The sequence below is a fragment of the Ambystoma mexicanum genome, chromosome 13 (assembly GCF_040938575.1).
Source record: "Ambystoma mexicanum isolate Mex_15411 chromosome 13, UKY_AmexF1_1, whole genome shotgun sequence".
Lineage (NCBI taxonomy): Eukaryota > Metazoa > Chordata > Amphibia > Caudata > Ambystomatidae > Ambystoma > Ambystoma mexicanum.
The window spans coordinates 297,425,288-297,497,376 of NC_090938.1; positions in this window are offsets into that span (position 1 = coordinate 297,425,288).

Genomic DNA, 72,089 nt, shown 5'->3' on the forward strand with positions numbered 1-72,089 from the left:
ATTCCAATCCTGAGACCCTTCCTATAGCATGAGATGTGATATCTCAATGCTTCTAATACCAAACCTGAGACCCTTCCTATAACATGAGATGGGAATATCCAACTCCTTCCCATTCCAATCCTGAGACCCTTCCGATAGCAGAGATGTGATATCTCAATGCTTATACCAAACCTGAGATCCTTCCTACGGCATGAGATGTCATATACAACTCCTTCCCATTCCAATCCTGAGACCCTTCCTATAGCATGAGATGTGATATCCAACTCCTTCCTATTCCAATCCTGAGACCCTTCCTATAACATGAGATGGGAATATCCAACTCCTTCCCATTCCAATCCTGAGACCCTTCCGATAGCAGAGATGTGATATCTCACTGCTTATACCAAACCAGAGACCCTTCCTATAGCATGAGATGTGATATCTCAATGCTTCTAATATCAAACTTGAGACCCTCCCTATAGCATGAGATGTGATACCCAAGTCCTTCCCATTCCAATCCTGAGACACTTCCTATAGCATGAGATGTGATATCTCAATGCTTCTAATACCAAACCTGAGACTCTTCCTATAACATGAGATGGGATATCCAACTCCTTCCCATTCCAATCCTGATTCCCTTTCGATAGCAGAGATGTGATATCTCAATGTTTATACCAAACCTGAGACCCTCCCTACGGCATGAGATGTCATATACAACTCCTTCCCATTCCAATCCTGAGACCCTTCCTATAGCATGAGATGTGATATCCAACTCCTTCCTATTCCAATCCTGAGACCCTTCCTATAGCATGAGATGTGATGTCTCAATACTTCTAATACCAAACCTGAGATCCTTCCTATAACATGAGATGTGATATCCAAATCCTTATCTTCCAAACCTGAGACCCTCCCTTTAGCATGAGATGTGATATCCAACTCCTTCCCATTCCAATCCTGAGACTCTTCTGATAGCATAAGATATGATATCTCAATGCTTCTATACCAAACCTGAGATCCTTCTGATAGCATGAAATGTGATATCCAACTCTTTCCCCTTGCAAACCTGAGAGCCTTCCTATAGCATGAGATGTGATATCCAAGTCCTTCCCATTCCAATCCTGAGACCCTTCCTATAGCATGAGAAGTGATATCTCCATGCTTATACCAAACCGGAGACCCTTCCTATAGCATGAGATGTGATATCCAAATCCTTCCCATTCCAATCCTGAGACCCTTCCTATAGCATGAGATGTAATATCTCAATGCTTATCCCAAACCTGAGAGCCTACCTATAGCATGAGATGTGATATCCAAGTCCATCCCATTCCAATCCTTAGACCCTTCCTACAGCATGCGATGTGATATCTCAATGATTCTAATACCAAACCTGAGACCCTTCCTATAACATGAGATGTGATATCCAACTCCTTCCCGTTCCAAACCTGAGACACTTCCTATAGCATATGTGATATCCAACTCCTTCCCATTCCAAACATTAGACCCTTCCTATAGCAAGAATGTAATATCCAACTCCTACCCATTCCAATCCTGAGACCATTCCTATAGCATGAGATTTGATATATCAATGCTTCTAATACCAAACCTGAGATCCTTCCTATGACATGAGATGTGATATCCAAATCCTTCCCATTCCAATCCTGAGACCCTTCCTATAGCAAGAGATGTGATATCCAAATCCTTCCCATTCCAATCCTGAGACCCTTCCTATAACATGAGTTGTGATATCCAACTCCTTCCCATTCCAACCTGAGACCCTTCCTATAGCATGAGAAGGGATATCCAACTCCTTCCCAATCTAATCCTGAGACCCTTCCGATAGCAGAGATGTGATATCACAATGCTTATACCAAACCTGAGACCCTTCCTATGGCATGAGATGTGATATCCAACTCCTTGCCATTCAAATCCTGAGACCCCTACTATAGCATGAGATGTGATATCTCAATGCTTCTACCAAACCTGAGACCCTTCCTTTAGCATGAGATGTGATATCCAAATCCTTCCCATTCCAATTCTGAGACCCTTCCTATACCATGAGACTTGATATCTCAATGCTTCTAATACCAAACCTGAGACCCATCCTATAACATGGGATGTGATATCCAAATCCTTCCCCTTCCAAACCTTAGACCCTTCCTTTATCATGAGATGTGATATCCAACTCCTTCCCATTCCAATCCTGAGACCCTTCCGATATCATGAGATTTGTTATCTCAATGCTTCTAATATCAAACTTGAGACCCTCCCTATAGCATGAGATGTGATACCCAAGTCCTTCCCATTAGAATCCTGAGACCCTTCCGATAGCAGAGATGTGATATCTCAATGCTTATACCAAACCTGAGACCCTTCCTATGGCCTGAGATGTCATATACAACTCCTTCTTATTAAAATCCTGAGACCCTTCATATAACATGAGATGTGATGTCTCAATGCTTCTAATACCAAACCTGAGATCCTTCCTATAACATGAGATGTGATATCCAACTCCTTCCCATTCCAATCCTGAGACCCTTCCTATAGCATGAGAAGTGATATCTCCATGCTTATACCAAACCTGAGACCCTTCCTATAGCTTGAAATGTGATATCCAACTCCTTCCCATTCCAATTCTGAGACCCTTCCTATACCATGAGACTTGATATCTCAATGCTTCTAATACCAAACCTGAGACCCATCCTATAACATGGGATGTGATATCCAAATCCTTCCCCTTCCAAACCTTAGACCCTTCCTTTATCATGAGATGTGATATCCAACTCCTTCCCTTTCCAATCCTGAGACCCTTACGATATCATGAGATTTGTTATCTCAATGCTTCTAATATCAAACTTGAGACCCTCCCTATAGCATGAGATGTGACATCCAAGTCCTTCCCATTAAAATCCTGGGACACGTCCGATAGCAGAGATGTGATATCTCAATGCTTATACCAAACCTGAGACCCTTCCTATGGCCTAAGATGTCATATACAACTCCTTCCCATTAAAATCCTGAGACCCTTCCTATAGCATGAGATGTGATATCTCAATGCTTATACCAAATCTGAGACCCTTCCTATAGCATGAGATGTGATATCCAACTTCTTCCCATTCCAATCCTGAGACCCTTCCTATAGCATGAGATCTGATGTCTGAATGCTTCTAATACCAAACCTGAGATCCTGCCTATAACATGAGATGTGATATCCAACTCCTTCCCATTCCAATCCTGAGACCCTTCCTATAGCATGAGAATTGATATCTCCATGCTTATACCAAACCTGAGACCCTTCCTATGGCCTGAGATGTCATATACAACTCCTTCCCATTCCAATCCTGAGACACTTCCTATAGCATGAGATGTGATATCCAACTCCTTCCCATTCCAACTTGAGACCCTTCCTATAGCATGAGATGGGATATCCAACTCCTTCGCATTCCAATCCTGAGACCCTTCCTATAGCATGAGATGTGATGTCTGAATGCTTCTAATACCAAACCTGAGATCCTTCCTATAACATGAAATGTGATATCCAACTCCTTCCCCTTCCAAACCTGAGAGCCTTCCCATAGCATGAGATATGATATCCAAGTCCTTCCCATTCCAATCCTGAGACCCTTCCTATAACATGAGATGTGATATCCAACTCCTTCCCATTCCAACCTGAGACCCTTCTGATAGCATGAGATGTGATATCCCAATGCTTCTACCAAACCTGAGACCCATACTATGGCATGAGATGTGATATCAAACTCCTTCCCATTCCAATCCTGAGACCCTTCCTATAGCTTGAGATGTGATATCCAACTCCTTCCCATTCCAATTCTGAGACCCTTCCTATACCATGAGACTTGATATCTCAATGCTTCTAATACCAAACCTGAGACCCATCCTATAACATGGGATGTGATATCCAAATCCTTCCCCTTCCAAACCTTAGACCCTTCCTTTATCATGAGATGTGATATCCAACTCCTTCCCATTCCAATCCTGAGACCCTTCCGATATCATGAGATTTGTTATCTCAATGCTTCTAATATCAAACTTGAGACCCTCCCTATAGCATGAGATGTGACACCCAAGTCCTTCCCATTAGAATCCTGAGACCCTTCGGATAACAGAGATGTGATATCTCAATGCTTATACCAAACCTGAGACCCTTCCTATGGCCTGAGATGTCATATACAACTCCTTCTTATTAAAATCCTGAGACCCTTCCTATAGCATGAGATTTGATATCCAACTCCTTCCCATTCCAATCCTGAGACCCTTCCTATAACATGAGATGTGATGTCTCAATGCTTCTAATACCAAACCTGAGATCCTTCCTATAACATGAGATGTGATATCCAACTCTTTCCCATTCCAATCCTGAGACCCTTCCTATAGCATGAGATGGGATATCCAACTCCTTCCAAATCCAATACTGATACCCTTCCGATAGCATGAGATGTGATATCCCAATGCTTCTACCAAACATGAGACCCATATTATGGCATGAGATGTGATATCAAACTCCTTCCCATTCAAATCCTGAGACCCTTACTATAGCTTGAGATGTGATATCCAACTCCTTCCCATTCCAATTCTGAGACCCTTCCTATACCATGAGACTTGATATCTCAATGCTTCTAATACCAAACCTGAGACCCGTCCTATAACATGAGATGTGATATCCAAATCCTTCCCCTTCCAAACCTTAGACCCTTCCTTTATCATGAGATGTGATATCCAACTCCTTCCCATTCCAATCCTGAGACCCTTCCGATATCATGAGATGTGATATCTCAATGCTTCTAATATCAAACTTCAGACCCTCCCTATAGCATGAGATGTGATATCCAAGTCCTTCCCATTCCAATCATGAGACCCTTCCTATAGCATGAGAAGTGATATCTCAATGCTTCTAATACCAAACCTGAGACCCTTCCTATAACATGAGATGGGAATATCCAACTCCTTTCCATTCCAATCCTGAGACCATTCCGATAGCAGAGATGTGATATCTCAATGCTTATACCACACCTGAGATCCTTCCTATAACATGAGATGTGATATCCAACTCCTTCCCATTCCAATCCTGAGACACTTCCTATAGCATGAGATGTGATATCTCACTGCTTATACCAAACCTGAGACCCTTCCTATAGCATGAGATGTGATATCCAACTCCTTCCCATTCTAATCCTGAGACCCTTCCTATAGCATGAGATGTGATATCTCAATGCTTCTAATATCAAACTTGAGACCCTCCCTATAGCATGAGATGTGATATCCAAGTCCTTCCCATTCCAATCCTGAGACACTTCCTATAGCATGAGATGTAATATCTCAATGCTTCTAATACCAAACCTGAGACTCTTCCTATAACATGAGATGGGATATCCAACTCCTTCCCATTCCAATCCTGAGACCCTTTCAATTGCAGAGATGTGATATCTCAATGCTTATACCAAACATGAGACCCTTCCTACGGCATGAGATGTCATATACAACTCCTTCCCATTCCAATCCTGAGACCCTTCCTATAGCATGAGATGTGATATCTCAATGCTTATACCTAACCTGAGACCCTTCCTATAGCATGAGATGTGATATCCAACTCCTTCCCATTCCAATCCTAAAACCCTTCCTATAGCATGAGATGTGATGTCTCAATGCCTCTAATACCAAACCTGAGATCCTTCCTCTAACATGAAATGTGATATCCAACTCCTTCCCTTTCCAAACCTGAGAGCCTATCTATAGCATGAGATGTGATATCCAAGTCCTTCCCATTCCAATACTTAGACCCTTCCTACAGCATGCAATATGATATCTCAATGATTCTAATAACAAACCTGAGACCCGTCCTATAACATGAGATGGGATATCCAACTCCTTCCCATTCCAATCCTGAGACACTTCCGATAGCAGAGATATGATATTTCAATGCTTATACCAAACCTGAGACCCTTCCTATAACATGAGATGTGATATCCAACTCCTTCCCGTTCCAAACCTGAGACCCTTCCTTTAGCATGAGATGTGATATCCAGCTCCTTCCCATTCCAATCCTGAGACATTTCCGATAGCATGAGATGTGATATCTCAATGATTCTACCAAACCTGAGACTTTTCCTTTAGCATGAGATGTGATATCTCAATGCTTCTAATATCAAACTTGAGACCCTCCCTATAGCATGAGATGTGACATCCAAGTCCTTCCCATTAAAATCCTGAGATCCTTCCGATAGCAGAGATGTGATATCTCAATGCTTATACCAAACCTGAGACCCTTCCTATGGCCTGAGATGTCATATACAACTCCTTCCCATTCCAATCCTGAGACCCTTCCTATAGCATGAGATGTGATATCTCAATACTTCTAATACCAAACCTGAGATCCTTCCGATAACATGAGATGTGATATCCAAATCCTTCCCCTTCCAAACCTGAGACCCTCCCTTTAGCATGAGATGTGATATCCAACTCCTTCCCATTCCAATCCTGAGACCCTTCTGATAGCATGAGATGTGATATCTCAATGCTTCTAATACCAAACCTGAGATCCTTCCGATAGCATGAGATGTGATATCTCAATGCTTCTAATATCAAACTTGAGACCCTCCCTATAGCATGAGATGTGACAGCCAAGTCCTTCCCATTAAAATCCTGAGACCCTTCCGATAGCAGAGATGTGATATCTCAATGCTTATACCAAACCTGAGACCCTTCCTATGGCCTGAGATGTCATATACAACTCCTTCCCATTCCAATCCTGAGACCCTTCCTATAGCATGAGATGTGATATCTCAATGCTTATACCAAATCTGAGACCCTTCCTATAGCATGAGATGTGATATCCAACTCCTTCCCATTCCAATCCTGAGACCCTTCCTATAGCATGAGATGTGACGTCTCAATGCTTCTAATACCAAACCTGAGATCCTTCCTATAACATGAGATGTGATATCCAACTCCTTCCCATTCCAATCCTGAGACCCTTCCTGTAGCATGAGAAGTGCTATCTCCATGGTTATACCAAACCTGAGACCCTTCCTATAGCATGAGATGTGATATCCAAATCCTTCCCATTCCAATCCTGAGACCCTTCCTATAGCATGAGATGTGATATCTCAATGCTTATACCAAACCTGAGAGCCTACCTATAGCATGAGATGTGATATCCAAGTCCATCCCATTCCAATCCTTAGACCCTTCCTACAGCATGCGATGTGCTATCTCAATGATTCTAATACCAAACCAGAGACCCGTCCTATAACATGAGATGGGATATCCAACTCCTTCCCATTCCAATCCTGAGCCACTTCCGATAGCAGAGATGTGATATCTCAATGCTTATACCAAACCTGAGACCCTTCCTATAACATAAGATGTGATATCCAACTCCTTCCCGTTCCAAACCTGAGACACTTCCTATAGCATATGTGATATCCAACTCCTTCCCATTCCAAACATGAGACCCTTCGTATAGCAAGAATGTAATATCCAACTCCTACCCATTCCAATCCTGAGACCATTCCTATACCATGAGATGTGATATATCAATGCTTCTAATACCAAACCTGAGATCCTTCCTATGACATGAGATGTGATGTCTCAATGCTTCTAATACCAAACCTGAGATCTTTCCTATAACATGAGATGTGATATCCAACTCCTTCCCATTCCAATTCTGAGACCCTTCCAATAGCATGAGATGTGATATCTCAATGCTTATACCAAACCTGAGACCCTTCCTATAGCTTGAGATGTGATATCCAACTCCTTCCCATTCCAATCCTGAGACCCTTCCTATAGCGTGAGATGTGATATCTCAATGCCTCTAATACCAAACCTGAGATCCTTCCTCTAACATGAAATGTGATATCCAACTCCTTCCCCTTCCAAACCTGAGAGCCTTCCCATAGCATGAGATATGATATCCAAGTCCTTCCCATTCCAATCCTGAGACCCTTCCTATAAAATGAGATGTGATATCCAACTCCTTCCCATTCCAACATGAGACCCTTCCTATAGCATGAGATGGGATATCCAACTCCTTCCAAATCCAATCCTGATACCCTTCCGATAGCATGAGATGTGATATCCCAATGCTTCTACCAAACCTGAGACCCATACTATGGCATGAGATGTGATATCAAACTCCTTCCCATTCCAATACTGAGACCCTTCCTATAGCTTGAAATGTGATATCCAACTCCTTCCCATTCCAATTCTGAGACCCTTCCTATACCATGAGACTTGATATCTCAATGCTTCTAATACCAAACCTGAGACCCATCCTATAACGTGGGATGTGATATCCAAATCCTTCCCCTTCCAAACCTTACACCCTTCCTTTATCATGAGATGTGATATCCAACTCCTTCCCTTTCCAATCCTGAGACCCTTACGATATCATGAGATTTGTTATCTCAATGCTTCTAATATCAAACTTGAGACCCTTCCTATGGCCTGAGATGTCATATACAACTCCTTCCCATTAAAATCCTGAGACCCTTCCTATAGCATGAGATGTGATATCTCAATGCTTATACCAAATCTGAGACCCTTCCTATAGCATGAGATGTGATATCCAACTCCTTCCCATTCCAATCCTGAGACCCTTCCTATAGCATGAGATCTGATGTCTGAATGCTTCTAATACCAAACCTGAGATCCTTCCTATAACATGAGATGTGATATCCAACTCCTTCCCATTCCAATCCTGAGACCCTTCCTATAGCATGAGAAGTGATATCTCCATGCTTATACCAAACCTGAGACCCTTCCTATGGCCTGAGATTTCATATACAACTCCTTCCCATTCCAATCCTGAGACCCTTCCTATAGCATGAGATGTGATATCCAACTCCTTCCCATTCCAACCTGAGACCCTTCCTATAGCATGAGATGGGATATCCAACTCCTTCCCATTCCAATCCTGAGACCCTTCCTATAGCATGAGATGTGATGTCTGAATGCTTCTAATACCAAACCTGAGATCCTTCCTATACCATGAAATGTGATATCCAACTCCTTCCCCTTCCAAACCTGAGAGCCTTCCCATAGCATGAGATATGATATCCAAGTCCTTCCCATTCCAATCCTGAGACCCTTCCTATAACATGAGATGTGATATCCAACTCCTTCCCATTCCAATCCTGAGACCCTTCCTATAACATGAGATGTGATATCCAAATCCTTCCCCTTCCAAACCTTAGACCCTTCCTTTATCATGAGATGTGATATCCAACTCCTTCCCATTCCAATCCTGAGACCCTTCCGATATCATGAGATTTGTTATCTCAATGCTTCTAATATCAAACTTGAGACCCTCCCTATAGCATGAGATGTGACATCTAAGTCCTTCCCATTCCAATCCTGAGACCCATCCTATAGCATGAGATGTGATATCTCAGTGCTTCTAATACCAAACCTGAGACCCTTCCTATAACATGAGATGGGATATCCAACTCCTTCCCATTCCAATCCTGAGACCCTTCCGATAGCAGAGATGTGATATCTCAATGCTTATACCAAACCTGAGACCCTTCCTATGGCCTGAGATGTCATATACAACTCCTTCCCATTCCAATCCTGAGACCCTTCCTATAGCATGGGATGTGATATCTCAATGCTTATACCAAATCTGAGACCCTTCCTATAGCATGAGATGTGATATCCAACTCCTTCCCATTCCAATCCTGAGACCCTTCCTATAGCATGAGATGTAATATCTCAATGCTTATCCCAATCCTGAGTGCCTATCTATAGCATGAGATGTGATATCCAAGTCCATCCCATTCCAATCCTTAGACCCTTCCTACAGCATGCGATGTGATATCTCAATGATTCTAATACCAAACCAGAGACCCGTCCTATAACATGAGATGGGATATCCAACTCCTTCCCATTCCAATCCTGAGCCACTTTCAATAGTAGAGATGTGATATCTCAATGCTTATACCAAACCTGAGACCCTTCCTATAACATGAGATGTGATATGCAACTCCTTCCCGTTCCAAACCTGAGACACTTCCTATAGCATATGTGATATCCAACTCCTTCCCATTCCAAACATTAGACCCTTCCTATAGCAAGAATGTAATATCCAACTCCTACCCATTCCAATCCTGAGACCATTCCTATAGCATGAGATGTGATATATCAATGCTTCTAATACCAAACCTGAGATCCTTCCTATGACATGAGATGTGATATCCAAATCCTTCCCATTCCAATCCTGAGACCCTTCCTATAGCAAGAGATGTGATATCCAAATCCTTCCCATTCCAATCATGAGACCCTTCCTATAACATGAGTTGTGATATCCAATTTCTTCCCATTCCAACCTGAGACCCTTCCTATAGCATGAGAAGGGATATCCAACTCCTTCCCAATCCAATCCTGAGACCCTTCCTATAGCAGAGATGTGATATCACAATGCTTATACCAAACCTGAGACCCTTCCTATGGCATGAGATGTGATATCCAACTCCTTGCCATTCAAATCCTGAGACCCCTACTAAAGCATGAGATGTGACATCTCAATGCTTCTACCAAACCTGAGACCCTTCCTTTAGCATTAGATGTGATATCCAAATCCTTCATATTCCAATCCTGAGGCCCTTCCTATAGCATGAGATGTGATATCTCAATGCTTCTAATACCAAACCTGAGATCCTTCCTATAACATGAGATGTGATAGCCAATTCCTTCCCATTCCAAACCTGAGACCCTTCCTATTGGATGAGATGTGATCTCCAACTCCTTCCCATTCCAACCCTGAGACCCTTCCTATACCATGAGATGTGATATCTCTATGCTTCTAATACCAAACCTGGGACCCGTCCTATAACATGAGATATGATATCCAAATCCTTCCCCTTCCAAACCTGAGACCCTTCCTTTAGCATGAGATGTGATATCCAAATCCTTCCCATTCCAATCCTGAAACCCTTCCTATAGCATGAGATGTGATATCTCAATGTTTTTAATAAAAAACCTGAGACCCTTCCTATAGCAAGAGATGTGATATCCAAATCCTTCCCATTCCAATCCTGAGACCCTTCCTATAACATGAGATGTGATATCCAAATCCTTCCCCTTCCAAACCTGAGACCCTCCCTTTAGCATGAGATGTGATATCCAACTCCTTCCCATTCCAATCCTGAGACCCTTCCTATACCATGAGATGTGATATCTCAATGCTTCTAATACCAAACCTGGGACCCGTCCTATAACATGAGATATGATATCCAAATCCTTCCCCTTCCAAACCTGAGACCCTTCCTTTAGCATGAGATGTGATATCCAACTCCTTCCCATTCCAACCTGAGACCCTATAGTATGAGAAGGGATATCCAACTCCTTCCCAATCCAATCCTGAGACCCTTCCCATAGCAGAGATGTGATATCTCAATGCTTATACCAAACCTGAGACCCTTCCTATGGCATGAGATGTGATATCCAACTCCTTGCCATTCAAATCCTGAGACCCTCCCTATAACAAGAGATGTCATATCCAACTCCTTCCCATTCCAAACCTGAGACCCTTCCTTTAGCATGAGATGTGATATCCAAATCCTTCACATTCCAATCCTGAGACCCTTCCTATAGCATGAGATGTGATATCTCAATGCTTCTAATACCAAACCTGAGATCCTTCCTATAACATGAGATGTGATATCCAACTACTTCCCATTCCAAACCTGAGACCCTTCCGATAGCATGAGATGTGATATCTCAATGCTTCAAAAACCAAACATGAGAACCATCCTATAACATGAGATGTGAAATCCAAATCCTTTCCTTCCCAAACCTGAGACTCTTCCTATTGCATGAGATGTGATATCTCAATGCTTCTACCAAACCTGAAACCCTTCCTATAGCATAAGATGTGATATCCAACTCCTTCCCATTCCAATCCTGAGACCCTTCCTATAGCATGAGATGTGATATCTCAATGCTTCTAATACCAAACCTGAGACCCGTCCTATATCATGAGATGTGATATCCAAATCCTTCCCCTTCCAAACCTGAGACCCTTCCTTTAGCATGAGATGTGATATCCAGCTCCTCCCATTCCAATCCTGAGACCCTTCCGATAGCATGAGATGTGATATCTCAATGCTTCTAATATCAAAATTGAGACCCTCCTTATAGCATGAGATGTGATATCTAAGTCCTTCCCATTCCAATCCTGAGACCCTTCCGATAGCAGAGATGTGATATCTCAATGCTTATACCAAACCTGAGACCCTTCCTATAGCATGAGATGTGATATCCAACTCCTTCCCATTCCAATCCTGAGACCCTTCCTATAGCATGAGATGTGATATCTCAATGCTTCTACCAAAACTGAGACCCTTCCTTTAGCATGAGATGTGATATCCAACTCCTTCCCATTCCAATCCTGAGACCCTTCCTATAGCATGAGATGTGATATCTCAATGCTTCTAATACCAAACCTGAGACCCTTCCTATAACATGAGATGTGATATCCAACTCCTTCCCATTCCAATCCTGAGACCCTTCCTATAGCATGAGATGTGATATCTCAATGCTTCTAATACCAAACCTGAGATCCTTCCGATAGCATGAGTTGTGATATCTCAATGCTTCTAATACCAAACCTGAGATCCTTCCTATAACATGAGATGTGATATCCAAATCCTTCCCCTTCCAAACCTGAGACCCTCCCTTTAGCATGAGATGTGATATCCAACTCCTTCCCATTCCAATCCTGATACCCTTCTGATAGCATGAGATGTGATATCTCAATGCCTCTAATACCAAACCTGAGATCCTACCTCTAACATGAAATGTGATAGCCCACTCCTTCCCTTTCCAAACCTGAGAGCTTTCCTACAGCATGAGATGTGATATCCAACTCCTTCCCATTCCAATCCTGAGACCCTTCCGATAGCATGAGATGTGATATCTCAATGCTTCTAATATCAAAACTGAGACCCTCCCTATAGCATGAGATGTGATATCTAAGTCCTTCCCATTCCAATCCTGAGACCCTTCCGATAGCAGAGATGTGATATCTCAATGCTTATACCAAACCTGAGACCCTTCCTATAGCATGAGATGTGATATCCAACTCCTTCCCATTCCAATCCTGAGACCCTTCCTATAGCATGAGATGTGATATCTCAATGCTTCTACCAAAACTGAGACCCTTCCTTTAGCATGAGATGTGATATCCAACTCCTTCCCATTCCAATCCTGAGACCCTTCCTATAGCATGAGATTTGATATCTCAATGCTTCTAATACCAAACCTGAGATCCTTCCTATAACATGAGATGTGATATCCAACTCCTTCCCATTCCAATCCTGAGACCCTTCCTATAGCATGAGATGTGATATCTCAATGCTTCTAATACCAAACCTGAGATCCTTCCGATAGCATGAGTTGTGATATCTCAATGCTTCTAATACCAAACCTGAGATCCTTCCTATAACATGAGATGTGATATCCAAATCCTTCCCCTTCCAAACCTGAGACCCTCCCTTTAGCAAGAGATGTGATATCCAACTCCTTCCCATTCCAATCCTGATACCCTTCTGATAGCATGAGATGTGATATCTCAATGCCTCTAATACCAAACCTGAGATCCTACCTCTAACATGAAATGTGATAGCCCACTCCTTCCCTTTCCAAACCTGAGAGCCTTCCTACAGAATGAGATGTGATATCCAAGTCCTTCCCATTCCAATCCTGAGACCCTTCCTATAACATGAGATGTGATATCCAACTCCTTCCCATTCCAACCTTAGACCCTTCCTATAGCATGAGATGGGATATCCAACTCCTTCCAAATCCAATCCTGATACCCTTCCGATAGCATGAGATGTGTTATCCCAATGCTTCTACAAAACCTGAGACCCATACCATGGCATGAGATGTGATATCAAACTCCTTCCCATTCCAATCCTGAGACTCATCCTATAGCTTGAGATGTGATATCCAACTCCTTCACATTCCAATCCTGAGACCCTTCCTATAGCTTGAGATGTGATATCCAACTCCTTCCCATTCCAATTCTGAGACCCGTCCTATACCATGAGACTTGATATCTCAATGCTTCTAATACCAAACCTGAGACCCTTCCTATAACATGTCGATGTGATATCCAAGTCCTTCCCATTACAATCCGGAGACCCTTCCTATAGCTTGAGATGTGATATCCAACTCCTTCCCATTCCAATTCTGAGACCCGTCCTATACCATGAGACTTGATATCTCAATGCTTCTAATGCCAAACCTGAGACCGGTCCTACACCATGAGATGTGATATACAAATCCTTCCGCTTCCAAACCTTAGACCCTTCCTATAGCATGAGATGTGATATCGCAATGCTTCTAATACCAAACCTGAGACCCTTCTTATAACGAGATGGGATATCCAACTCCTTCCCATTCCAATCCTGAGACCCTTCCGATAGCAGAGATGTGATAACTCAATGCCTATACCAAACCTGAGACCCTTCCTATGGCATGAGATGTCATATACAACTCCTTTCGATTCCAATCCTGAGACCCTTCCTAGAGCATGAGATGTGATATCCAACTCCTTCCCATTCAAATCCTGAGACCCTTCCTATAGCATGAGATGTGATATCTCAATGCTTCTAATACCAAACCTGAGATCCTTCCTATAACATGAGATGTGATATCAAACTCCTTCCCCTTCCAAACCTGAGACCCTCCCTTTAGCATGAGATGTGATATCCAAATCCTTCCCCTTCCAAACCTGAGACCCTCCCTTTAGCATGAGATGTGATATCCAACTCCTTCCCATTCCAATCCTGAGACCCTTCTGATAGCATGAGATGTGATATCTCAATGCCTCTAATACCAATCCTGAGACCCTTCCTATAACATGAGATGTGATATCCAACTCCTTCCCATTCCAACCTGAGACCCTTCCTATAGCATGAGATGGGATATCCAACTCCTTCCAAATCCAATACTGATACCCTTCCGATAGCATGAGATGTGATATCCCAATGCTTCTACCAAACCTGAGACCCATACTATGGCATGAGATGTGATATCAAACTCATTCCCATTCCAATCCTGAGACCCTTCCTATAGCTTGAGATGTGATATCCAACTCCTTCCCATTCCAATTCTGAGATCCTTCCTATACCATGAGACTTGATATCTCAATGCTTCTAATACCAAACCTGAGACCCGTCCTATAACATGAGATGTGATATCCAACTCCTTCCCATTCCAATCCTGAGACACTTCCTATAGCATGAGATGTGATATCTCACTACTTATACCAAACCTGAGACCCTTCCTATAGCATGAGATGTGATATCCAACTCCTTCCCATTCTAATCCTGAGACCCTTCCTATAGCATGAGATGTGATATCTCAATGCTTCTAATATCAAACTTGAGACCCTCCCTATAGCATGAGATGTGATATCCAAGTCCTTCCCATTCCAATCCTGAGACACTTCCTATAGCATGAGATGTAATATCTCAATGCTTCTAATACCAAACCTGAGACTCTTCCTATAACATGAGATGGGATATCCAACTCCTTCCCATTCCAATCCTGAGACCCTTTCAATTGCAGAGATGTGATATCTCAATGCTTATACCAAACCTGAGACCCTTCCTACGGCATGAGATGTCATATACAACTCCTTCCCATTCCAATCCTGAGACCCTTCCTATAGCATGAGATGTGATATCTCAATGCTTATACCTAACCTGAGACCCTTCCTATAGCATGAGATGTGATATCCAACTCCTTCCCATTCCAATCCTAAAACCCTTCCTATAGCATGAGATGTGATGTCTCAATGCCTCTAATACCAAACCTGAGATCCTTCCTCTAACATGAAATGTGATATCCAACTCCTTCCCTTTCCAAACCTGAGAGCCTATCTATAGCATGAGATGTGATATCCAAGTCCTTCCCATTCCAATACTTAGACCCTTCCTACAGCATGCAATATGATATCTCAATGATTCTAATAACAAACCTGAGACCCGTCCTATAACATGAGATGGGATATCCAACTCCTTCCCATTCCAATCCTGAGACACTTCCGATAGCAGAGATATGATATTTCAATGCTTATACCAAACCTGAGACCCTTCCTATAACATGAGATGTGATATCCAACTCCTTCCCGTTCCAAACCTGAGACCCTTCCTTTAGCATGAGATGTGATATCCAGATCCTTCCCATTCCAATCCTGAGACATTTCCGATAGCATGAGATGTGATATCTCAATGATTCTACCAAACCTGAGACTTTTCCTTTAGCATGAGATGTGATATCTCAATGCTTCTAATATCAAACTTGAGACCCTCCCTATAGCATGAGATGTGACATCCAAGTCCTTCCCATTAAAATCCTGAGATCCTTCCGATAGCAGAGATGTGATATCTCAATGCTTATACCAAACCTGAGACCCTTCCTATGGCCTGAGATGTCATATACAACTCCTTCCCATTCCAATCCTGAGACCCTTCCTATAGCATGAGATGTGATATCTCAATACTTCTAATACCAAACCTGAGATCCTTCCGATAACATGAGATGTGATATCCAAATCCTTCCCCTTCCAAACCTGAGACCCTCCCTTTAGCATGAGATGTGATATCCAACTCCTTCCCATTCCAATCCTGAGACCCTTCTGATAGCATGAGATGTGATATCTCAATGCTTCTAATACCAAACCTGAGATCCTTCCGATAGCATGAGATGTGATATCTCAATGCTTCTAATATCAAACTTGAGACCCTCCCTATAGCATGAGATGTGACATCCAAGTCCTTCCCATTAAAATCCTGAGACCCTTCCGATAGCAGAGATGTGATATCTCAATGCTTATACCAAACCTGAGACCCTTCCTATGGCCTGAGATGTCATATACAACTCCTTCCCATTCCAATCCTGAGACCCTTCCTATAGCATGAGATGTGATATCTCAATGCTTATACCAAATCTGAGACCCTTCCTATAGCATGAGATGTGATATCCAACTCCTTCCCATTCCAATCCTGAGACCCTTCCTATAGCATGAGATGTGACGTCTCAATGCTTCTAATACCAAACCTGAGATCCTTCCTATAACATGAGATGTGATATCCAACTCCTTCCCATTCCAATCCTGAGACCCTTCCTGTAGCATGAGAAGTGCTATCTCCATGGTTATACCAAACCTGAGACCCTTCCTATAGCATGAGATGTGATATCCAAATCCTTCCCATTCCAATCCTGAGACCCTTCCTATAGCATGAGATGTGATATCTCAATGCTTATACCAAACCTGAGAGCCTACCTATAGCATGAGATGTGATATCCAAGTCCATCCCATTCCAATCCTTAGACCCTTCCTACAGCATGCGATGTGATATCTCAATGATTCTAATACCAAACCAGAGACCCGTCCTATAACATGAGATGGGATATCCAACTCCTTCCCATTCCAATCCTGAGCCACTTCCGATAGCAGAGATGTGATATCTCAATGCTTATACCAAACCTGAGACCCTTCCTATAACATAAGATGTGATATCCAACTCCTTCCCGTTCCAAACCTGAGACACTTCCTATAGCATATGTGATATCCAACTCCTTCCCATTCCAAACATGAGACCCTTCGTACAGCAAGAATGTAATATCCAACTCCTACCCATTCCAATCCTGAGACCATTCCTATAGCATGAGATGTGATATATCAATGCTTCTAATACCAAACCTGAGATCCTTCCTATGACATGAGATGTGATGTCTCAATGCTTCTAATACCAAACCTGAGATCTTTCCTATAACATGAGATGTGATATCCAACTCCTTCCCATTCCAATTCTGAGACCCTTCCAATAGCATGAGATGTGATATCTCAATGCTTATACCAAACCTGAGACCCTTCCTATAGCTTGAGATGTGATATCCAACTCCTTCCCATTCCAATCCTGAGACCCTTCCTATAGCGTGAGATGTGATATCTCAATGCCTCTAATACCAAACCTGAGATCCTTCCTCTAACATGAAATGTGATATCCAACTCCTTCCCCTTCCAAACCTGAGAGCCTTCCCATAGCATGAGATATGATATCCAAGTCCTTCCCATTCCAATCCTGAGACCCTTCCTATAAAATGAGATGTGATATCCAACTCCTTCCCATTCCAACATGAGACCCTTCCTATAGCATGAGATGGGATATCCAACTCCTTCCAAATCCAATCCTGATACCCTTCCGATAGCATGAGATGTGATATCCCAATGCTTCTACCAAACCTGAGACCCATACTATGGCATGAGATGTGATATCAAACTCCTTCCCATTCCAATACTGAGACCCTTCCTATAGCTTGAAATGTGATATCCAACTCCTTCCCATTCCAATTCTGAGACCCTTCCTATACCATGAGACTTGATATCTCAATGCTTCTAATACCAAACCTGAGACCCATCCTATAACGTGGGATGTGATATCCAAATCCTTCCCCTTCCAAACCTTACACCCTTCCTTTATCATGAGATGTGATATCCAACTCCTTCACTTTCCAATCCTGAGACCCTTACGATATCATGAGATTTGTTATCTCAATGCTTCTAATATCAAACTTGAGACCCTTCCTATGGCCTGAGATGTCATATACAACTCCTTCCCATTAAAATCCTGAGACCCTTCCTATAGCATGAGATGTGATATCTCAATGCTTATACCAAATCTGAGACCCTTCCTATAGCATGAGATGTGATATCCAACTCCTTCCCATTCCAATCCTGAGACCCTTCCTATAGCATGAGATCTGATGTCTGAATGCTTCTAATACCAAACCTGAGATCCTTCCTATAACATGAGATGTGATATCCAACTCCTTCCCATTCCAATCCTGAGACCCTTCCTATAGCATGAGAAGTGATATCTCCATGCTTATACCAAACCTGAGACCCTTCCTATGGCCTGAGATTTCATATACAACTCCTTCCCATTCCAATCCTGAGACCCTTCCTATAGCATGAGATGTGATATCCAACTCCTTCCCATTCCAACCTGAGACCCTTCCTATAGCATGAGATGGGATATCCAACTCCTTCCCATTCCAATCCTGAGACCCTTCCTATAGCATGAGATGTGATGTCTGAATGCTTCTAATACCAAACCTGAGATCCTTCCTATACCATGAAATGTGATATCCAACTCCTTCCCCTTCCAAACCTGAGAGCCTTCCCATAGCATGAGATATGATATCCAAGTCCTTCCCATTCCAATCCTGAGACCCTTCCTATAACATGAGATGTGATATCCAACTCCTTCCCATTCCAATCCTGAGACCCTTCCTATAACATGAGATGTGATATCCAAATCCTTCCCCTTCCAAACCTTAGACCCTTCCTTTATCATGAGATGTGATATCCAACTCCTTCCCATTCCAATCCTGAGACCCTTCCGATATCATGAGATTTGTTATCTCAATGCTTCTAATATCAAACTTGAGACCCTCCCTATAGCATGAGATGTGACATCTAAGTCCTTCCCATTCCAATCCTGAGACCCATCCTGTAGCATGAGATGTGATATCTCAGTGCTTCTAATACCAAACCTGAGACCCTTCATATAACATGAGATGGGATATCCAACTCCTTCCCATTCCAATCCTGAGACCCTTCCGATAGCAGAGATGTGATATCTCAATGCTTATACCAAACCTGAGACCCTTCCTATGGCCTGAGATGTCATATACAACTCCTTCCCATTCCAATCCTGAGACCCTTCCTATAGCATGGGATGTGATATCTCAATGCTTATACCAAATCTGAGACCCTTCCTATAGCATGAGATGTGATATCCAACTCCTTCCCATTCCAATCCTGAGACCCTTCCTATAGCATGAGATGTAATATCTCAATGCTTATCCCAATCCTGAGTGCCTATCTATAGCATGAGATGTGATATCCAAGTCCATCCCATTCCAATCCTTAGACCCTTCCTACAGCATGCGATGTGATATCTCAATGATTCTAATACCAAACCAGAGACCCGTCCTATAACATGAGATGGGATATCCAACTCCTTCCCATTCCAATCCTGAGCCACTTTCAATAGTAGAGATGTGATATCTCAATGCTTATACCAAACCTGAGACCCTTCCTATAACATGAGATGTGATATGCAACTCCTTCCCGTTCCAAACCTGAGACACTTCCTATAGCATATGTGATATCCAACTCCTTCCCATTCCAAACATTAGACCCTTCCTATAGCAAGAATGTAATATCCAACTCCTACCCATTCCAATCCTGAGACCATTCCTATAGCATGAGATGTGATATATCAATGCTTCTAATACCAAACCTGAAATCCTTCCTATGACATGAGATGTGATATCCAAATCCTTCCCATTCCAATCCTGAGACCCTTCCTATAGCAAGAGATGTGATATCCAAATCCTTCCCATTCCAATCATGAGACCCTTCCTATAACATGAGTTGTGATATCCAATTTCTTCCCATTCCAACCTGAGACCCTTCCTATAGCATGAGAAGGGATATCCAACTCCTTCCCAATCCAATCCTGAGACCCTTCCGATAGCAGAGATGTGATATCACAATGCTTATACCAAACCTGAGACCCTTCCTATGGCATGAGATGTGATATCCAACTCCTTGCCATTCAAATCCTGAGACCCCTACTAAAGCATGAGATGTGACATCTCAATGCTTCTACCAAACCTGAGACCCTTCCTTTAGCATGAGATGTGATATCCAAATCCTTCATATTCCAATCCTGAGGCCCTTCCTATAGCATGAGATGTGATATCTCAATACTTCTAATACCAAACCTGAGATCCTTCCTATAACATGAGATGTGATAGCCAATTCCTTCCCATTCCAAACCTGAGACCCTTCCTATTGGATGAGATGTGATCTCCAACTCCTTCCCATTCCAACCCTGAGACCCTTCCTATACCATGAGATGTGATATCTCAATGCTTCTAATACCAAACCTGGGACCCGTCCTATAACATGAGATATGATATCCAAATCCTTCCCCTTCCAAACCTGAGACCCTTCCTTTAGCATGAGATGTGATATCCAAATCCTTCCCATTCCAATCCTAAAACCCTTCCTATAGCATGAGATGTGATATCTCAATGTTTCTAATAAAAAACCTTAGACCCTTCCTATAGCAAGAGATGTGATATCCAAATCCTTCCCATTCCAATCCTGAGACCCTTCCTATAACATGAGATGTGATATCCAACTCCTTCCCATTCCAACCTGAGACCCTATAGTATGAGAAGGGATATCCAACTCCTTCCCAATCCAATCCTGAGACCCTTCCCATAGCAGAGATGTGATATCTCAATGCTTATACCAAACCTGAGACCCTTCCTATGGCATGAGATGTGATATCCAACTCCTTGCCATTCAAATCCTGAGACCCTCCCTATAACAAGAGATGTCATATCCAACTCCTTCCCATTCCAAACCTGAGACCCTTCCTTTAGCATGAGATGTGATATCCAAATCCTTCACATTCCAATCCTGAGACCCTTCCTATAGCATGAGATGTGATATCTCAATGCTTCTAATACCAAACCTGAGATCCTTCCTATAACATGAGATGTGATATCCAACTACTTCCCATTCCAAACCTGAGACCCTTCCGATAGCATGAGATGTGATATCTCAATGCTTCAAAAACCAAACATGAGAACCATCCTATAACATGAGATGTGAAATCCAAATCCTTTCCTTCCCAAACCTGAGACTCTTCCTATTGCATGAGATGTGATATCTCAATGCTTCTACCAAACCTGAAACCCTTCCTATAGCATGAGATGTGATATCCAACTCCTTCCCATTCCAATCCTGAGACCCTTCCTATAGCATGAGATGTGATATCTCAATGCTTCTAATACCAAACCTGAGACCCGTCCTATATCATGAGATGTGATATCCAAATCCTTCCCCTTCCAAACCTGAGACCCTTCCTTTAGCATGAGATGTGATATCCAGCTCCTCCCATTCCAATCCTGAGACCCTTCCGATAGCATGAGATGTGATATCTCAATGCTTCTAATATCAAAATTGAGACCCTCCTTATAGCATGAGATGTGATATCTAAGTCCTTCCCATTCCAATCCTGAGACCCTTCCGATAGCAGAGATGTGATATCTCAATGCTTATACCAAACCTGAGACCCTTCCTATAGCATGAGATGTGATATCCAACTCCTTCCCATTCCAATCCTGAGACCCTTCCTATAGCATGAGATCTGATGTCTGAATGCTTCTAATACCAAACCTGAGATCCTTCCTATAACATGAGATGTGATATCCAACTCCTTCCCATTCCAATCCTGAGACCCTTCCTATAGCATGAGAAGTGATATCTCCATGCTTATACCAAACCTGAGACCCTTCCTATGGCCTGAGATTTCATATACAACTCCTTCCCATTCCAATCCTGAGACCCTTCCTATAGCATGAGATGTGATATCCAACTCCTTCCCATTCCAACCTGAGACCCTTCCTATAGCATGAGATGGGATATCCAACTCCTTCCCATTCCAATCCTGAGACCCTTCCTATAGCATGAGATGTGATGTCTGAATGCTTCTAATACCAAACCTGAGATCCTTCCTATACCATGAAATGTGATATCCAACTCCTTCCCCTTCCAAACCTGAGAGCCTTCCCATAGCATGAGATATGATATCCAAGTCCTTCCCATTCCAATCCTGAGACCCTTCCTATAACATGAGATGTGATATCCAACTCCTTCCCATTCCAATCCTGAGACCCTTCCTATAACATGAGATGTGATATCCAAATCCTTCCCCTTCCAAACCTTAGACCCTTCCTTTATCATGAGATGTGATATCCAACTCCTTCCCATTCCAATCCTGAGACCCTTCCGATATCATGAGATTTGTTATCTCAATGCTTCTAATATCAAACTTGAGACCCTCCCTATAGCATGAGATGTGACATCTAAGTCCTTCCCATTCCAATCCTGAGACCCATCCTGTAGCATGAGATGTGATATCTCAGTGCTTCTAATACCAAACCTGAGACCCTTCATATAACATGAGATGGGATATCCAACTCCTTCCCATTCCAATCCTGAGACCCTTCCGATAGCAGAGATGTGATATCTCAATGCTTATACCAAACCTGAGACCCTTCCTATGGCCTGAGATGTCATATACAACTCCTTCCCATTCCAATCCTGAGACCCTTCCTATAGCATGGGATGTGATATCTCAATGCTTATACCAAATCTGAGACCCTTCCTATAGCATGAGATGTGATATCCAACTCCTTCCCATTCCAATCCTGAGACCCTTCCTATAGCATGAGATGTAATATCTCAATGCTTATCCCAATCCTGAGTGCCTATCTATAGCATGAGATGTGATATCCAAGTCCATCCCATTCCAATCCTTAGACCCTTCCTACAGCATGCGATGTGATATCTCAATGATTCTAATACCAAACCAGAGACCCGTCCTATAACATGAGATGGGATATCCAACTCCTTCCCATTCCAATCCTGAGCCACTTTCAATAGTAGAGATGTGATATCTCAATGCTTATACCAAACCTGAGACCCTTCCTATAACATGAGATGTGATATGCAACTCCTTCCCGTTCCAAACCTGAGACACTTCCTATAGCATATGTGATATCCAACTCCTTCCCATTCCAAACATTAGACCCTTCCTATAGCAAGAATGTAATATCCAACTCCTACCCATTCCAATCCTGAGACCATTCCTATAGCATGAGATGTGATATATCAATGCTTCTAATACCAAACCTGAAATCCTTCCTATGACATGAGATGTGATATCCAAATCCTTCCCATTCCAATCCTGAGACCCTTCCTATAGCAAGAGATGTGATATCCAAATCCTTCCCATTCCAATCATGAGACCCTTCCTATAACATGAGTTGTGATATCCAATTTCTTCCCATTCCAACCTGAGACCCTTCCTATAGCATGAGAAGGGATATCCAACTCCTTCCCAATCCAATCCTGAGACCCTTCCGATAGCAGAGATGTGATATCACAATGCTTATACCAAACCTGAGACCCTTCCTATGGCATGAGATGTGATATCCAACTCCTTGCCATTCAAATCCTGAGACCCCTACTAAAGCATGAGATGTGACATCTCAATGCTTCTACCAAACCTGAGACCCTTCCTTTAGCATGAGATGTGATATCCAAATCCTTCATATTCCAATCCTGAGGCCCTTCCTATAGCATGAGATGTGATATCTCAATACTTCTAATACCAAACCTGAGATCCTTCCTATAACATGAGATGTGATAGCCAATTCCTTCCCATTCCAAACCTGAGACCCTTCCTATTGGATGAGATGTGATCTCCAACTCCTTCCCATTCCAACCCTGAGACCCTTCCTATACCATGAGATGTGATATCTCAATGCTTCTAATACCAAACCTGGGACCCGTCCTATAACATGAGATATGATATCCAAATCCTTCCCCTTCCAAACCTGAGACCCTTCCTTTAGCATGAGATGTGATATCCAAATCCTTCCCATTCCAATCCTAAAACCCTTCCTATAGCATGAGATGTGATATCTCAATGTTTCTAATAAAAAACCTTAGACCCTTCCTATAGCAAGAGATGTGATATCCAAATCCTTCCCATTCCAATCCTGAGACCCTTCCTATAACATGAGATGTGATATCCAACTCCTTCCCATTCCAACCTGAGACCCTATAGTATGAGAAGGGATATCCAACTCCTTCCCAATCCAATCCTGAGACCCTTCCCATAGCAGAGATGTGATATCTCAATGCTTATACCAAACCTGAGACCCTTCCTATGGCATGAGATGTGATATCCAACTCCTTGCCATTCAAATCCTGAGACCCTCCCTATAACAAGAGATGTCATATCCAACTCCTTCCCATTCCAAACCTGAGACCCTTCCTTTAGCATGAGATGTGATATCCAAATCCTTCACATTCCAATCCTGAGACCCTTCCTATAGCATGAGATGTGATATCTCAATGCTTCTAATACCAAACCTGAGATCCTTCCTATAACATGAGATGTGATATCCAACTACTTCCCATTCCAAACCTGAGACCCTTCCGATAGCATGAGATGTGATATCTCAATGCTTCAAAAACCAAACATGAGAACCATCCTATAACATGAGATGTGAAATCCAAATCCTTTCCTTCCCAAACCTGAGACTCTTCCTATTGCATGAGATGTGATATCTCAATGCTTCTACCAAACCTGAAACCCTTCCTATAGCATGAGATGTGATATCCAACTCCTTCCCATTCCAATCCTGAGACCCTTCCTATAGCATGAGATGTGATATCTCAATGCTTCTAATACCAAACCTGAGACCCGTCCTATATCATGAGATGTGATATCCAAATCCTTCCCCTTCCAAACCTGAGACCCTTCCTTTAGCATGAGATGTGATATCCAGCTCCTCCCATTCCAATCCTGAGACCCTTCCGATAGCATGAGATGTGATATCTCAATGCTTCTAATATCAAAATTGAGACCCTCCTTATAGCATGAGATGTGATATCTAAGTCCTTCCCATTCCAATCCTGAGACCCTTCCGATAGCAGAGATGTGATATCTCAATGCTTATACCAAACCTGAGACCCTTCCTATAGCATGAGATGTGATATCCAACTCCTTCCCATTCCAATCCTGAGACCCTTCCTATAGCATGAGATGTGATATCTCAATGCTTCTACCAAAACTGAGACCCTTCCTTTAGCATGAGATGTGATATCCAACTCCTTCCCATTCCAATCCTGAGACCCTTCCTATAGCATGAGATGTGATATCTCAATGCTTCTAATACCAAACCTGAGACCCTTCCTATAACATGAGATGTGATATCCAACTCCTTCCCATTCCAATCCTGAGACCCTTCCTATAGCATGAGATGTGATATCTCAATGCTTCTAATACCAAACCTGAGATCCTTCCGATAGCATGAGTTGTGATATCTCAATGCTTCTAATACCAAACCTGAGATCCTTCCTATAACATGAGATGTGATATCCAAATCCTTCCCCTTCCAAACCTGAGACCCTCCCTTTAGCATGAGATGTGATATCCAACTCCTTCCCATTCCAATCCTGATACCCTTCTGATAGCATGAGATGTGATATCTCAATGCCTCTAATACCAAACCTGAGATCCTACCTCTAACATGAAATGTGATAGCCCACTCCTTCCCTTTCCAAACCTGAGAGCTTTCCTACAGCATGAGATGTGATATCCAACTCCTTCCCATTCCAATCCTGAGACCCTTCCGATAGCATGAGATGTGATATCTCAATGCTTCTAATATCAAAACTGAGACCCTCCCTATAGCATGAGATGTGATATCTAAGTCCTTCCCATTCCAATCCTGAGACCCTTCCGATAGCAGAGATGTGATATCTCAATGCTTATACCAAACCTGAGACCCTTCCTATAGCATGAGATGTGATATCCAACTCCTTCCCATTCCAATCCTGAGACCCTTCCTATAGCATGAGATGTGATATCTCAATGCTTCTACCAAAACTGAGACCCTTCCTTTAGCATGAGATGTGATATCCAACTCCTTCCCATTCCAATCCTGAGACCCTTCCTATAGCATGAGATTTGATATCTCAATGCTTCTAATACCAAACCTGAGATCCTTCCTATAACATGAGATGTGATATCCAACTCCTTCCCATTCCAATCCTGAGACCCTTCCTATAGCATGAGATGTGATATCTCAATGCTTCTAATACCAACCCTGAGATCCTTCCGATAGCATGAGTTGTGATATCTCAATGCTTCTAATACCAAACCTGAGATCCTTCCTATAACATGAGATGTGATATCCAAATCCTTCCCCTTCCAAACCTGAGACCCTCCCTTTAGCATGAGATGTGATATCCAACTCCTTCCCATTCCAATCCTGATACCCTTCTGATAGCATGAGATGTGATATCTCAATGCCTCTAATACCAAACCTGAGATCCTACCTCTAACATGAAATGTGATAGCCCACTCCTTCCCTTTCCAAACCTGAGAGCCTTCCTACAGCATGAGATGTGATATCCAAGTCCTTCCCATTCCAATCCTGAGACCCTTCCTATAACATGAGATGTGATATCCAACTCCTTCCCATTCCAACCTTAGACCCTTCCTATAGCATGAGATGGGATATCCAACTCCTTCCAAATCCAATCCTGATACCCTTCCGATAGCATGAGATGTGTTATCCCAATGCTTCTACAAAACCTGAGACCCATACCATGGCATGAGATGTGATATCAAACTCCTTCCCATTCCAATCCTGAGACTCATCCTATAGCTTGAGATGTGATATCCAACTCCTTCACATTCCAATCCTGAGACCCTTCCTATAGCTTGAGATGTGATATCCAACTCCTTCCCATTCCAATTCTGAGACCCGTCCTATACCATGAGACTTGATATCTCAATGCTTCTAATACCAAACCTGAGACCCTTCCTATAACATGTCGATGTGATATCCAAGTCCTTCCCATTACAATCCGGAGACCCTTCCTATAGCTTGAGATGTGATATCCAACTCCTTCCCATTCCAATTCTGAGACCCGTCCTATACCATGAGACTTGATATCTCAATGCTTCTAATGCCAAACCTGAGACCGGTCCTACACCATGAGATGTGATATACAAATCCTTCCGCTTCCAAACCTTAGACCCTTCCTATAGCATGAGATGTGATATCGCAATGCTTCTAATACCAAACCTGAGACCCTTCTTATAACGAGATGGGATATCCAACTCCTTCCCATTCCAATCCTGAGACCCTTCCGATAGCAGAGATGTGATAACTCAATGCCTATACCAAACCTGAGACCCTTCCTATGGCATGAGATGTCATATACAACTCCTTTCGATTCCAATCCTGAGACCCTTCCTAGAGCATGAGATGTGATATCCAACTCCTTCCCATTCAAATCCTGAGACCCTTCCTATAGCATGAGATGTGATATCTCAATGCTTCTAATACCAAACCTGAGATCCTTCCTATAACATGAGATGTGATATCAAACTCCTTCCCCTTCCAAACCTGAGACCCTCCCTTTAGCATGAGATGTGATATCCAAATCCTTCCCCTTCCAAACCTGAGACCCTCCCTTTAGCATGAGATGTGATATCCAACTCCTTCCCATTCCAATCCTGAGACCCTTCTGATAGCATGAGATGTGATATCTCAATGCCTCTAATACCAATCCTGAGACCCTTCCTATAACATGAGATGTGATATCCAACTCCTTCCCATTCCAACCTGAGACCCTTCCTATAGCATGAGATGGGATATCCAACTCCTTCCAAATCCAATACTGATACCCTTCCGATAGCATGAGATGTGATATCCCAATGCTTCTACCAAACCTGAGACCCATACTATGGCATGAGATGTGATATCAAACTCATTCCCATTCCAATCCTGAGACCCTTCCTATAGCTTGAGATGTGATATCCAACTCCTTCCCATTCCAATTCTGAGATCCTTCCTATACCATGAGACTTGATATCTCAATGCTTCTAATACCAAACCTGAGACCCGTCCTATAACATGATATGTGATATCCAAATCCTTCCCCTTCCAAACCTAAGACCCTTCCTTTATCATGAGATGTGATATCCAACTCCTTCCTATTCCAATCCTGAGACCCTTCCGATATCATGAGATGTGATATCTCAATGCTTCTAATATCAAACTTGAGACCCTCCCTATAGCATGAGATGTGATATCCAAGTCCTTCCCATTCCAATCCTGAGACCCTTCCTATAGCATGAGATGTGATATCTCAATGCTTCTAATACCAAACCTGAGACCCTTCCTATAACATGAGATGGGAATATCCAACTCCTTCCCATTCCAATCCTGAGACCCTTCCGATAGCAGAGATGTGATATCTGAATGCTTATACCAAACCTGAGATCCTTCCTATAACATGAGATGCGATATCCAACTCCTTCCCATTCCAATCCTGAGACACTTCCTATAGCATGAGATGTGATATCTCACTGCTTATACCAAACCTGAGACCCTTCCTATAGCATGAGTTGTGATATCCAACTCCTTCCCATTCCAATCCTGAGACCCTTCCTATAGCATGAGATGTGATATCTCAATGCTTCTAATATCAAACTTGAGACCCTCACTATAGCATGAGATGTGATATCCAAGTTCTTCCCATTCCAATCCTGAGACACTTCCTATAGCATGAGATGTGATATCTCAATGCTTCTAATACCAAACCTGAGACTCTTCCTATAACATGAGATGGGATATCCAACTCCTTCCCATTCCAATCCTGAGACCCTTCCGATAGCAGAGATGTGATATCTCAATGCTTATACCAAACCTGAGACCCTTCCTATGGCATGAGATGTCATATACAACTCCTTCCCATTATAATCCTGAGACCCTTCCTATAGCATGAGATGTGATGTCTCAATGCTTCTAATACCAAACCTGAGATCCTTCCTATAACATGAGATGTGATATCCAACTCCTTCCCATTCCAATCCAGAGACCCTTCCTATAGTATGAGATGTGATATCTCAATGCTTATACCAAACCCGAGACCCTTCCTATAGCATGAGATGTGATATCCAACTCCTTCCCATTCCAATCCTGAGACCCTTCCTATTGCATGAGATGTGATATCTCAATGCCTCTAATACCAAACCTGAGATCCTTCCTCTAACATGAAATGTGATATCCAACTCCTTTCCTTTCCAATCCTGAGAGCCTACCTATAGCATGAGATGTGATATCCAAGTCCTTCCCATTCCAATCCTTAGACCCTTCCTACAGCATGCAATATGATATCTCAATGATTCTAATAACAAACCTGAGACCCGTCCTATAACATGAGATGGGATATCCAACTCCTTCCCATTCCAATCCTGAGACACTTCCGATAGCAGAGATGTGATATCTCAATGCTTATACCAAACCTGAGACCCTTCCTATAACATGAGATGTGATATCCAACTCCTTCCCGTTCCAAACCTGTGACCCTTCCTATAGCATATGTGATATCCAACTCCTTCCCATTCCAAACATGAGACCCTTCCTATAGCAAGAATGTAATATCCAACTCCTTCCCATTCCAATCCTGAGACCATTCCTATAGCATGAGATGTGATATCTCAATGCTTCTAATACCAAACCTGAGATCCTTCCTATGACATGAGATGTGATATCCAATTCCTTCCCATTCCAAACCTGAGACCCTTCCTATAGCATGAGATGTGATATCCAACTCCTTCCCGTTCCAAACCTGAGACCCTCCCTTTAGCATGAGATGTGATATCCAACTCCTTCCCGTTCCAATCCTGAGACCCTTCTGATAGCATGAGATGTGATATCTCAATGCCTCTAATACCAAACCTGAGATCCTACCTCTAACATGAAATGTTATATCCAACTGCTTCCCTTTCCAAACCTGAGACCCTGCCTATAGCATGAGATGTGATATCCAAGTCCTTCCCATTCCAATCCTGAGACCCTTCCTATAGCATGTGATGTGATATCTCAATGCTTATACCAAACCTGATACCCTTCCTATGGCATGAGATGTCATATACAACTCCTTCCCATTCCAATCCTGAGACCCTTCCTATAGCATGGGATGTGATATCTCAATGCTTATACCAAACCTGAGACCCTTCCTATAGCATGAGATGTGATATCCAACTTCTTCCCATTCCAATCCTGAGACCCTTCCTATAACATGAGATGTGATGTCTCAATGCTTCTAATACCAAACCTGAGATCTTTCCTATAACATGAGATGTGATATCCAACTCCTTCCCATTCCAATTCTGAGACCCTTCCTATAGCATGAGATGTGATATATCAATGCTTATACCAAACCTGAGACCCTTCCTATAGCTTGAGATGTGATATCCAACTCCTTCCCATTCCAATCCTGAGACCCTTCCTATAGCATGAGATGTGATATCTCAATGCCTCTTATACCAAACCTGAGATCCTTCCTCTAACATGAAATGTGATATCCAACTCCTTCCCCTTCCAAACCTGAGAGCCTTCCTATAGCATGAGATATGATATCCAAGTCCTTCCCATTCCAATCCTGAGACCCTTCCTATAACATGAGATGTGATATCCAACTCCTTTCCCTTCCAAACCTGAGAGCCTTCCTATAGCATGAGATATGATATCCAAGGCCTTCCCATTCCAATCCTGAGACCCTTCCTATAACATGAGATGGGATATCCAACTCCTTCCAAATCCAATACTGATACCCTTCCGATAGCATGAGATGTGATATCCCAATGCTTCTACCAAACCTGAGACCCATACTATGGCATGAGATGTGATATCCAACTCCCTCCCATTCCAATCCTGAGACACTTCCTATAGCATGAGATGTGATATCTCACTGCTTATACCAAACCTGAGACCCTTCCTATAGCATGAGATGTGATATCTCAATGCCTCTTATACCAAACCTGAGATCCTTCCTCTAACATGAAATGTGATATCCAACTCCTTCCCCTTCCAAACCTGAGAGCCTTCCTATAGCATGAGATATGATATCCAAGTCCTTCCCATTCCAATCCTGAGAATCTTCATATAACATGAGATGTGATGTCCAACTCCTTCCCATTCCAACCTGAGACCCTTCCTATAGCATGAGATGGGATATCCAACTCCTTCCAAATCCAATACTGATACCCTTCCGATAGCATGAGATGTGATATCCCAATGCTTCTACCAAACCTGAGACCCATACTATGGCATGAGATGTGATATCAAACTCCTTCCCATTCCAATCCTGAGACCCTTACTATAGCTTGAGATGTGATATCCAACTCCTTCCCATTCCAATTCTGAGACCCTTCCTATACCATGAGACTTGATATCTCAATGCTTCTAATACCAAACCTGAGACCCTTCCTATAACATGAGATGTGATATCCAAATCCTTCCCCTTCCAAACCTTAGACCCTTCCTTTATCATGAGATGTGATATCCAACTCCTTCCCATTCCAATCCTGAGACCCTTCCGATATCATGAGATGTCATATCTCAATGCTTCTAATATCAAACTTCAGACCCTCCCTATAGCATGAGATGTGATATCCAAGTCCTTCCCATTCCAATCCTGAGACCCTTCCTATAGCATGAGAAGTGATATCTCAATGCTTCTAATACCAAACCTGAGACCCGTCCTATAACATGAGATGTGATATCCAAATCCTTCCCCTTCCAAACCTTAGACCCTTCCTTTATCATGAGATGGGAATATCCAACTCCTTCCCATTCCAATCCTGAGACCATTCCGATAGCAGAGATGTGATATCTCAATGCTTATACCAAACCTGAGATCCTTCCTATAACATGAGATGTGATATCCAACTCCTTCCCATTCCAATCCTGAGACACTTCCTATAGCATGAGATGTGATATCTCACTGCTTATACCAAACCTGAGACCCTTCCTATAGCATGAGATGTGATATCCAACTCCTTCCCATTCTAATCCTGAGACCCTTCCTATAGCATGAGATGTGATATCTCAATGCTTCTCATATCAAACTTGAGACCCTCCCTATAGCATGAGATGTGATATCCAAGTCCTTCCCATTCCAATCCTGAGACACTTCCTATAGCATGAGATTTAATATCTCAATGCTTCTAATACCAAACCTGAGACTCTTCCTATAACATGAGATGGGATATCCAACTCCTTCCCATTCCAATCCTGAGACCCTTTCGATTGCAGAGATGTGATATCTCAATGCTTATACCAAACCTGAGACCCTTCCTACGGCATGAGATGTCATATACAACTCCTTCCCATTCCAATCCTGAGACCCTTCCTATAGCATGAGATGTGATATCTCAATGCTTATACCTAACCTGAGACCCTTCCTATAGCATGAGATGTGATATCCAACTCCTTCCCATTCCAATCCTGAGACCCTTCCTATAGCATGAGATGTGATGGCTCAATGCCTCTAATACCAAACCTGAGATCCTTCCTCTAACATGAAATGTGATATCCAACTCCTTCCCTTTCCAAACCTGGGAGCCTATCTATAGCATGAGATGTGATATCCAAGTCCTTCCCATTCCAATACTTAGACCCTTCCTACAGCATGCAATATGATATCTCAATGATTCTAATAACAAACCTGAGACCCGTCCTATAACATGAGATGGGATATCCAACTCCTTCCCATTCCAATCCTGAGACACTTCCGATAGCAGAGATATGATATCTCAATGCTTATACCAAACCTGAGACCCTTCCTATAACATGAGATGTGATATCCAACTCCTTCCCGTTCCAAACCTGAGACCCTTCCTTTAGCATGAGATGTGATATCCAGCTCCTTCCCATTCCAATCCTGAGACATTTCCGATAGCATGAGATGTGATATCTCAAAGATTCTACCAAACCTGAGACCCTTCCTTTAGCATGAGATGTGATATCCAACTCCATCCCATTCCAATCCTGAGACCCTTCTTATAGCATGAGATGTGATATCTCAATACTTCTAATACCAAACCTGAGATCCTTCCGATAACATGAGATGTGATATCCAAATCCTTCCCCTTCCAAACCTGAGACCCTCCCTTTAGCATGAGATGTGATATCCAACTCCTTCCCATTCCAATCCTGAGACCCTTCTGATAGCATGAGATGTGATATCTCAATGCTTCTAATACCAAACCTGAGATCCTTCCGATAGCATGAGATGTGATATCTCAATGCTTCTAATACCAAACCTGAGATCCTTCCTATAACATGAGATGTGATATCCAAATCCTTCCCCTTCCAAACCTGAGACCCTCCCTTTAGCATGAGATGTGAAATCCAACTCCTTCCCATTCCAATCCTGAGACCCTTCTGATAGCATGAGATGTGATATCTCAATGCCTCTAAAACGAATCCTGAGACCCTTCCTATAACATGAGATGTGATATCCAACTCCTTCCCATTTCAACCTGAGACCCTTCCTATAGCATGAGATGGGATATCCAACTCCTTCCAAATCCAATTCTGATACCCTTCCGATAGCATGAGATGTGATATCCCAATGCTTCTACCAAACCTGAGACCCTTCCTTTAGCATGAGATGTGATATCCAACTCCATCCCATTCCAATCCTGAGACCCTTCTTATAGCATGAGATGTGATATCTCAATGCTTCTAATACCAAGCCTGAGATCCTTCCTATAACATGTGATGTGATATCCAAATCCTTCCCCTTCCAAACCTGAGACCCTCCCTTTAGCATGAGATGTGAAATCCAACTCCTTCCCATTCCAATCCTGAGACTCTTATGATAGCATGAGATGTGATATCTCAATGCCTCTAATACCAAACCTGAGATACTTCCGATAGCATGAGATGTGATATTTCAATGCTTCTAATACCAAACCTGAGATCCTTCCTATAACATGAGATGTGATATCCAAATCCTTCCCCTTCCAAACCTGAGACCCTCCCTTTAGCATGAGATGTGATATCCAACTCCTTCCCATTCCAATCCTGAGACCCTTCTGATAGCATGAGATGTGATATCTCAATGCCTCTAATACCAAACCTGAGATCCTACCTCTAACATGAAATGTGATATCCAACTCCTTCCCTTTCCAAACCTGAGACCCTGCCTATAGCATGAGATGTGATATCCAAGTCCTTCCCATTCCAATCCTGAGACCCTTCCTATAGCATGTGATGTGATATCTCAATGCTTATACCAAACCTGAGACCCTTCCTATGGCATGAGATTTCATATACAACTCCTTCCCATTCCAATCCTGAGAGCCTTCCTATAGCATGAGATGTGATATGTCAATGCTTATACCAAACCTGAGACCCTTCCTATAGCATGAGATGTGATATCCAACTTCTTCCCATTCCAATCCCGAGACCCTTCCTATAACATGAGATTTGATGTCTCAATGCTTCTAATACCAAACCTGAGATCTTTCCTATAACATGAGATGTGATATCCAACTCCTTCCCATTCCAATTCTGAGACCCTTCCTATAGCATGAGATGTGATATCTCAATGCTTATACCAAACCTGAGACCCTTCCTATAGCTTGAGATGTGATATCCAACTCCTTCCCATTCCAATCCTGAGACCCTTCCTATAGCATGAGATGTGATATCTCAATGCTTCTAATACCAAACCTGAGACCCTTCCTATAGCTTGAGATGTGATATCCAACTCCTTCCCCTTCCAAACCTGAGAGCCTTCCCATAGCATGAGATATGATATCCAAGTCCTTCCCATTCCAATCCTGAGACCCTTCCTATAACATGAGATGTGATATCCAACTCCTTCCCATTCCAACCTGAGACCCTTCCTATAGCATGATGGGATATCCAACTCCTTCCAAATCCAATACTGATACCCTTCCGATAGCATGAGATGTGATATCCCAATGCTTCTACCAAACCTGAGACCCATACTATGGCATGAGATGTGATATCAAACTTCTTCCCATTCCAATCCTGAGACCCTTCCTATAGCTTGAGATGTGTTATCCAACTCCTTCCCATTTCAATTCTGAGACCCTTCCTATACCATGAGACTTGATATCTCAATGCTTCTAATACCAAACCCGAGACCCGTCCTATAACATGAGATGTGATATCCAAATCCTTCCCCTTCCAAACCTTAGACCCTTCCTATATCATGAGATGTGATATCCAACTCCTTCCCATTCCAATGTGAGACTATTCCGATATCATGAGATTTGTTATCTCAATGCTTCTAATATCAAACTTGAGACCCTCCCTTATAGCATGAGATGTGACATCCAAGTCCTTCCCATTCCAATCCTGAGACCCTTCCGATAGCAGAGATGTGATATCTCAATGCTTATACCAAACCTGAGACCCTTCCTATGGCCTGAGATGTCATATACAACTCCTTCCCATTCCAATCCTGAGACCCTTCCTATAGCATGAGATGTGATATCTCAATGCTTATACCAAATCTGAGACCCTTCCTATAGCATGAGATGTGATATCCAACTCCTTCCCATTCCAAACCTGAGACCCTTCCTATAGCATGAGATGTGATATCTCAATGCCTCTTATACCAAACCTGAGATCCTTCCTCTAACATGAAATGTGATATCCAACTCCTTCCCCTTCCAAACCTGAGAGCCTTCCTATAGCATGAGATATGATATCCAAGTCCTTCCCATTCCAATCCTGAGAATCTTCATATAACATGAGATGTGATATCCAACTCCTTCCCATTCCAACCTGAGACCCTTCCTATAGCATGAGATGGGATATCCAACTCCTTCCAAATCCAATACTGATACCCTTCCGATAGCATGAGATGTGATATCCCAATGCTTCTACCAAACCTGAGACCCATACTATGGCATGAGATGTGATATCAAACTCCTTCCCATTCCAATCCTGAGACCCTTACTATAGCTTGAGATGTGATATCCAACTCCTTCCCATTCCAATTCTGAGACCCTTCCTATACCATGAGACTTGATATCTCAATGCTTCTAATACCAAACCTGAGACCCTTCCTATAACATGAGATGTGATATCCAAATCCTTCCCCTTCCAAACCTTAGACCCTTCCTTTATCATGAGATGTGATATCCAACTCCTTCCCATTCCAATCCTGAGACCCTTCCGATATCATGAGATGTCATATCTCAATGCTTCTAATATCAAACTTCAGACCCTCCCTATAGCATGAGATGTGATATCCAAGTCCTTCCCATTCCAATCCTGAGACCCTTCCTATAGCATGAGAAGTGATATCTCAATGCTTCTAATACCAAACCTGAGACCCGTCCTATAACATGAGATGTGATATCCAAATCCTTCCCCTTCCAAACCTTAGACCCTTCCTTTATCATGAGATGGGAATATCCAACTCCTTCCCATTCCAATCCTGAGACCATTCCGATAGCAGAGATGTGATATCTCAATGCTTATACCAAACCTGAGATCCTTCCTATAACATGAGATGTGATATCCAACTCCTTCCCATTCCAATCCTGAGACACTTCCTATAGCATGAGATGTGATATCTCACTGCTTATACCAAACCTGAGACCCTTCCGATAGCATGAGATGTGATATCCAACTCCTTCCCATTCTAATCCTGAGACCCTTCCTATAGCATGAGATGTGATATCTCAATGCTTCTAATATCAAACTTGAGACCCTCCCTATAGCATGAGATGTGATATCCAAGTCCTTCCCATTCCAATCCTGAGACACTTCCTATAGCATGAGATGTAATATCTCAATGCTTCTAATACCAAACCTGAGACTCTTCCTATAACATGAGATGGGATATCCAACTCCTTCCCATTCCAATCCTGAGACCCTTTCGATTGCAGAGATGTGATATCTCAATGCTTATACCAAACCTGAGACCCTTCCTACGGCATGAGATGTCATATACAACTCCTTCCCATTCCAATCCTGAGACCCTTCCTATAGCATGAGATGTGATATCTCAATGCTTATACCTAACCTGAGACCCTTCCTATAGCATGAGATGTGATATCCAACTCCTTCCCATTCCAATCCTGAGACCCTTCCTATAGCATGAGATGTGATGGCTCAATGCCTCTAATACCAAACCTGAGATCCTTCCTCTAACATGAAATGTGATATCCAACTCCTTCCCTTTCCAAACCTGGGAGCCTATCTATAGCATGAGATGTGATATCCAAGTCCTTCCCATTCCAATACTTAGACCCTTCCTACAGCATGCAATATGATATCTCAATGATTCTAATAACAAACCTGAGACCCGTCCTATAACATGAGATGGGATATCCAACTCCTTCCCATTCCAATCCTGAGACACTTCCGATAGCAGAGATATGATATCTCAATGCTTATACCAAACCTGAGACCCTTCCTATAACATGAGATGTGATATCCAACTCCTTCCCGTTCCAAACCTGAGACCCTTCCTTTAGCATGAGATGTGATATCCAGCTCCTTCCCATTCCAATCCTGAGACATTTCCGATAGCATGAGATGTGATATCTCAATGATTCTACAAAACCTGAGACCCTTCCTTTAGCATGAGATGTGATATCCAACTCCATCCCATTCCAATCCTGAGACCCTTCTTATAGCATGAGATGTGATATCTCAATACTTCTAATACCAAACCTGAGATCCTTCCGATAACATGAGATGTGATATCCAAATCCTTCCCCTTCCAAACCTGAGACCCTCCCTTTAGCATGAGATGTGATATCCAACTCCTTCCCATTCCAATCCTGAGACCCTTCTGATAGCATGAGATGTGATATCTCAATGCTTCTAATACCAAACCTGAGATCCTTCCGATAGCATGAGATGTGATATCTCAATGCTTCTAATACCAAACCTGAGATCCTTCCTATAACATGAGATGTGATATCCAAATCCTTCCCCTTCCAAACCTGAGACCCTCCCTTTAGCATGAGATGTGAAATCCAACTCCTTCCCATTCCAACCTGAGACCCTTCTGATAGCATGAGATGTGATATCTCAATGCCTCTAAAACGAATCCTGAGACCCTTCCTATAACATGAGATGTGATATCCAACTCCTTCCCATTTCAACCTGAGACCCTTCCTATAGCATGAGATGGGATATCCAACTCCTTCCAAATCCAATTCTGATACCCTTCCGATAGCATGAGATGTGATATCCCAATGCTTCTACCAAACCTGAGACCCTTCCTTTAGCATGAGATGTGATATCCAACTCCATCCCATTCCAATCCTGAGACCCTTCTTATAGCATGAGATGTGATATCTCAATGCTTCTAATACCAAGCCTGAGATCCTTCCTATAACATGTGATGTGATATCCAAATCCTTCCCCTTCCAAACCTGAGACCCTCCCTTTAGCATGAGATGTGAAATCCAACTCCTTCCCATTCCAATCCTGAGACTCTTATGATAGCATGAGATGTGATATCTCAATGCCTCTAATACCAAACCTGAGATACTTCCGATAGCATGAGATGTGATATCTCAATGCTTCTAATACCAAACCTGAGATCCTTCCTATAACATGAGATGTGATATCCAAATCCTTCCCCTTCCAAACCTGAGACCCTCCCTTTAGCATGAGATGTGATATCCAACTCCTTCCCATTCCAATCCTGAGACCCTTCTGATAGCATGAGATGTGATATCTCAATGCCTCTAATACCAAACCTGAGATCCTACCTCTAACATGAAATGTGATATCCAACTCCTTCCCTTTCCAAACCTGAGACCCTGCCTATAGCATGAGATGTGATATCCAAGTCCTTCCCATTCCAATCCTGAGACCCTTCCTATAGCATGTGATGTGATATCTCAATGCTTATACCAAACCTGAGACCCTTCCTATGGCATGAGATTTCATATACAACTCCTTCCCATTCCAATCCTGAGAGCCTTCCTATAGCATGAGATGTGATATGTCAATGCTTATACCAAACCTGAGACCCTTCCTATAGCATGAGATGTGATATCCAACTTCTTCCCATTCCAATCCCGAGACCCTTCCTATAACATGAGATTTGATGTCTCAATGCTTCTAATACCAAACCTGAGATCTTTCCTATAACATGAGATGTGATATCCAACTCCTTCCCATTCCAATTCTGAGACCCTTCCTATAGCATGAGATGTGATATCTCAATGCTTATACCAAACCTGAGACCCTTCCTATAGCTTGAGATGTGATATCCAACTCCTTCCCATTCCAATCCTGAGACCCTTCCTATAGCATGAGATGTGATATCTCAATGCTTATACCAAACCTGAGACCCTTCCTATAGCTTGAGATGTGATATCCAACTCCTTCCCCTTCCAAACCTGAGAGCCTTCCCATAGCATGAGATATGATATCCAAGTCCTTCCCATTCCAATCCTGAGACCCTTCCTATAACATGAGATGTGATATCCAACTCCTTCCCATTCCAACCTGAGACCCTTCCTATAGCATGATGGGATATCCAACTCCTTCCAAATCCAATACTGATACCCTTCCGATAGCATGAGATGTGATATCCCAATGCTTCTACCAAACCTGAGACCCATACTATGGCATGAGATGTGATATCAAACTTCTTCCCATTCCAATCCTGAGACCCTTCCTATAGCTTGAGATGTGTTATCCAACTCCTTCCCATTTCAATTCTGAGACCCTTCCTATACCATGAGACTTGATATCTCAATGCTTCTAATACCAAACCCGAGACCCGTCCTATAACATGAGATGTGATATCCAAATCCTTCCCCTTCCAAACCTTAGACCCTTCCTATATCATGAGATGTGATATCCAACTCCTTCCCATTCCAATGTGAGACTATTCGGATATCATGAGATTTGTTATCTCAATGCTTCTAATATCAAACTTGAGACCCTCCCTTATAGCATGAGATGTGACATCCAAGTCCTTCCCATTCCAATCCTGAGACCCTTCCGATAGCAGAGATGTGATATCTCAATGCTTATACCAAACCTGAGACCCTTCCTATGGCCTGAGATGTCATATACAACTCCTTCCCATTCCAATCCTGAGACCCTTCCTATAGCATGAGATGTGATATCTCAATGCTTATACCAAATCTGAGACCCTTCCTATAGCATGAGATGTGATATCCAACTCCTTCCCATTCCAATCTTGAGACCCTTCCTATAGCATGAGAAGTGATATCTCCATGCGTATACCAAACCTGAGACCCTTCCTATAGCATGAGATGTGATATCCAAATCCGTCCCATTCCAATCCTGAGACCCTTCCTATAGCATGAGATGTGATATCTCAATGCTTATACCAAACCTGAAAGCCTACCTATAGCATGAGATGTGATGTCCAAGTCCATCCCATTCCAATCCTTAGACCCTTCCTACAGCATGCGATGTGATCTCTCAATGATTCTAATACCAAACCAGAGACCCGTCCTATAACATGAGATGGGATATCCAACTCCTTCCCATTCCAATCCTGAGCCACTTCCGATAGCAGAGATGTGATATCTCAATGCTTATACCAAACCTGAGACCCTTCCTATAACATGAGATGTGATATCCAAATCATTCCCATTCCAATCCTGAGACCCTTCCGATAGCATGAGATGTGATATCTCAATGCTTCTAATACCAAACCTGAGATCCTTCCTATAGCATATGTGATATCCAACTCCTTCCCATTCCAAACATGAGACCCTTCCTATAGCAAGAATGTAATATCCAACTCCTACTCATTCCAATCCTGAGACCATTCCTATAGCATGAGATGTGATATATCAATGCTTCTAATACCAAACCTGAGATCCTTCCTATGACATGAGATGTGATATCCAACTTCTTCCCATTCCAATCCTGAGACCCTTCCTATAGCATGAGATGTGATAACTCAATGCTTATACCAAACCTGAGACCCTTCCTATAGCATGAGATGTGATATCCAACTTCTTCCCATTCCAATCCTGAGACCCTTCTTATAACATGAGATGTGATGTCTCAATGCTTCTAATACCAAACCTGAGATCTTTCCTATAACATGAGATGTGATATCCAACTCCTTCCCATTCCAATTCTGAGACCCTTCCTATAGCATGAGATATGATATCCAAGTCCTTCCCATTCCAATCCTGAGACCCTTCCTATAACATGAGATGTGATATCCAACTCCTTCCCATTCCAACCTGAGACCCTTCCTATAGCATGAGATGGGATATCCAACTCCTTCCAAATCCAATACTGATACCCTTCCGATAGCATGAGATGTGATATCCCAAAGCTTCTACCAAACCTGAGACCCATACTATGGCATGAGATGTGATATCAAACTCCTTCCCCTTCCAAACCTGAGACCCTCCCTTTAGCATGAGATGTGATATCCAACTCCTTCCCATTCCAATCTTGAGACCCTTCTGATAGCATGAGATGTGATATCTCAATGCCTCTAATACCAAACCTGAGATCCTACCTCTAACATGAAATGTGATATCCAACTCCTTCCCTTTACAAACCTGAGACCCTGCCTATAGCATGAGATGTGATATCCAAGTCCTTCCCATTCCAATCCTGAGACCCTTCCTATAGCATGTGATGTGATATCTCAATGCTTATACCAAACCTGAGACCCTTCCTATGGCATGAGATGTCATATACAACTCCTTCCCATTCCAATCCTGAGACCCTTCCTATAGTATGAGATGTGATATCTCAATGCTTATACCAAACCTGAGACCCTTCCTATAGCATGAGATGTGATATCCAACTTATTCCCATTCCAATCCTGAGACCCTTCCTATAACATGAGATTTGATGTCTCAATGCTTCTAATACCAAACCTGAGATCTTTCCTATAACATGAGATGTGATATCCAACTCCTTCCTATTCCAATTCTGAGACCCTTCCTATAGCATGAGATATGATATCCAAGTCCTTCCCATTCCAATCCTGAAACCCTTCCTATAACATGAGATGTGATATCCAACTCCTTCCCATTCCAACCTGAGACCCTTCCTATAGCATGAGATGGGATATCCAACTCCTTCCAAATCCAATACTGATACCCTTCCGATAGCATGAGATGTGATATCCCAATGCTTCTACCAAACCTGAGACCCATACTATGGCATGAGATGTGATATCAAACTCCTTCCCCTTCCAAACCTGAGACCCTCCCTTTAGCATGAGATGTGATATCCAACTCCTTCCCATTCCAATCCTGAGACCCTTCTGATAGCATGAGATGTGATATCTCAATGCCTCTAATACCAAAACTGAGATCCTACCTCTAACATGAAATGTGATATCCAACTCCTTCCCTTTCCAAACCTGAGACCCTGCCTATAGCATGAGATGTGATATCCAAATCCTTCCCATTCCAATCCTGAGACCCTTCCTATAGCATGTGATGTGATATCTCAATGCTTATACCAAACCTGAGACCCTTCCTATGGCATGAGACGTCATATACAACTCCTTCCCATTCCAATCCTGAGACCCTTCCTATAGCATGAGATGTGATATCCAACTTCTTCCCATTCCAATCCTGAGACCCTTCCTATAACATGAGATTTGATGTCTCAATGCTTCTAATACCAAACCTGAGATCTTTCCTATAACATGAGATGTGATATCCAACTCCTTCCCATTCCAATTCTGACACCCTTCCTGTAGCATGAGATGTGATATCTCAATGCTTATACCAAACCTGAGACCCTTCCTATAGCTTGAGATGTGATATCCAACTCCTTCCCATTCCAATCCTGAGACCCTTCCTATAGCATGAGATGTGATATCTCAATGCTTCTAATACCAAACCTGAGACCCTTCCTATAGCTTGAGATGTGATATCCAACTCCTTCCCCTTCCAAACCTGAGAGCCTTCCCATAGCATGAGATATGATATCCAAGTCCTTCCCATTCCAATCCTGAGACCCTTCCTATAACATGAGATGTGATATCCAACTCCTTCCCATTCCAACCTGAGACCCTTCCTATAGCATGATGGGATATCCAACTCCTTCCAAATCCAATACTGATACCCTTCCGATAGCATGAGATGTGATATCCCAATGCTTCTACCAAACCTGAGACCCATACTATGGCATGAGATGTGATATCAAACTTCTTCCCATTCCAATCCTGAGACCCTTCCTATAGCTTGAGATGTGTTATCCAACTCCTTCCCATTTCAATTCTGAGACCCTTCCTATACCATGAGACTTGATATCTCAATGCTTCTAATACCAAACCCGAGACCCGTCCTATAACATGAGATGTGATATCCAAATCCTTCCCCTTCCAAACCTTAGACCCTTCCTATATCATGAGATGTGATATCCAACTCCTTCCCATTCCAATGTGAGACTATTTCGATATCATGAGATTTGTTATCTCAATGCTTCTAATATCAAACTTGAGACCCTCCCTTATAGCATGAGATGTGACATCCAAGTCCTTCCCATTCCAATCCTGAGACCCTTCCGATAGCAGAGATGTGATATCTCAATGCTTATACCAAACCTGAGACCCTTCCTATGGCCTGAGATGTCATATACAACTCCTTCCCATTCCAATCCTGAGACCCTTCCTATAGCATGAGATGTGATATCTCAATGCTTATACCAAATCTGAGACCCTTCCTATAGCATGAGATGTGATATCCAACTCCTTCCCATTCCAATCCTGAGACCCTTCCTATAGCATGAGAAGTGATATCTCCATGCGTATACCAAACCTGAGACCCTTCCTATAGCATGAGATGTGATATCCAAATCCGTCCCATTCCAATCCTGAGACCCTTCCTATAGCATGAGATGTGATATCTCAATGCTTATACCAAACCTGAAAGCCTACCTATAGCATGAGATGTGATGTCCAAGTCCATCCCATTCCAATCCTTAGACCCTTCCTACAGCATGCGATGTGATCTCTCAATGATTCTAATACCAAACCAGAGACCCGTCCTATAACATGAGATGGGATATCCAACTCCTTCCCATTCCAATCCTGAGCCACTTCCGATAGCAGAGATGTGATATCTCAATGCTTATACCAAACCTGAGACCCTTCCTATAACATGAGATGTGATATCCAAATCATTCCCATTCCAATCCTGAGACCCTTCCGATAGCATGAGATGTGATATCTCAATGCTTCTAATACCAAACCTGAGATCCTTCCTATAGCATATGTGATATCCAACTCCTTCCCATTCCAAACATGAGACCCTTCCTATAGCAAGAATGTAATATCCAACTCCTACTCATTCCAATCCTGAGACCATTCCTATAGCATGAGATGTGATATATCAATGCTTCTAATACCAAACCTGAGATCCTTCCTATGACATGAGATGTGATATCCAAATCCTTCCCATTCCAATCCTGAGACCCTTCCGATAGCATGAGATGTGATATCTCAATGCTTCTAATACCAAATCTGAGATCCTTCCTATAGCATGAGATGTGATATCCAACTTCTTCCCATTCCAATCCTGAGACCCTTCCTATAGCATGAGATGTGATAACTCAATGCTTATACCAAACCTGAGACCCTTCCTATAGCATGAGATGTGATATCCAACTTCTTCCCATTCCAATCCTGAGACCCTTCTTATAACATGAGATGTGATGTCTCAATGCTTCTAATACCAAACCTGAGATCTTTCCTATAACATGAGATGTGATATCCAACTCCTTCCCATTCCAATTCTGAGACCCTTCCTATAGCATGAGATATGATATCCAAGTCCTTCCCATTCCAATCCTGAGACCCTTCCTATAACATGAGATGTGATATCCAACTCCTTCCCATTCCAACCTGAGACCCTTCCTATAGCATGAGATGGGATATCCAACTCCTTCCAAATCCAATACTGATACCCTTCCGATAGCATGAGATGTGATATCCCAAAGCTTCTACCAAACCTGAGACCCATACTATGGCATGAGATGTGATATCAAACTCCTTCCCCTTCCAAACCTGAGACCCTCCCTTTAGCATGAGATGTGATATCCAACTCCTTCCCATTCCAATCCTGAGACCCTTCTGATAGCATGAGATGTGATATCTCAATGCCTCTAATACCAAACCTGAGATCCTACCTCTAACATGAAATGTGATATCCAACTCCTTCCCTTTACAAACCTGAGACCCTGCCTATAGCATGAGATGTGATATCCAAGTCCTTCCCATTCCAATCCTGAGACCCTTCCTATAGCATGTGATGTGATATCTCAATGCTTATACCAAACCTGAGACCCTTCCTATGGCATGTGATGTCATATACAACTCCTTCCCATTCCAATCCTGAGACCCTTCCTATAGTATGAGATGTGATATCTCAATGCTTATACCAAACCTGAGACCCTTCCTATAGCATGAGATGTGATATCCAACTTATTCCCATTCCAATCCTGAGACCCTTCCTATAACATGAGATTTGATGTCTCAATGCTTCTAATACCAAACCTGAGATCTTTCCTATAACATGAGATGTGATATCCAACTCCTTCCTATTCCAATTCTGAGACCCTTCCTATAGCATGAGATATGATATCCAAGTCCTTCCCATTCCAATCCTGAAACCCTTCCTATAACATGAGATGTGATATCCAACTCCTTCCCATTCCAACCTGAGACCCTTCCTATAGCATGAGATGGGATATCCAACTCCTTCCAAATCCAATACTGATACCCTTCCGATAGCATGAGATGTGATATCCCAATGCTTCTACCAAACCTGAGACCCATACTATGGCATGAGATGTGATATCAAACTCCTTCCCCTTCCAAACCTGAGACCCTCCCTTTAGCATGAGATGTGATATCCAACTCCTTCCCATTCCAATCCTGAGACCCTTCTGATAGCATGAGATGTGATATCTCAATGCCTCTAATACCAAAACTGAGATCCTACCTCTAACATGAAATGTGATATCCAACTCCTTCCCTTTCCAAACCTGAGACCCTGCCTATAGCATGAGATGTGATATCCAAATCCTTCCCATTCCAATCCTGAGACCCTTCCTATAGCATGTGATGTGATATCTCAATGCTTATACCAAACCTGAGACCCTTCCTATGGCATGAGACGTCATATACAACTCCTTCCCATTCCAATCCTGAGACCCTTCCTATAGCATGAGATGTGATATCCAACTTCTTCCCATTCCAATCCTGAGACCCTTCCTATAACATGAGATTTGATGTCTCAATGCTTCTAATACCAAACCTGAGATCTTTCCTATAACATGAGATGTGATATCCAACTCCTTCCCATTCCAATTCTGACACCCTTCCTATAGCATGAGATGTGATATCTCAATGCTTATACCAAACCTGAGACCCTTCCTATAGCTTGAGATGTGATATCCAACTCCTTCCCATTCCAATCCTGAGACCCTTCCTATAGCATGAGATGTGATATCTCAATGCTTCTAATACCAAACCTGAGACCCTTCCTATAGCTTGAGATGTGATATCCAACTCCTTCCCCTTCCAAACCTGAGAGCCTTCCCAGAGCATGAGATATGATATCCAAGTCCTTCCCATTCCAATCCTGAGACCCTTCCTATAACATGAGATGTGATATCCAACTCCTTCCCATTCCAACCTGAGACCCTTCCTATAGCATGATGGGATATCCAACTCCTTCCAAATCCAATACTGATACCCTTCCGATAGCATGAGATGTGATATCCCAATGCTTCTACCAAACATGAGACCCATACTATGGCATGAGATGTGATATCAAACTTCTTCCCATTCCAATCCTGAGACCCTTGCTATAGCTTGAGATGTGTTATCCAACTCCTTCCCATTCCAATTCTGAGACCCTTCCTATACCATGAGACTTGATATCTCAATGCTTCTAATACCAAACCTGAGACCCGTCCTATAACATGAGATGTGATATCCAAATCCTTCCCCTTCCAAACCTGAGACCCTTCATATATCATGAGATGTGATATCCAACTCCTTCCCATTCCAATCCTGAGACCCTTCCGATATCATGAGATTTGTTATCTCAATGCTTCTAATATCAAACTTGAGACCCTCCCTATAGCATGAGATTTGACATCCAAGTCCTTCCCATTCCAATCCTGAGACCCTTCCGATAGCAGAGATGTGATATCTCAATGCTTATACCAAACCTGAGACCCTTCCTATGGCCTGAGATGTCATATACAACTCCTTCCCATTCCAATCCTGAGACCCTTCCTATAGCATGAGATGTGATATCTCAATGCTTATACCAAATCTGAGACCCTTCCTATAGCATGAGATGTGTTATCCAACTCCTTCTCATTCCAATCCTGAGACCCTTCCTATAGCATGAGAAGTGATATCTCCATGCGTATACCAAACCTGAGACCCTTCCTATAGCATGAGATGTGATATCCAAATCCGTCCCATTCCAATCTTGAGACCCTTCCTATAGCATGAGATGTGATATCTCAATGCTTATACCAAACCTGAGAGCCTACCTATAGCATGAGATGTGATGTCCAAGTCCATCCCATTCCAATCCTTAGACCCTTCCTACAGCATGCGATGTGATATCTCAATGATTCTAATACCAAACCAGAGACCCGTCCTATAACATGAGATGGGATATCCAACTCCTTCCCATTCCAATCCGGAGCCACTTCCGATAGCAGAGATGTGATATCTCAATGCTTATACCAAACCTGAGACCCTTCCTATAACATGAGATGTGATATCCAAATCATTCCCATTCCAATCCTGAGACCCTTCCGATAGCATGAGATGTGACATCTCAATGCTTCTAATACCAAACCTGAGATCCTTCCTATAGCATATGTGATATCCAACTCCTTCCCATTCCAAACATGAGACCCTTCCTATAGCAAGAATGTAATATCCAACTCCTACCCATTCCAATCCTGAGACCATTCCTATAGCATGAGATGTGATATCTCAATGCTTATACCAAACCTGAGACTCTTCCTATAGCATGAGATGTGATATCCAACTCCTTCCCCTTCCAAACCTGAGAGCCTTCCTATAGCATGAGATATGATATCCAAGTCCTTCCCATTCCAATCCTGAGACCCTTCCTATAACATGAGATGTGATATCCAACTCCTTTCCCTTCCAAACCTGAGAGCCTTCCTATAGCATGAGATATGATATCCAAGGCCTTCCCATTCCAATCCTGAGACCCTTCCTATAACATGAGATGGGATATCCAACTCCTTCCAAATCCAATACTGATACCCTTCCGATAGCATGAGATGTGATATCCCAATGCTTCTACCAAACCTGAGACCCATACTATGGCATGAGATGTGATATCCAACTCCTTCCCATTCCAATCCTGAGACACTTCCTATAGCATGAGATGTGATATCTCACTGCTTATACCAAACCTGAGACCCTTCCTATAGCATGAGATGTGATATCTCAATGCCTCTTATACCAAACCTGAGATCCTTCCTCTAACATGAAATGTGATATCCAACTCCTTCCCCTTCCAAACCTGAGAGCCTTCCTATAGCATGAGATATGATATCCAAGTCCTTCCCATTCCAATCCTGAGACCCTTCCTATAACATGAGATGTGATATCCAACTCCTTCCCATTCCAACCTGAGACCCTTCCTATAGCATGAGATGGGATATCCAACTCCTTCCAAATCCAATACTGATACCCTTCCGATAGCATGAGATGTGATATCCCAATGCTTCTACCAAACCTGAGACCCATACTATGGCATGAGATGTGATATCAAACTCCTTCCCATTCCAATCCTGAGACCCTTACTATAGCTTGAGTTGTGATATCCAACTCCTTCCCATTCCAATTCTGAGACCCTTCCTATACCATGAGACTTGATATCTCAATGCTTCTAATACCAAACCTGAGACCCGTCCTATAACATGAGATGTGATATCCAAATCCTTCCCCTTCCAAACCTTAGACCCTTCCTTTATCATGAGATGTGATATCCAACTCCTTCCCATTCCAATCCTGAGACCCTTCCGATATCATGAGATGTCATATCTCAATGCGTCTAATATCAAACTTCAGACCCTCCCTATAGCATGAGATGTGATATCCAAGTCCTTCCCATTCCAATCCTGAGACCCTTCCTATAGCATGAGAAGTGATATCTCAATGCTTCTAATACCAAACCTGAGACCCGTCCTATAACATGAGATGTGATATCCAACTCCTTCCCATTCCAACCTGAGACCCTTCCTATAGCATGATGGGATATCCAACTCCTTCCAAATCCAATACTGATACCCTTCCGATAGTATGAGATGTGATATCCCAATGCTTCTACCAAACATGAGACCCATACTATGGCATGAGATGTGATATCAAACTTCTTCCCATTCCAATCCTGAGACCCTTGCTATAGCTTGAGATGTGTTATCCAACTCCTTCCCATTCCAATTCTGAGACCCTTCCTATACCATGAGACTTGATATCTCAATGCTTCTAATACCAAACCTGAGACCCGTCCTATAACATGAGATGTGATATCCAAATCCTTCCCCTTCCAAACCTGAGACCCTTCATATATCATGAGATGTGATATCCAACTCCTTCCCATTTCAATCCTGAGACCCTTCCGATATCATGAGATTTGTTATCTCAATGCTTCTAATATCAAACTTGAGACCCTCCCTATCGCATGAGATTTGACATCCAAGTCCTTCCCATTCCAATCCTGAGACCCTTCCGATAGCAGAGATGTGATATCTCAATGCTTATACCAAACCTGAGACCCTTCCTATGGCCTGAGATGTCATATACAACTCCTTCCCATTCCAATCCTGAGACCCTTCCTATAGCATGAGATGTGATATCTCAATGCTTATACCAAATCTGAGACCCTTCCTATAGCATGAGATGTGATATCCAACTCCTTCTCATTCCAATCCTGAGACCCTTCCTATAGCATGAGAAGTGATATCTCCATGCGTATACCAAACCTGAGACCCTTCCTATAGCATGAGGTGTGATATCCAAATCCGTCCCATTCCAATCTTGAGACCCTTCCTATAGCATGAGATGTGATATCTCAATGCTTATACCAAACCTGAGAGCCTACCTATAGCATGAGATGTGATGTCCAAGTCCATCCCATTCCAATCCTTAGACCCTTCCTACAGCATGCGATGTGATATCTCAATGATTCTAATACCAAACCAGAGACCCGTCCTATAACATGAGATGGGATATCCAACTCCTTCCAATTCCAATCCTGAGCCACTTCCGATAGCAGAGATGTGATATCTCAATGCTTATACCAAACCTGAGACCCTTCCTATAACATGAGATGTGATAGCCAAATCATTCCCATTCCAATCCTGAGACCCTTCCGATAGCATGAGATGTGACATCTCAATGCTTCTAATACCAAACCTGAGATCCTTCCTATAGCATATGAGATATCCAACTCCTTCCCATTCCAAACATGAGACCCTTCCTATAGCAAGAATGTAATATCCAACTCCTACCCATTCCAATCCTGAGACCATTCCTATAGCATGAGATGTGATATCTCAATGCTTATACCAAACCTGAGACTCTTCCTATAGCATGAGATGTGATATCCAACTCCTTCCCCTTCCAAACCTGAGAGCCTTCCTATAGCATGAGATATGATATCCAAGTCCTTCCCATTCCAATCCTGAGACCCTTCCTATAACATGAGATGTGATATCCAACTCCTTTCCCTTCCAAACCTGAGACCCTTCCTATAGCATGAGATATGATATCCAAGGCCTTCCCATTCCAATCCTGAGACCCTTCCTATAACATGAGATGGGATATCCAACTCCTTCCAAATCCAATACTGATACCCTTCCGATAGCATGAGATGTGATATCCCAATGCTTCTACCAAACCTGAGACCCATACAAGGCATGAGATGTGATATCCAACTCCTTCCCATTCCAATCCTGAGACACTTCCTATAGCATGAGATGTGATATCTCACTGCTTATACCAAACCTGAGACCCTTCCTATAGCATGAGATGTGATATCTCAATGCCTCTTATACCAAACCTGAGATCCTTCCTCTACCATGAAATGTGATATCCAACTCCTTCCCCTTCCAAACCTGAGAGCCTTCCTATAGCATGAGATATGATATCCAAGTCCTTCCCATTCCAATCCTGAGACCCTTCCTATAACATGAGATGTGATATCCAACTCCTTCCCATTCCAACCTGAGACCCTTCCTATAGCATGAGATGGGATATCCAACTCCTTCCAAATCCAATACTGATACCCTTCCGATAGCATGAGATGTGATATCCCAATGCTTCTACCAAACCTGAGACCCATACTATGGCATGAGATGTGATATCAAACTCCTTCCCATTCCAATCCTGAGACCCTTACTATAGCTTGAGATGTGATATCCAACTCCTTCCCATTCCAATTCTGAGACCCTTCCTATACCATGAGACTTGATATCTCAATGCTTCTAATACCAAACCTGAGACCCGTCCTATAACATGAGATGTGATATCCAAATCCTTCCCCTTCCAAACCTTAGACCCTTCCTTTATCATGAGATGTGATATCCAACTCCTTCCCATTCCAATCCTGAGACCCTTCCGATATCATGAGATGTCATATCTCAATGCTTCTAATATCAAACTTCAGACCCTCCCTACAGCATGAGATGTGATATCCAAGTCCTTCCCATTCCAATCCTGAGACCCTTCCTATAGCATGAGAAGTGATATCTCAATGCTTCTAATACCAAACCTGAGACCCGTCCTATAACATGAGATGTGATATCCAAATCCTTCCCCTTCCAAACCTTAGACCCTTCCTTTATCATGAGATGGGAATATCCAACTCCTTCCCATTCCAATCCTGAGACCATTCCGATAGCAGAGATGTGATATCTCAATGCTTATACCAAACCTGAGATCCTTCCTATAACATGAGATGTGATATCCAACTCCTTCCCATTCCAATCCTGAGACACTTCCTATAGCATGAGATGTGATATCTCACTGCTTATACCAAACCTGAGACCCTTCCTATAGCATGAGATGTGATATCCAACTCCTTCCCATTCTAATCCTGAGACCCTTCCTATAGCATGAGATGTGATATCTCAAAGCTTCTAATATCAAACTTGAGACCCTCCCTATAGCATGAGATGTGATATCCAAGTCCCACCCATTCCAATCCTGAGACACTTCCTATAGCATGAGATGTAATATCTCAATGCTTCTAATACCAAACCTGAGACTCTTCCTATAACATGAGATGGGATATCCAACTCCTTCCCATTCCAATCCTGAGACCCTTTCGATTGCAGAGATGTGATATCTCAATGCTTATACCAAACCTGAGACCCTTCCTACGGCATGAGATGTCATATACAACTCCTTCCCATTCCAATCCTGAGACCCTTCCTATAGCATGAGATGTGATATCTCAATGCTTATACCTAACCTGAGACCCTTCCTATAGCATGAGATGTGATATCCAACTCCTTCCCATTCCAATCCTGAGACCCTTCCTATAGCATGAGATGTGATGTCTCAATGCCTCTAAAACCAAACCTGAGATCCTTCCTCTAACATGAAATGTGATATCCAACTCCTTCCCTTTCCAAACCTGGGAGCCTATCTATAGCATGAGATGTGATATCCAAGTCCTTCCCATTCCAATACTTAGACCCTTCCTACAGCATGCAATATGATATCTCAATGATTCTAATAACAAACCTGAGACCCGTCCTATAACATGAGATGGGATATCCAACTCCTTCCCATTCCAATCCTGAGACACTTCCGATAGCAGAGATATGATATCTCAATGCTTATACCAAACCTGAGACCCTTCCTATAACATGAGATGTGATATCCAACTCCTTCCCGTTCCAAACCTGAGACCCTTCCTTTAGCATGAGATGTGATATCCAGCTCCTTTCCATTCCAATCCTGAGACATTTCCGATAGCATGAGATGTGATATCTCAATGATTCTACCAAACCTGAGACCCTTCCTTTAGCATGAGATGTGATATCCAACTCCATCCCATTCCAATCCTGAGACCCTTCTTATAGCATGAGATGTGATATCTCAATACTTCTAATACCAAACCTGAGATCCTTCCGATAACATGAGATGTGATATCCAAATCCTTCCCCTTCCAAACCTGAGACCCTCCCTTTAGCATGAGATGTGATATCTCAATGATTCTACCAAACCTGAGACCCTTCCTTTAGCATGAGATGTGATATCCAACTCCATCCCATTCCAATCCTGAGACCCTTCTTATAGCATGAGATGTGATATCTCAATACTTCTAATACCAAACCTGAGATCCTTCCGATAACATGAGATGTGATATCCAAATCCTTCCCATTCCAATCCTGAGACCCTTCTGATAGCAAGAGATGTGATATCTCAATGCTTCTAATACCAAACCTGAGATCCTTCCGATAGCATGAGATGTGATATCTCAATGCTTCTAATACCAAACCTGAGATCCTTCCTATAACATGAGATGTGATATCCAAATCCTTCCCCTTCCAAACCTGAGACCCTCCCTTTAGCATGAGATGTGAAATCCAACTCCTTCCCATTCCAATCCTGAGACCCTTCTGATAGCATGAGATGTGATATCTCAATGCCTCTAAAACGAATCCTGAGACCCTTCCTATAACATGAGATGTGATATCCAACTCCTTCCCATTTCAACCTGAGACCCTTCCTATAGCATGAGATGGGATATCCAACTCCTTCCAAATCCAATTCTGATACCCTTCCGATAGCATGAGATGTGATATCCCAATGCTTCTAACAAACCTGAGACCCTTCCTTTAGCATGAGATGTGATATCCAACTCCATCCCATTCCAATCCTGAGACCCTTCCTATAGCATGAGATGTGATATCTCAATGCTTCTAATACCAAACCTGAGACCCTTCCTATAGCTTGAGATGTGATATCCAACTCCTTCCCCTTCCAAACCTGAGAGCCTTCCCATAGCATGAGATATGATATCCGAGTCCTTCCCATTCCAATTCTGAGACCCTTCCTATAACATGAGATGTGATATCCAACTCCTTCCCATTCCAACCTGAGACCCTTCCTATAGCATGATGGGATATCCAACTCCTTCCAAATCCAATACTGATACCCTTCCGATAGCATGAGATGTGATATCCCAATGCTTCTACCAAACCTGAGACCCATACTATGGCATGAGATGTGATATCAAACTTCTTCCCATTCCAATCCTGAGATCCTTCCTTTAGCTTGAGATGTGTTATCAAACTCCTTCCCATTTCAATTCTGAGACCCTTCCTATACCATGAGACTTGATATCTCAATGCTTCTAATACCAAACCCGAGACCCGTCCTATAACATGAGATGTGATATCCAAATCCTTCCCCTTCCAAACCTTAGACCCTTCCTATATCATGAGATGTGATATCCAACTCCTTCCCATTCCAATGTGAGACTATTCCGATATCATGAGATTTGTTATCTCAATGCTTCTAATATCAAACTTGAGACCCTCCCTTATAGCATGAGATGTGCCATCCAAGTCCTTCCCATTCCAATCCTGAGACCCTTCCGATAGCAGAGATGTGATATCTCAATGCTTATACCAAACCTGAGACCCTTCCTATGGCCTGAGATGTCATATACAACTCCTTCCCATTCCAATCCTGAGACCTTTCCTATAGCATGAGATGTGATATCTCAATGCTTATACCAAATCTGAGACCCTTCCTATAGCATGAGATGTGATATCCAACTCCTTCCCATTCCAATCCTGAGACCCTTCCTATAGCATGAGAAGTGATATCTCCATGCGTATACCAAACCTGAGACCCTTCCTATAGCATGAGATGTGATATCCAAATCCGTCCCATTCCAATCCTGAGACCCTTCCTATAGCATGAGATGTGATATCTCAATGCTTATACCAAACCTGAAAGCCTACCTATAGCATGAGATGTGATGTCCAAGTCCATCCCATTCCAATCCTTAGACCCTTCCTACAGCATGCGATGTGATCTCTCAATGATTCTAATACCAAACCAGAGACCCGTCCTATAACATGAGATGGGATATCCAACTCCTTCCCATTCCAATCCTGAGCCACTTCCGATAGCAGAGATGTGATATCTCAATGCTTATACCAAACCTGAGACCCTTCCCATAACATGAGATGTGATATCCAAATCATTCCCATTCTAATCCTGAGACCCTTCCGATAGCATGAGATGTGATATCTCAATGCTTCTAATACCAAACCTGAGATCCTTCCTATAGCATATGTGATATCCAACTCCTTCCCATTCCAAACATGAGACCCTTCCTATAGCAAGAATGTAATATCCAACTCCTACTCATTCCAATCCTGAGACCATTCCTATAGCATGAGATGTGATATATCAATGCTTCTAATACCAAACCTGAGATCCTTCCTATGACATGAGATGTGATATCCAAATCCTTCCCATTCCAATCCTGAGACCCTTCCGATAGCATGAGATGTGATATCTCAATGCTTCTAATACCAAATCTGAGATCCTTCCTATAGCATGAGATGGAATATCCAACTTCTTCCCATTCCAATCCTGAGACCCTTCCTATAGCATCAGATGTGATATCTCAATGCTTATACCAAACCTGAGACCCTTCCTATAGCATGAGATGTGATATCCAACTTCTTCCCATTCCAATCCTGAGACCCTTCCTATAACATGAGATGTGATGTCTCAATGCTTCTAATACCAAACCTGAGATCTTTCCTATAACATGAGATGTGATATCCAACTCCTTCCCATTCCAATTCTGAGACCCTTCCTATAGCATGAGATATGATATCCAAGTCCTTCCCATTCCAATCCTGAGACCCTTCCTATAACATGAGATGTGATATCCAACTCCTTCCCATTCCAACCTGAGACCCTTCCTATAGCATGAGATGGGATATCCAACTCCTTCCAAATCCAATACTGATACCCTTCCGATAGCATGAGATGTGATATCCCAAAGCTTCTACCAAACCTGAGACCCATACTATGGCATGAGATGTGATATCAAACTCCTTCCCCTTCCAAACCTGAGACCCTCCCTTTAGCATGAGATGTGATATCCAACTCCTTCCCATTCCAATCCTGAGACCCTTCTGATAGCATGAGATGTGATATCTCAATGCCTCTAATACCAAACCTGAGATCCTACCTCTAACATGAAATGTGATATCCAACTCCTTCCCTTTACAAACCTGAGACCCTGCCTATAGCATGAGATGTGATATCCAAGTCCTTCCCATTCCAATCCTGAGACCCTTCCTATAGCATGTGATGTGATATCTCAATGCTTATACCAAACCTGAGACCCTTCCTATGGCATGAGATGTCATATACAACTCCTTCCCATTCCAATCCTGAGACCCTTCCTATAGTATGAGATGTGATATCTCAATGCATATACCAAACCTGAGACCCTTCCTATAGCATGAGATGTGATATCCAACTTATTCCCATTCCAATCCTGAGACCCTTCCTATAACATGAGATTTGATGTCTCAATGCTTCTAATACCAAACCTGAGATCTTTCCTATAACATGAGATGTGATATCCAACTCCTTCCTATTCCAATTCTGAGACCCTTCCTATAGCATGAGATATGATATCCAAGTCCTTCCCATTCCAATCCTGAAACCCTTCCTATAACATGAGATGTGATATCCAACTCCTTCCCATTCCAACCTGAGACCCTTCCTATAGCATGAGATGGGATATCCAACTCCTTCCAAATCCAATACTGATACCCTTCCGATAGCATGAGATGTGATATCCCAATGCTTCTACCAAACCTGAGACCCATACTATGGCATGAGATGTGATATCAAACTTCTTCCCCTTCCAAACCTGAGACCCTCCCTTTAGCATGAGATGTGATATCCAACTCCTTCCCATTCCAATCCTGAGACCCTTCTGATAGCATGAGATGTGATATCTCAATGCCTCTAATACCAAAACAGAGATCCTACCTCTAACATGAAATGTGATATCCAACTCCTTCCCTTTCCAAACCTGAGACCCTGCCTATAGCATGAGATGTGATATCCAAGTCCTTCCCATTCCAATCCTGAGACCCTTCCTATAGCATGTGATGTGATATCTCAATGCTTATACCAAACCTGAGACCCTTCCTATGGCATGAGACGTCATATACAACTCCTTCCCATTCCAATCCTGAGACCCTTCCTATAGCATGAGATGTGATATCCAACTTCTTCCCATTCCAATCCTGAGACCCTTCCTATAACATGAGATTTGATGTCTCAATGCTTCTAATACCAAACCTGAGATCTTTCCTATAACATGAGATGTGATATCCAACTCCTTCCCATTCCAATTCTGACACCCTTCCTATAGCATGAGATGTGATATCTCAATGCTTATACCAAACCTGAGACCCTTCCTATAGCTTGAGATGTGATATCCAACTCCTTCCCATTCCAATCCTGAGACCCTTCCTATAGCATGAGATGTGATATCTCAATGCTTCTAATACCAAACCTGAGACCCTTCCTATAGCTTGAGATGTGATATCCAACTCCTTCCCCTTCCAAACCTGAGAGCCTTCCCATAGCATGAGATATGATATCCAAGTCCTTCCCATTCCAATCCTGAGACCCTTCCTATAGCATGATGGGATATCCAACTCCTTCCAAATCCAATACTGATACCCTTCCGATAGCATGAGATGTGATATCCCAATGCTTCTACCAAACATGAGACCCATACTATGGCATGAGATGTGATATCAAACTTCTTCCCATTCCAATCCTGAGACCCTTGCTATAGCTTGAGATGTGTTATCCAACTCCTTCCCATTCCAATTCTGAGACCCTTCCTATACCATGAGACTTGATATCTCAATGCTTCTAATACCAAACCTGAGACCCGTCCTATAACATGAGATGTGATATCCAAATCCTTCCCCTTCCAAACCTGAGACCCTTCATATATCATGAGATGTGATATCCAACTCCTTCCCATTCCAATCCTGAGACCCTTCCGATATCATGAGATTTGTTATCTCAATGCTTCTAATATCAAACTTGAGACCCTCCCTATAGCATGAGATTTGACATCCAAGTCCTTCCCATTCCAATCCTGAGACCCTTCCGATAGCAGAGATGTGATATCTCAATGCCTATACCAAACCTGAGACCCTTCCTATGGCCTGAGATGTCATATACAACTCCTTCCCATTCCAATCCTGAGACCCTTCCTATAGCATGAGATGTGATATCTCAATGCTTATACCAAATCTGAGACCCTTCCTATAGCATGAGATGTGATATCCAACTCCTTCTCATTCCAATCCTGAGACCCTTCCTATAGCATGAGAAGTGATATCTCCATGCGTATACCAAACCTGAGACCCTTCCTATAGCATGAGATGTGATATCCAAATCCGTCCCATTCCAATCTTGAGACCCTTCCTATAGCATGAGATGTGATATCTCAATGCTTATACCAAACCTGAGAGCCTACCTATAGCATGAGATGTGATGTCCAAGTCCATCCCATTCCAATCCTTAGACCCTTCCTACAGCATGCGATGTGATATCTCAATGATTCTAATACCAAACCAGAGACCCGTCCTATAACATGAGATGGGATATCCAACTCCTTCCCATTCCAATCCTGAGCCACTTCCGATAGCAGAGATGTGATATCTCAATGCTTATACCAAACCTGAGACCCTTCCTATAACATGAGATGTGATATCCAAATCATTCCCATTCCAATCCTGAGACCCTTCCGATAGCATGAGATGTGACATCTCAATGCTTCTAATACCAAACCTGAGATCCTTCCTATAGCATATGTGATATCCAACTCCTTCCCATTCCAAACATGAGACCCTTCCTATAGCAAGAATGTAATATCCAACTCCTACCCATTCCAATCCTGAGACCATTCCTATAGCATGAGATGTGATATCTCAATGCTTATACCAAACCTGAGACTCTTCCTATAGCATGAGATGTGATATCCAACTCCTTCCCCTTCCAAACCTGAGAGCCTTCCTATAGCATGAGATATGATATCCAAGTCCTTCCCATTCCAATCCTGAGACCCTTCCTATAACATGAGATGTGATATCCAACTCCTTTCCCTTCCAAACCTGAGAGCCTTCCTATAGCATGAGATATGATATCCAAGGCCTTCCCATTCCAAACCTGAGACCCTTCCTATAACATGAGATGGGATATCCAACTCCTTCCAAATCCAATACTGATACCCTTCCGATAGCATGAGATGTGATATCCCAATGCTTCTACCAAACCTGAGACCCACACTATGGCATGAGATGTGATATCCAACTCCTTCCCATTCCAATCCTGAGACACTTCCTATAGCATGAGATGTGATATCTCACTGCTTATACCAAACCTGAGACCCTTCCTATAGCATGAGATGTGATATCTCAATGCCTCTTATACCAAACCTGAGATCCTTCCTCTAACATGAAATGTGATATCCAACTCCTTCCCCTTCCAAACCTGAGAGCCTTCCTATAGCATGAGATATGATATCCAAGTCCTTCCCATTCCAATCCTGAGACCCTTCCTATAACATGAGATGTGATATCCAACTCCTTCCCATTCCAACCTGAGACCCTTCCTATAGCATGAGATGGGATATCCAACTCCTTCCAAATCCAATACTGATACCCTTCCGATAGCATGAGATGTGATATCCCAATGCTTCTACCAAACCTGAGACCCATACTATGGCAGGAGATGTGATATCAAACTCCTTCCCATTCCAATCCTGAGACCCTTACTATAGCTTGAGTTGTGATATCCAACTCCTTCCCATTCCAATTCTGAGACCCTTCCTATACCATGAGACTTGATATCTCAATGCTTCTAATACCAAACCTGAGACCCGTCCTATAACATGAGATGTGATATCCAAATCCTTCCCCTTCCAAACCTTAGACCCTTCCTTTATCATGAGATGTGATATCCAACTCCTTCCCATTCCAATCCTGAGACCCTTCCGATATCATGAGATGTCATATCTCAATGCTTCTAATATCAAACTTCAGACCCTCCCTATAGCATGAGATGTGATATCCAAGTCCTTCCCATTCCAATCCTGAGACCCTTCCTATAGCATGAGAAGTGATATCTCAATGCTTCTAATACCAAACCTGAGACCCGTCCTATAACATGAGATGTGATATCCAAATCCTTCCCCTTCCAAACCTTAGACCCTTCCTTTATCATGAGATGGGAATATCCAACTCCTTCCCATTCCAATCCTGAGACCATTCCGATAGCAGAGATGTGATATCTCAATGCTTATACCAAACCTGAGATCCTTCCTATAACATGAGATGTGATATCCAACTCCTTCCCATTCCAATCCTGAGACACTTCCTATAGCATGAGATGTGATATCTCACTGCTTATACCAAACCTGAGACCCTTCCTATAGCATGAGATGTGATATCCAACTCCTTCCCATTCTAATCCTGAGACCCTTCCTATAGCATGAGATGTGATATCTCAATGCTTCTAATATCAAACTTGAGACCCTCCCTATAGCATGAGATGTGATATCCAAGTCCTTCCCATTCCAATCCTGAGACACTTCCTATAGCATGAGATGTAATATCTCAATGCTTCTAATACCAAACCTGAGACTCTTCCTATAACATGAGATGGGATATCCAACTCCTTCCGATTCCAATCCTGAGACCCTTTCGATTGCAGAGATGTGATATCTCAATGCTTATACCAAACCTGAGACCCTTCCTACGGCATGAGATGTCATATACAACTCCTTCCCATTCCAATCCTGAGACCCTTCCTATAGCATGAGATGTGATATCTCAATGCTTATACCTAACCTGAGACCCTTCCTATAGCATGAGATGTGATATCCAACTCCTTCCCATTCCAATCCTGAGACCCTTCCTATAGCATGAGATGTGATGTCTCAATGCCTCTAATACCAAACCTGAGATCCTTCCTCTAACATGAAATGTGATATCCAACTCCTTCCCTTTCCTCCAAACCTGAGAGCCTATCTATAGCATGAGATGTGATATCCAAGTCCTTCCCATTCCAATACTTAGACCCTTCCTACAGCATGCAATATGATATCTCAATGATTCTAATAACAAACCTGAGACCCATCCTATAACATGAGATGGGATATCCAACTCCTTCCCATTCCAATCCTGAGACACTTCCGATAGCAGAGATATGATATCTCAATGCTTATACCAAACATGAGACCCTTCCTATAACATGAGATGTGATATCCAACTCCTTCCCGTTCCAAACCTGAGACCCTTCCTTTAGCATGAGATGTGATATCCAACTCCTTCCCATTCCAATCCTGAGACCCTTCCTATAGCATGAGATGTGATATCTCAATGCTTCTAATACCAAACCTGAGACCCTTCCTATAGCTTGAGATGTGATATCCAACTCCTTCCCCTTCCAAACCTGAGAGCCTTCCCATAGCATGAGATATGATATCCAAGTCCTTCCCATTCCAATCCTGAGACCCTTCCTATAACATGAGAAGTGATATCCAACTCCTTCCCATTCCAACCTGAGACCCTTCCTATAGCATGATGGGATATCCAACTCCTTCCAAATCCAATACTGATACCCTTCCGATAGCATGAGATGTGATATCCCAATGCTTCTACCAAACATGAGACCCATACTTTGGCATGAGATGTGATATCAAACTTCTTCCCATTCCAATCCTGAGACCCTTGCTATAGCTTGAGATGTGTTATCCAACTCCTTCCCATTCCAATTCTGAGACCCTTCCTATACCATGAGACTTGATATCTCAATGCTTCTAATACCAAACCTGATACCCGTCCTATAACATGAGATGTGATATCCAAATCCTTCCCCTTCCAAACCTGAGACCCTTCATATATCATGAGATGTGATATCCAACTCCTTCCCATTCCAATCCTGAGACCCTTCCGATATCATGAGATTTGTTATCTCAATGCTTCTAATATCAAACTTGAGACCCTCCCTATAGCATGAGATTTGACATCCAAGTCCTTCCCATTCCAATCCTGAGACCCTTCCGATAGCAGAGATGTAATATCTCAATGCTTATACCAAACCTGAGACCCTTCCTATGGCCTGAGATGTCATATACAACTCCTTCCCATTCCAATCCTGAGACCCTTCCTATAGCATGAGATGTGATATCTCAATGCTTATACCAAATCTGAGACCCTTCCTATAGCATGAGATGTGATATCCAACTCCTTCTCATTCCAATCCTGAGACCCTTCCTATAGCATGAGAAGTGATATCTCCATGCGTATACCAAACCTGAGACCCTTCCTATAGCATGATATGTGATATCCAAATCCGTCCCATTCCAATCTTGAGACCCTTCCTATAGCATGAGATGTGATATCTCAATGCTTATACCAAACCTGAGAGCCTACCTATAGCATGAGATGTGAAGTCCAAGTCCATCCCATTCCAATCCTTAGACCCTTCCTACAGCATGCGATGTGATATCTCAATGATTCTAATACCAAACCAGAGACCCGTCCTATAACATGAGATGGGATATCCAACTCCTTCCCATTCCAATCCTGAGCCACTTCCGATAGCAGAGATGTGATATCTCAATGCTTATACCAAACCTGAGACCCTTCCTATAACATGAGATGTGATATCCAAATCATTCCCATTCCAATCCTGAGACCCTTCCGATAGCATGAGATGTGACATCTCAATGCTTCTAATACCAAACCTGAGATCCTTCCTATAGCATATGAGATATCCAACTCCTTCCCATTCCAAACATGAGACCCTTCCTATAGCAAGAATGTAATATCCAACTCCTACCCATTCCAATCCTGAGACCATTCCTATAGCATGAGATGTGATATCTCAATGCTTATACCAAACCTGAGACTCTTCCTATAGCATGAGATGTGATATCCAACTCCTTCCCCTTCCAAACCTGAGAGCCTTCCTATAGCATGAGATATGATATCCAAGTCCTTCCCATTCCAATCCTGAGACCCTTCCTATAACATGAGATGTGATATCCAACTCCTTTCCCTTCCAAACCTGAGAGCCTTCCTATAGCATGAGATATGATATCCAAGGCCTTCCCATTCCAATCCTGAGACCCTTCCTATAGCATGAGAAGTGATATCTCAATGCTTCTAATACCAAACCTGAGACCCTTCCTATAACATGAGATGGGAATATCCAACTCCTTTCCATTCCAATCCTGAGACCATTCCGATAGCAGAGATGTGATATCTCAATGCTTATACCACACCTGAGATCCTTCCTATAACATGAGATGTGATATCCAACTCCTTCCCATTCCAATCCTGAGACACTTCCTATAGCATGAGATGTGATATCTCACTGCTTATACCAAACCTGAGACCCTTCCTATAGCATGAGATGTGATATCCAACTCCTTCCCATTCTAATCCTGAGACCCTTCCTATAGCATGAGATGTGATATCTCAATGCTTCTAATAACAAACTTGAGACCCTCGCTATAGCATGAGAAGTGATATCCAAGTCCTTCCCATTCCAATCCTGAGACACTTCCTATAGCATGAGATGTAATATCTCAATGCTTCTAATACCAAACCTGAGACTCTTCCTATAACATGAGATGGGATATCCAACTCCTTCCCATTCCAATCCTGAGACCCTTTCAATTGCAGAGATGTGATATCTCAATGCTTATACCAAACCTGAGACCCTTCCTACGGCATGAGATGTCATATACAACTCCTTCCCATTCCAATCCTGAGACCCTTCCTATAGCATGAGATGTGATATCTCAATGCTTATACCTAACCTGAGACCCTTCCTATAGCATGAGATGTGATATCCAACTCCTTCCCATTCCAATCCTAAAACCCTTCCTATAGCATGAGATGTGATGTCTCAATGCCTCTAATACCAAACCTGAGATCCTTCCTCTAACATGAAATGTGATATCCAACTCCTTCCCTTTCCAAACCTGAGAGCCTATCTATAGCATGAGATGTGATATCCAAGTCCTTCCCATTCCAATACTTAGACCCTTCCTACAGCATGCAATATGATATCTCAATGATTCTAATAACAAACCTGAGACCCGTCCTATAACATGAGATGGGATATCCAACTCCTTCCCATTCCAATCCTGAGACACTTCCGATAGCAGAGATATGATATTTCAATGCTTATACCAAACCTGAGACCCTTCCTATAACATGAGATGTGATATCCAACTCCTTCCCGTTCCAAACCTGAGACCCTTCCTTTAGCATGAGATGTGATATCCAGCTCCTTCCCATTCCAATCCTGAGACATTTCCGATAGCATGAGATGTGATATCTCAATGATTCTACCAAACCTGAGACTTTTCCTTTAGCATGAGATGTGATATCTCAATGCTTCTAATATCAAACTTGAGACCCTCCCTATAGCATGAGATGTGACATCCAAGTCCTTCCCATTAAAATCCTGAGATCCTTCCGATAGCAGAGATGTGATATCTCAATGCTTATACCAAACCTGAGACCCTTCCTATGGCCTGAGATGTCATATACAACTCCTTCCCATTCCAATCCTGAGACCCTTCCTATAGCATGAGATGTGATATCTCAATACTTCTAATACCAAACCTGAGATCCTTCCGATAACATGAGATGTGATATCCAAATCCTTCCCCTTCCAAACCTGAGACCCTCCCTTTAGCATGAGATGTGATATCCAACTCCTTCCCATTCCAATCCTGAGACCCTTCTGATAGCATGAGATGTGATATCTCAATGCTTCTAATACCAAACCTGAGATCCTTCCGATAGCATGAGATGTGATATCTCAATGCTTCTAATATCAAACTTGAGACCCTCCCTATAGCATGAGATGTGACATCCAAGTCCTTCCCATTAAAATCCTGAGACCCTTCCGATAGCAGAGATGTGATATCTCAATGCTTATACCAAACCTGAGACCCTTCCTATGGCCTGAGATGTCATATACAACTCCTTCCCATTCCAATCCTGAGACCCTTCCTATAGCATGAGATGTGATATCTCAATGCTTATACCAAATCTGAGACCCTTCCTATAGCATGAGATGTGATATCCAACTCCTTCCCATTCCAATCCTGAGACCCTTCCTATAGCATGAGATGTGACGTCTCAATGCTTCTAATACCAAACCTGAGATCCTTCCTATAACATGAGATGTGATATCCAACTCCTTCCCATTCCAATCCTGAGACCCTTCCTGTAGCATGAGAAGTGCTATCTCCATGGTTATACCAAACCTGAGACCCTTCCTGTAGCATGAGATGTGATATCCAAATCCTTCCCATTCCAATCCTGAGACCCTTCCTATAGCATGAGATGTGATATCTCAATGCTTATACCAAACCTGAGAGCCTACCTATAGCATGAGATGTGATATCCAAGTCCATCCCATTCCAATCCTTAGACCCTTCCTACAGCATGCGATGTGATATCTCAATGATTCTAATACCAAACCAGAGACCCGTCCTATAACATGAGATGGGATATCCAACTCCTTCCCATTCCAATCCTGAGCCACTTCCGATAGCAGAGATGTGATATCTCAATGCTTATACCAAACCTGAGACCCTTCCTATAACATAAGATGTGATATCCAACTCCTTCCCGTTCCAAACCTGAGACACTTCCTATAGCATATGTGATATCCAACTCCTTCCCATTCCAAACATGAGACCCTTCGTATAGCAAGAATTTAATATCCAACTCCTACCCATTCCAATCCTGAGACCATTCCTATAGCATGAGATGTGATATATCAATGCTTCTAATACCAAACCTGAGATCCTTCCTATGACATGAGATGTGATGTCTCAATGCTTCTAATACCAAACCTGAGATCTTTCCTATAACATGAGATGTGATATCCAACTCCTTCCCATTCCAATTCTGAGACCCTTCCAATAGCATGAGATGTGATATCTCAATGCTTATACCAAACCTGAGACCCTTCCTATAGCTTGAGATGTGATATCCAACTCCTTCCCATTCCAATCCTGAGACCCTTCCTATAGCGTGAGATGTGATATCTCAATGCCTCTAATACCAAACCTGAGATCCTTCCTCTAACATGAAATGTGATATCCAACTCCTTCCCCTTCCAAACCTGAGAGCCTTCCCATAGCATGAGATATGATATCCAAGTCCTTCCCATTCCAATCCTGAGACCCTTCCTATAAAATGAGATGTGATATCCAACTCCTTCCCATTCCAACATGAGACCCTTCCTATAGCATGAGATGGGATATCCAACTCCTTCCAAATCCAATCCTGATACCCTTCCGATAGCATGAGATGTGATATCCCAATGCTTCTACCAAACCTGAGACCCATACTATGGCATGAGATGTGATATCAAACTCCTTCCCATTCCAATACTGAGACCCTTCCTATAGCTTGAAATGTGATATCCAACTCCTTCCCATTCCAATTCTGAGACCCTTCCTATACCATGAGACTTGATATCTCAATGCTTCTAATACCAAACCTGAGACCCATCCTATAACGTGGGATGTGATATCCAAATCCTTCCCCTTCCAAACCTTACACCCTTCCTTTATCATGAGATGTGATATCCAACTCCTTCCCTTTCCAATCCTGAGACCCTTACGATATCATGAGATTTGTTATCTCAATGCTTCTAATATCAAACTTGAGAGCCTTCCTATGGCCTGAGATGTCATATACAACTCCTTCCCATTAAAATCCCGAGACCCTTCCTATAGCATGAGATGTGATATCTCAATGCTTATACCAAATCTGAGACCCTTCCTATAGCATGAGATGTGATATCCAACTCCTTCCCATTCCAATCCTGAGACCCTTCCTATAGCATGAGATCTGATGTCTGAATGCTTCTAATACCAAACCTGAGATCCTTCCTATAACATGAGATGTGATATCCAACTCCTTCCCATTCCAATCCTGAGACCCTTCCTATAGCATGAGAAGTGATATCTCCATGCTTATACCAAACCTGAGACCCTTCCTATGGCCTGAGATTTCATATACAACTCCTTCCCATTCCAATCCTGAGACCCTTCCTATAGCATGAGATGTGATATACAACTCCTTCCCATTCCAACCTGAGACCCTTCCTATAGCATGAGATGGGATATCCAACTCCTTCCCATTCCAATCCTGAGACCCTTCCTATAGCATGAGATGTGATGTCTGAATGCTTCTAATACCAAACCCGAGATCCTTCCTATAACATGAAATGTGATATCCAACTCCTTCCCCTTCCAAACCTGAGAGCCTTCCCATAGCATGAGATATGATATCCAAGTCCTTCCCATTCCAATCCTGAGACCCTTCCTATAACATGAGATGTGATATCCAACTCCTTCCCATTCCAATCCTGAGACCCTTCCTATAACATGAGATGTGATATCCAAATCCTTCCCCTTCCAAACCTTAGACCCTTCCTTTATCATGAGATGTGATATCCAACTCCTTCCCATTCCAATCCTGAGACCCTTCCGATATCATGAGATTTGTTATCTCAATGCTTCTAATATCAAACTTGAAACCCTCCCTATAGCATGAGATGTGACATCTAAGTCCTTCCCATTCCAATCCTGAGACCCATCCTATAGCATGAGATGTGATATCTCAGTGCTTCTAATACCAAACCTGAGACCCTTCCTATAACATGAGATGGGATATCCAACTCCTTCCCATTCCAATCCTGAGACCCTTCCGATAGCAGAGATGTGATATCTCAATGCTTATACCAAACCTGAGACCCTTCCTATGGCCTGAGATGTCATATACAACTCCTTCCCATTCCAATCCTGAGACCCTTCCTATAGCATGGGATGTGATATCTCAATGCTTATACCAAATCTGAGACCCTTCCTATAGCATGAGATGTGATATCCAACTCCTTCCCATTCCAATCCTGAGACCCTTCCTATAGCATGAGATGTAATATCTCAATGCTTATCCCAATCCTGAGTGCCTATCTATAGCATGAGATGTGATATCCAAGTCCATCCCATTCCAATCCTTAGACCCTTCCTACAGCATGCGATGTGATATCTCAATGATTCTAATACCAAACCAGAGACCCGTCCTATAACATGAGATGGGATATCCAACTCCTTCCCATTCCAATCCTGAGCCACTTTCAATAGTAGAGATGTGATATCTCAATGCTTATACCAAACCTGAGACCCTTCCTATAACATGAGATGTGATATGCAACTCCTTCCCGTTCCAAACCTGAGACACTTCCTATAGCATATGTGATATCCAACTCCTTCCCATTCCAAACATTAGACCCTTCCTATAGCAAGAATGTAATATCCAACTCCTACCCATTCCAATCCTGAGACCATTCCTATAGCATGAGATGTGATATATCAATGCTTCTAATACCAAACCTGAGATCCTTCCTATGACATGAGATGTGATATCCAAATCCTTCCCATTCCAATCCTGAGACCCTTCCTATAGCAAGAGATGTGATATCCAAATCCTTCCCATTCCAATCCTGAGACCCTTCCTATAACATGAGTTGTGATATCCAATTTCTTCCCATTCCAACCTGAGACCCTTCCTATAGCATGAGAAGGGATATCCAACTCCTTCCCAATCCAATCCTGAGACCCTTCCGATAGCAGAGATGTGATATCACAATGCTTATACCAAACCTGAGACCCTTCCTATGGCATGAGATGTGATATCCAACTCCTTGCCATTCAAATCCTGAGACCCCTACTAAAGCATGAGATGTGACATCTCAATGCTTCTACCAAACCTGAGACCCTTCCTTTAGCATGAGATGTGATATCCAAATCCTTCATATTCCAATCCTGAGGCCCTTCCTATAGCATGAGATGTGATATCTCAATGCTTCTAATACCAAACCTGAGATCCTTCCTATAACATGAGATGTGATAGCCAATTCCTTCCCATTCCAAACCTGAGACCCTTCCTATTGGATGAGATGTGATCTCCAACTCCTTCCCATTCCAACCCTGAGACCCTTCCTATACCATGAGATGTGATATCTCAATGCTTCTAATACCAAACCTGGGACCCGTCCTATAACATGAGATATGATATCCAAATCCTTCCCCTTCCAAACCTGAGACCCTTCCTTTAGCATGAGATGTGATATCCAAATCCTTCCCATTCCAATCCTAAAACCCTTCCTATAGCATGAGATGTGATATCTCAATGTTTCTAATAAAAAACCTTAGACCCTTCCTATAGCAAGAGATGTGATATCCAATTCCTTCCCATTCCAATCCTGAGACCCTTCCTATAACATGAGATGTGATATCCAACTCCTTCCCATTCCAACCTGAGACCCTATAGTATGAGAAGGGATATCCAACTCCTTCCCAATCCAATCCTGAGACCCTTCCCATAGCAGAGATGTGATATCTCAATGCTTATACCAAACCTGAGACCCTTCCTATGGCATGAGATGTGATATCCAACTCCTTGCCATTCAAATCCTGAGACCCTCCCTATAACAAGAGATGTCATATCCAACTCCTTCCCATTCCAAACCTGAGTCCCTTCCTTTAGCATGAGATGTGATATCCAAATCCTTCACATTCCAATCCTGAGACCCTTCCTATAGCATGAGATGTGATATCTCAATGCTTCTAATACCAAACCTGAGATCCTTCCTATAACATGAGATGTGATATCCAACTACTTCCCATTCCAAACCTGAGACCCTTCCGATAGCATGAGATGTGATATCTCAATGCTTCAAAAACCAAACATGAGAACCATCCTATAACATGAGATGTGAAATCCAAATCCCTTCCTTCCCAAACCTGAGACTCTTCCTATAGCATGAGATGTGATATCTCAATGCTTCTACCAAACCTGAAACCCTTCCTATAGCATGAGATGTGATATCCAACTCCTTCCCATTCCAATCCTGAGACCCTTCCTATAGCATGAGATGTGATATCTCAATGCTTCTAATACCAAACCTGAGACCCGTCCTATATCATGAGATGTGATATCCAAATCCTTCCCCTTCCAAACCTGAGACCCTTCCTTTAGCATGAGATGTGATATCCAGCTCCTCCCATTCCAATCCTGAGACCCTTCCGATAGCATGAGATGTGATATCTCAATGCTTCTAATATCAAAATTGAGACCCTCCTTATAGCATGAGATGTGATATCTAAGTCCTTCCCATTCCAATCCTGAGACCCTTCCGATAGCAGAGATGTGATATCTCAATGCTTATACCAAACCTGAGACCCTTCCTATAGCATGAGATGTGATATCCAACTCCTTCCCATTCCAATCCTGAGACCCTTCCTATAGCATGAGATGTGATATCTCAATGCTTCTACCAAAACTGAGACCCTTCCTTTAGCATGAGATGTGATATCCAACTCCTTCCGATTCCAATCCTGAGACCCTTCCTATAGCATGAGATGTGATATCTCAATGCTTCTAATACCAAACCTGAGACCCTTCCTATAACATGAGATGTGATATCCAACTCCTTCCCATTCCAATCCTGAGACCCTTCCTATAGCATGAGATGTGATATCTCAATGCTTCTAATACCAAACCTGAGATCCTTCCGATAGCATGAGTTGTGATATCTCAATGCTTCTAATACAAAACCTGAGATCCTTCCTATAACATGAGATGTGATATCCAAATCCTTCCCCTTCCAAACCTGAGACCCTCCCTTTAGCATGAGATGTGATATCCAACTCCTTCCCATTCCAATCCTGATACCCTTCTGATAGCATGAGATGTGATATCTCAATGCCTCTAATACCAAACCTGAGATCCTACCTCTAACATGAAATGTGATAGCCCACTCCTTCCCTTTCCAAACCTGAGAGCTTTCCTACAGCATGAGATGTGATATCCAACTCCTTCCCATTCCAATCCTGAGACCCTTCCGATAGCATGAGATGTGATATCTCAATGCTTCTAATATCAAAACTGAGACCCTCCCTATAGCATGAGATGTGATATCTAAGTCCTTCCCATTCCAATCCTGAGACCCTTCCGATAGCAGAGATGTGATATCTCAATGCTTATACCAAACCTGAGACCCTTCCTATAGCATGAGATGTGATATCCAACTCCTTCCCATTCCAATCCTGAGACCCTTCCTATAGCATGAGATGTGATATCTCAATGCTTCTACCAAAACTGAGACCCTTCCTTTAGCATGAGATGTGATATCCAACTCCTTCCCATTCCAATCCTGAGACCCTTCCTATAGCATGAGATTTGATATCTCAATGCTTCTAATACCAAACCTGAGATCCTTCCTATAACATGAGATGTGATATCCAACTCCTTCCCATTCCAATCCTGAGACCCTTCCTATAGCATGAGATGTGATATCTCAATGCTTCTAATACCAAACCTGAGATCCTTCCAATAGCATGAGTTGT